Below are 71566 nucleotides of genomic sequence, written 5' to 3'. Positions count from 1 at the left end.
TCCATCCTCAACCCTTCTTTCTCTCCACTCTCCACCACCCCAAGAGAGAGAAAATTAGAATAGGAGAGAGAAAGTTAAATAGAAAAAAAATGGAGAGAAAATAGAACAAACTAAATTCACAAAAAAAAAAAAAAAAAAAAAAAAAATCAAAAACACCATGCAAAAAATATGAAACTATACAAGCAAATAACCCCAATTTTCCTCCGTTTCTTTACCTTTTCTCTCTTCCTTTCCCTCCCTCTTCTCCTCCTATTCTCTCTCAAAACCACCAACACCGCAACAATTACAACTACAGCAAATCCAGGTATTCGCATCCGACCCGGATACACCACCTACGACACTTACATCAAAAAACAACTCAACAAAACCCTCAACCCGAAACTCCGCCATCTTTGGACCACCCGTGATTGGGACCGTAAGATCCAAGTTTTCTCGAGTTTCTTCTCTCATTTAAAGGACTCGTCACTACTTTCAAACTCATCCAAGGCGCTTTGTATTGGCGCGCGAGTCGGGCAAGAAGTCGAGGCGTTACGACGTGTTGGAGTGTCGGACTCGATTGGTATTGACCTTGTGCCGTGTCCGCCTTTGGTTATTCACGGAGATTTCCATAAGCAGCCATTTGAGGATGAAAATTTTGATTTTGAGTTTTCGAATGTGTTTGATCACGCGCTTTACCCGGAGAAATTTGTCCGGGAGATTGAACGGACGTTGAAGCCCGGCGGGGTTTGTGTTTTGCACGTCGCAATTACGACGCGTTCCGATAAGTATTCGGCTAATGACTTGCTTGGGGTGGATGCTTTGGTGAAGTTGTTTAAAACGTCGGATTTGGTTCGGGTCAAAAAGGTTGATGGGTTCGGGTTGGATACCGAGGTTATTTTTCGAAAAAAAAAAATTGATTGATTTGAGATTACGCCAAGTTTTTAACCGAGACCGTTTGGTTAGTTAGTTATTGGAGAGAATTCTGATACATGTCGTTACTTGTTTAGTTATTTTTTGGCATGAAGAGATGCCCATGACAAGGTAAAAGTCATTATTTAGTACAAATACATCAGATGTGAGATTAAATTTCATCTACATTATTTATTTCCTTTTATGCCATTTGATTTGGTGTGTTTGTTTCTTGTTTGTGGCTAAGCTAAACCTAGGGTAAAGAGAGTAATCCAATTCTAAAAGTAGAATTTTTTGGTGCATTATTAAAATATTAATTTTTATATTCTTTTCCAATATACTTATATTTGTTTGTTTTTTACGCTAGCTAAAAGCTTTGGCACATTCATAATATAATTAAAAATGAGCAAAGGTAATGATAACCATTAAATCATAATGTTCGTTGCTTTTTTATTACTCTAATCACCTAACTATATTTTAATCATACTTTTATTCCTTCATTAATAAGTGTGAAGCTTTGACATATAGATAAAAAAAAAAATAGAAGAGAATTAGAAATGATAATTGATTATGGTAGGGTTTTATTCAATTAGTGTTAATTGCATGCCGTTATACACTTTTGCACGACAATTGGTCAATTTACATACTTAGGGAGTACATATTTTTGTCGAGTGTTTTCTCTAAAAATGTGCACTTGTACTGTGTACTCCATACAATATTACTAATCCGTAGAAACTAGAAAGCAACAATTTGCAATTTCAAGGGCCAATCGTTGTTATTTTTGGTTAAAGGATTCTGAATCTAGCTCCTCCATTGGACTATACTTTCACCGCATGTTTTGTTCAATATGGCCCTCACAGGATGGACAATCATACATTACACCTTAATTCTACCTCTGTTTTTTTAGTTGATACTTTTTGATTTTATATACTATTTACCTAATCTATTTTAACTTTATTTTGTGATTTAGTGTTAGATAAATACATAGTCATGTGAAATCTTGTTAGATTCATATCAATGTCTATTTTCCAAATATCAAAATTTCATAATTCTTGCTAATACGTAACTAAAGATATTACTTTCGTTAAATATTAGTTATAACTTTGAAATTTGTTTATGCCTTAAAGATAATAGTAAAAAACATTTGCCTAAAAAGGTAGGGAAATAAAGGTGCAAGCATTTTATGTTTTAAAACTATCACTTGGAAACGGTTATCTATCTACTTGCATTTAATATACTTCCTTTGTTATTTTAATCTGAGTATTTGAAATTTTTCTATAAAGAAAAATAGTAGAAGGATAAAAATTACTCCGTATAAAATAACTGAGAGAGTAGTAGTATTATATCCACTAAATATAATCAGCAAACAGCCATATACTTCCTCCGTTTTTATTTAGTTGCAACACACCCCTTTGGCACGCATGTTAAGGAAGATATTAAACTAGGTAAATGGATAAATTAATTTACAAAATTTTAACACCTATAAGAAGAAAGGGATAAATTACTACGGTTTAAATTTCATAGCTTAATTTATTTGTTTACCTAGTTTAATCACCTTATCAATAAGCGTGATAAAAGGTATGTTATAAGTATAAAAAAACAGAGGAAGTATATACTACTCTGCATTTATTTATAATATATTTGTGTAACATGGCCCATAAATGCTTTCCTGTTGCAAATTGTTGGAAAGTGATCCGTTAATTTCGCAATTAAAAACATCTGACTAACGTTGTTTATTACTAAGTTCAAGAACTGTTTGCTATAATTGTGGGCATGATACCTCTCTGATCTTTAACTTTTTCAAGCTATCGACAATTTAGGAGATGAACATTTTTTTTCCCACGACATTTTAGTGGTACAAGTACAACTTTCGAACATAATGTGGCATATTGGAACTACCAAGGCTAGGCATCAAGAAATGACCAAAAGGTCGAGTTTTTCTTTATTATACACCTATGTGTACGGTGTACCTAAAAACAGAGATTTAAGTCATATTTTTTAGTTTATTTTGAAGAATTATAAATGTGCAAAATAACGCAATTCAAATTATGGATAGGTAAGTGAGAAGATTGAAATAAAAACTCTTTTTTAATTGGAACTTCAAGGTCTCCAATAATATATATATACTTTCTCTATTTTCTTTTAAATGCAACACACCTTTTCGGCACGTATTTTGAGGAAGAGATTTAGTAATGTAAACGGACAAATTAATCAAAAAAATTTACGCAAATAGTTACTAACCCTTTTAAAATCTTGGTATTGAAATTATTTTGATAAAGTAGCTCGTTTATCTCGTCTAATCATCTTCTAAAAAAGAGTGACAAAAATGTGTGTTGCATTTAAAAGAAAGCAGGGGAAGTATATATGATAGGTAGGGGTGAAAGTAATTCGGATTAAAATCGAACCGAATTGAAAACCAAACTGAATTACTAATTCAGTTTGGATTTTTTTTGAATTTAGATTGGATCGGTTTGGAAAACTTAAAAAATATGTATACTGATTGGATTCGGTTTGGGGTTTAAAAAAACCGAAAATCGAATTACAAACCGAATTTTGACCGATTACTTTAAGCCTAATTTTCTTTTTTAAAGTATCCAACCACTTTCCCCTTATATAAACTAAAAAAAATCCCTAATTCTCAATTCTCCTTTCTCAATATCTTACTATCTCACAAATAATGTAGTTAAGAAAAGGTTAGAATGATTGTAGGAATTTTTTGGGTGAAGTTCGGGTTACGGGTTTGAATGTTGCAAAAGAAGGGAACAAATTTCGGTTTGGATTAGATTCTAATTTGAAAAACCGAATTGATTTACTTTGGTTTGGATCGAATCGAATCTTAATTCGGTTTGGATTCGGATTGAGATTTTCGAAACCGAATTAATTTGGATTGGATTGGATTCGGTTATGGCTATAATCCAAACCGCAAACCGAACTTTCACCCCTAATATTGATAGGTTTGGTGGCAATATGGTAGGTTTGGGAGTTATATGTAGAGCTGGCAAAAAGTTGTGTCGACTTCGTGTTTTTTCTCAGTAACTTCGTGTTCGTGTCGTGCCGGTTTTAATCGTGTTGCCATGTCGTGTTAGAGATTGCGAGCTCTAGTTATATATTTGGAGTACATTCGAAAATTGTGATCATCGAAGCTAAAGGCATTCTCTTCAAATAGCACGCATCATTTACAACAATTACAAGAACCTTGGCAAAGAAGGTCGTCTTTTCCGTTGTCTTAAAGCTGATTGTTGTAGATTGGTTACGCTCTTGTCATAACAGAACGACATTGTTCACGAGAATTACTATGTATCGTTTATTCGGTATAATGTGCGAGTGTTTGGCAACTAGTATGATCATGATAATTCATTTATCTCCCTATTTTGTTCTTCAAGTTATGTTGTTCATGTATAACTGGGTTGAATGACTTGTCCCTGTCTCCATTATTTGGAGTGAGCCAACGTAATTGTTTGTATGGCTGTCCAAAATTAAATACAAACCCCACGATGTTTTTTTTCTATTTGTGGGAGCGAAATGCATATCGTACATTAGAGCAAAACCCAACACAAGAGTACAGGTAATTTGTGACAAAATTGGAAGAGGAACAAAGCGCTGCCCTTCAGATATGGTCAAAAAAATCCGGGACCAAAACAGCTCACTAGGCCAAAAAAAAAGAACAAGCCATTGGCAAGACTTACACTTCTGCTGCAAGACTATCTTGTATCTGCTTGAGCTTCGTAGGATGGATTCTAGCTTTGAGCCGGATGAGCTTCACAAACAGAGAAAAATCAGATACTCTTGAAATCATCTTGAGGTTCCATGATATGAACTCTAATTGCTGGCTAATTCATTTAATAGCTTGTCATTTTTTCTCAAGTTCTAACAATTTTAGCTACTTATTGATCCAATGGTTAAGTTAGTTTTTTTTTTTTTTTTTTTTTTTGAAAACCCGTTAGGGTGTCATTATATTGATAATTTGTCCATCAATAAATATGGGGAAACCTCATAAGGGCTATGATTTTCCCAGATTTGTTCACTACCAAAAGGAATTAAACAGGCTAAATTATGGGCAGCAACATTACCGTCCCGTTTAACATGACACCAACTAACGAAATTAAAAGAACGACAAGAAGATAAAATATCATTTAGCACATTATCAAGGTCAGTGAAGAACATTGAGGCCTTGGATAGTCGATTGATGAGCACTTGATTGTCGCCTTCGATGATGATACCAGACAAGCCATGACTGTTAGCAGCTTTGCCTTCTGCAATTAAAGGGGGGCAGTGAGCTCTAATCCTGCGAGTAGCTGCAAAAAGGACCTCCCCTCTCCAATCCCTGGCTATTACTCCGAGTCCCACCCATCCTTTAACACTAAGAGAGGCATCACAATTTAGCTTAATCATGCCTTGGGGGGAGCTTTCCAGCGTTTCGGGCTGCAACCGACATGCTTCTTGACCCCCCCATAAATCTTCTTTGCATATGAATTACAATCTACAGCTAGACGTTCAACACGTTCGACAATGACGGGGTGAAAAGTTTCCTTGCCATTGAAGACCATGTCATTTCTTCGATTCCACAAGTTCCACATCAGAATAGCTCCCTTGCAAACTTTTTTTACATCAAGTTTGCTCCAAGATTCAATTAAATCAAGGAAAGACGTACTGCTCGGCCAGAGGGACATCTCTGTACATTTGCACTCCACCCAAAGTTCTCTGGTTGTAGGAAAATCAAAGAGGGCATGCTACACAGTTTCGGGGGTACCAATACACCAAGGGCAATCCGATTGCTCAGTCATGTGTCTATATTTAAGGTACGCCCTTACCGGGAGAGTGCCCGTACACACACGTCACAAGAAATGGCGCACCTTCGGGGTTATGTCCAAGCTCCAAATATCCAACCAAGACTTATGAAACAAATCAAGATTGCAGGACTTACCTAGCATATAAGCTGTTTTGACGAGTAGCAGCCATCAAAAGATGTGCAATAATAGTGGAGCTAATAGCTTAAGATTTTTTTATATTTACAAGCTAGAAGATGAATTAGTGATTGCTATAACAATCATAAATGACGAGCCTTTCAAAATTTAAATTGGTAGTTCAAGGTTACTACTCGTTTAAATAGTAAACTCTAAAGACTTGCGTAAGTATAAACCTCAAAACTTCTCGAAAATGGCCACATGTTTTTCCAGTGTCTTCCAAAACCAGTAAAGTCGCTGGCGATAGGGTAGATTGGGTTTCTATATACAGCAACTTGCCAGAAATGACGAGGGTGCTGCAGGCGGCTTTCAAGCAGTTCAGATTCAGAACATAATGGAGCACTGTGATCATCAAACATAAAGATATCTTCTTCGTCTTGCATCAATTTGCAAGTACCTTGGGCAACATCTTTCCTGTCATCTTAATGCTGATTGTTGTGGATTGGCTACGTTCGAATCAAGAGTAATTTGGTATTATACGGGTCTTGAGGCAATTATTTTGATTTCCATTTCCCATTTTCTCCCCTATATTGTCCTTGAAGGTTGCTCATGTTGTATAATTTGGTTGAACAACTTGTCCCTGTCCATTTACTTGTGAAAATGTCTCCATTAGTTTGTGTGAGCCAACATAATTGGTTATGTGGCTGTCCAAAAATACATTAAAAATTAAAAACCAACGATGTTTTTTTTTTCCTTTTCTTGGAGCGATATCGTACATTTGAGCAAAAGCTAACACAAGAGTACATATAATTTGTGACAAAATTGGAAGAGGAACATAACAATTCCCTTCATATACGATTTATAAAAAAAAACCCGGACTAAAACAACTCACCAGGCCAAAAATAATGCAAGACTTACATGTCTGCAAGACTATCTGGAACAAATTCGGGAAGCTCACTGTCGTTTTGTGACTGGGAAGCCACCAACTTGGCCTTCTTGTATCTGCTTGAGCTTCGTAGGATCGATTCCAGCTTCGAGCCAGATGAGCTACACAAGATAAATAACAGAGAACAATTAGATACGCCTGAAGTCCCATAATATGAACTATTACTAGATGATGTGCCTGGACACATCAGCAACATCGTTCTTAATTGTGCAACAGTGATCAGAGTGATGAATGGAAAATATTAACCAAAAAGAATTTTTTTTTTTTTTTTTAACAAAAGAGAGCTGAAATTGTTATACTTACTTTGCTTTGCTTCTTTCATTACCATTGGAAGAATCTGACAAAAGATGCAAACAAAAAAATGTTAGAAAACAAGACGCAAATAGCATCACATAAAAAATTCACAACGAAATCAACTTGAAAAATTGTACAATAAAAATAGTGCTCTAAATTGTAGAGATTGAACAACAACAAAAAATCAACTTGAGACCAAAAGCAGCACACTTGAAATTGTGAACTGCAGCACCCTCACAATATAAGTGCAGACTCAATAGATCAATATGTAAGAGCATTAAGGAGACAACAAGTTAAATCAAGTTCTCCATTGCACTGGCAATCAATGACTGAAAGCTGAATAATGCACAAAAAATTATTGACAGCAAGATTCAACGCATTACCAGGTTGCGATATCACCACTCCTTCGCTTTCCCCTTCCGAATAATCAGATGAAGATAAATTGTCTGGTGGAATTGTGACGCTAGAACTAGTTCTATCTCCATCATCAGAAGATGAACTAGTACCATCATCAAATATTGCTCTTGAAGAAGCTAACCCTTTCTTTGTTTGTTTTGTGCTCAAAAGCGAAGATTTTCTAATGCCAACAGAATTCTCTTCCAGCCTTTCTGATGGCTCCTTAGCCCTTCCTCCCTCACGAATCTTCTTTACTGTATTTCCAAAGCTCATGTTTAATACTTCAGAAGACTTCCTTCCATCATCTACACTTGCACGAGAAACACCTGTATTCCTTGAGATGCTGGGAGGATCAGCAACAGTTGAATTTACTTCTTTCAAAATTTCTGAATTTTTGACATTGAGACCGAATTTGTCATGTTTTTTATCAGTGATGGGCTTCAGAAGCTCAGAAGTGTTTGAACTTCCTTTATTCTTTTTTAAGCCAAGCAAATCACGTCCATTAGATGAAGTATCAATAGAAGATGGTTGATCAAGTTTCTTGACCTTCTGCTTACTAGCCTGTGGCTTTTCAAGCTGCGCTGCATCTGCCAAGACAGTGGAATCTTCTAGGCGAGGAGCTTGACTGAATTCACCATGCTCATCATCTTGTATCACTTCTTTGTGCTCTTGAGCACCATTACTCTCAGCATCTGTAAAAAGATCATCAGCCTGATCAACCTAAACCCCCCTCCCAAACAAAACAAAACAAAAAAAGTCAGCCGTCATAGAATCACTTACAGCTGCTTCACCCAATGAATTAATTTGAAAAATTGCATTTTGGTAACTCGACATGACTTACTCTTCTAGGGGCATCTGTTTCTCTCATTATTATTTTGCCAGAGATTCTGCTTCCATCATCCACACTTGCAAGGGAAACATCACCTTTTTTGTTAGTTTTGATAGGAGCAGCAACTGGAACGTCTGTCTGCGGAGGTATAGGTTTGTCTTGGCCTTGCACAGTGCTTAATTTCTGAATCTCAGAAGTTTTAGCAAGTACTTGATTTTTCTTCGATTCAGCTAAGTTTTGACCATTAAATGAAGTATCTACAGCTGAAGGTTGATCATGTTTTTTTGCCTTCTGTTTTCTTGTCCGCGACTTTTCCAAATGCTTTGATTCTGATAATACAGAGGAAACTGTTAGGGAAGGAACCTCCCTCGAATCATCACGATGCACTTCACCCTGTATCACTTTCTTCCTGATTTTTGCACCATCAGTCTCTTCCACCTGTCAATAAAAAGAAGTTGAAATAATTTAGTCACCATGCAATGGCTTTTAGCTGCTTGACATTATAAATCTATTAAGGGCAGTAACTTCTTTGTAACTCCATTTCACGTACACTTTTTGGTGCATCCATTTCCATCTTTTTTTCAGCTGACTGCTGCTTCCCAGCCAAGCTGGAAAGGTCCTTCCCAGAAACAGATAGCTTTTTCCTATGGCTTCTCGTAAGGGGTTTGTCACTTTCAATCACAGTGTAGGGGACAGCCCTTTCGCTAGTTTCTTCATCTGGTTGCTCTTTCAATAAAGAACCAGGAAGGACCCTGCTAGATATAGCTTCCTCATTCAGAGACCTCTTCTTCAGCGATTTACTCATAGTTTCTATACTCTCTTCGGGTTTGTCAATATCATTCTGCATTTTGCTAGATTCTGTCAACACACTAATTTCTTTCCTTATCAGTTGGGAATCTCTCCTTTCTTTCTTTTTTTTCCTAGAGTGCTTTGACTTTGACGGAGATACAACTTCCTTGACTTCCTTTTCTCTTTCAGCAAAGTTGACTGACTCATTTTGAGAAAAGTCTGGAGCAATATTTAGATGTGACTGTGATACCTTTGCAGCAGTTCTGTGTTCTTGTTCACTTTCATTTGTTTTACTTTTCTTAGCATTGTTGACTGACTTCAACAGATCATCATTGGTAATAGCATTGCATGTTGTCAAGATAGCATCAGCCTGCTTCACATCCAAAAAAAAAAAAGATTCTGTGACTTCTAGCTGCTTGACAATATTAATCTATTTAGAGGAAATAAACTTCTTGGCAACTAGATTTCACTTACTTTTTTTGGTGCCTCCATTTCCATAGTTATTTCATCTAAATGGTGATCCACAGATAAGCTGGAAGGATCCAATGCAGGAGCAGGTTGCTTTTTTTGTCTCTGCTTCTTGGGTTTGTCACTCTGAGTAACAGTCACAGGGGCTTCTAATTTCTGAATTTCCTCTTGAGGGTCCTTTTCTGGAACAGCATCCTCGTTTCGAGACCTCTTCTTGGGAGTTTCACTTATAGTTTCCACACACCTTTCAGGTCTGCTAGTGTCATCTGGTAAACAAGTCCTCATGTCATCTTCTTTTTGATCAGCAATTTGCCTTTTGCTTAACAGTTCCTGATTTTCTGTACCAGAGTTCTTGGATATATTTCTTTTCCTTCTCTTCACAGGATTCTCAGGAACAATATCTTCCTCAATTTCCTTTTCTCTATCAACTAAATTCATTGACTCCTTTTGAGGCAGCAACAGCTCTGGAACATTGTTCAGATGCAATGGTGTTACCTTTTCAGCAGTTCTTTCTTGTCCGCTTCTGTCTCTTTTCCTTTTCTTAGCAGCATTGTCTGACTTCAAAGGAGCAACATCTTCTACAGTTTCCTTTTCTATTTTCAATGGATCATGTTGAAACAACAGCTCTGAAACATTATTCAGCTGTGACGGTGGTACCTCTTCAGCAATTTTAATACCTTCTTTGTAGATGGTATGCTTATTGTCAGAAGGTGCATCACCCTTTTCTAGAATATCAGGCTCTTGATTAGAAGTAGCAGCAGGGCTATTATTGACACCAATGTTACTCTTTGTTTTCTTGGTTTTCTTAAATCGGGGTTTAGGCAATGAGGTGTCAATTCCACTTTCTTTGTTGAGAACTTCAGCTAAACTTGTGCTAGTACCTGCTTAAGAATTTCCTGTAAGGCTCATTTCCATTTGACAGAAAACCTTTTTTCTTTCCAGATTTACTTTACAATAACAAAATCTAAGTAATGACCTCTTTTTGTTCATTTTCCTCTCAATCGGGTAAATATTCTCCTTTCAGGAGTCTGTTCCAACTTAAATCATATGTATCTCCCCCTTCCTTTAAGGAGGACGCAAGAAGTACACAAGCAACCATACAGTATAGAAGTAAAAAAATTCCTGTCTTATATTATATATTTAATATTTTAAGCATCTTACATGGAAGTAGATTTACAGCCAGCTCATATACACTTGGGACTTGCCAAAGAATGGACATGAGCAAGCATTGAGCAACACAATAAATTAGCTGGATCACAGGGTTTTTTTTATAGTGGCAGAAGGTTTCAGAGGGTACAGAATTCACCTTCCAATTGATGCACCATCCCAGCTCCCTTTTGCAAATATTTGACAGTGTTGTCACCACCATCTTTCAAATGCATTACAGATGGGTGTACGACAGAAGTATAGTGAAGACCCTCACTCGGTTCATGTAGCTGGTTAGTGGCACTAACTCTGTCCTGCCAGAACAAAAAATGGAAAGAAAGGGAAAAAAAAATGAGCACAGCATAGATACATGGCATACACCTACATATATTTTGCTAAATGATTTTTACTCACAGCTTTTGGGACATCCAATTGACCTGAGCCTCTGGTTTTTTCTTGCTCTTTCACACCACCATTATTATTCTCCACATTCCCTTCATTATTTCTTTCCTTTCTCTTCTTTTTCTTTTTCTTACTACTACTCATGTCTAGAGTCACATGAGGCTGAGGAGATGATTTCGCAAGTTGTAATTCATTTTGATGCCACGGACGTGCTACTAAGGGCTTGCATTCAATATCCTTCTGGGGTTCTAAACAGCTACTCGGTGTCCAAACGTCAGCAAACACAAACCATGCATCTGCTACCCCATGAAAAGCAGTTTTGAGAAGCATATAGTCTGGAAGATGGTAGTGGCTATCGTTCAATTTCACCTACAACAAGCAATCAAACACCAACCCGTACAGCCAAAATTAATACAATGACTGATAAAATATATATATATATATATATATATATATATATATATATATATATATATATATATATATATATATATATATATACTCGTAAAAGATATGCATATGTAATACTATATATGTAACTACACGCACGCACACAAACTCCATTCCTCCATTCCCTTGATTATAATAGACAGTTTGGATAATTATGGGATAATTTAGGTGTTGAAGCTTCATAACCCACATTCGAGGGTCAGCAACTCAGCATATAACAAGAAAAGACAGGTCTATAAAACAAGAAGAATCATAATCCAAAATCAGCACAAAATAATTCTCTAAAGCACAGGTAAAAAAACAGTGAAAATATACCGAAAGAGCATTGATTTCAATCCTCCCTAACTCCGGAAAGCACTCAAAATGTTCACGACGAAGTTGCCCTGCCAATAAAAAGAAGAATCAATGGGAGTGGTAAGCCAAATTAGCCCACTATTTTGACAAATGCAAATGCAAACTTTGTAGTAGTATGCATTTAATGATATACATACAAGAATTAATAATAGTAACACCAATTGTTCTATACTCCCTCCTCACGTTTTCCAGAAATATGGATTAAAATTCTTCTATTTGTTACTAACACTAGAATAATTTGCATTTGGCATGACTATTACAGTAAACCCGTTGCATCCAAAGTCTAAGGTTTATTGTACACTCGTATGACAATACACCCGTTGTATACTAGACCTATTGTTTGTCGATTCGGCCAACTATTTGATAAACCCAGGTAAAACCCCAAAACGCAGAATTTGCCAAAATAGTAGCATCATACAAATATAATAAAAACCCAGTTCATAAAAAGCGTAAAAATTGCAATATAAGCATCAAAATTGGTGATCAAAGACAATAATAAAAAGCAGAAATTCGAATAATTTTGAAAAAAAAAAAGGTGAGAAGTTTACGTTTGAGAGAGGTGACAGAAGAATGGGAATAAATGGGGACGATGAGATGAGTATTAAGATTGGTATCAACAAAAACAGCCCTTGATTTCTCTGCTGCCATTTGTGAGTCTTCTTCAACCTCTCTTTCCGACATTTAATGACCTTCGAATTTCAGAGAGATAGGCGGCAGTGAAGACTGAAGAAGAAAGGGAAATTAAAATTGAGGGAAGGTTTGTCAACGGAAGGATAAACGTCGTCGTTTTATAGGGTTGTTCAATGTTGGAATTGAACATTTCGCGGCTACCTTGTAATTTTGGAAAAAAAGGGTTTCTTTTAGCCTTTCTTTTTTTTTTTTTTTAAACCATTTTTTAGCCTTTTAGGGAGTACTATATTTCTCGGATGATTTACAAAAATACAGCTTTTTAAAAACTTATTTACGATTTTGCGTTGAAATGAAACTTATCTACGAAAATATAGTCCACGTAGGCTCGAGTATACATTTGGGGTAATTTTTAATTTAGAGACAAATCGCTACTTTAAGTAGAGCGGTTTTAGTCTAAAACCGCTACTTAAGATAGCGATTTATCTTTAATATTACGAGTAAGATATGGAGTAGCAATTTATAAAGGGTAAAACCGCTACGACTTGAGGTAGCGGTTTTAGTCTAAAAAATAAAAAACAACTTATTCGAGCCTACGTGTACACTAATTCCGTAATTAAGTTTCATTCCGACGCAAAAGTATAAATAAGTTTTCAAATAACCATACTTTTGTAAATCATCCATATTTCTCAGAGTCCGATGGGCATATACCCTGATTACTCTCTAATTCTCTAGTTTATAGATTATGGATTATGAGTAATATTAGAAAAAAATAAAGGCATAAAGGGTTATGGATTATGAGTACTATTAGAAAAAATAAAGGCGTAAAGGGTTTCCTTTGACTCTTCATCATGGTGTCAAACCTGCAATTGAACGAGACATCAAAAATCTTTAAGCACGATAAAGATGTAGGGATAGGCAACCAAAGTCCCACTTGGAAAGAATAAGATATGACTTCTTTATAAGTGAGAGTACACTCCAATTAGTATGAAATATTTTGAGAAAGTGCCTAAGAAAAATCCGTGTTGGCTAGGTCCAGAACGGACAATATCTATGCCTTAATGAATTAGGACAATTATCGATTTAGATTTGGATACAAGGGTTGTGTGACCTTGTGTCCACGAGGTCATGTAATTTACAATTAGCAATTATCACTTGTTAACGAAATTACTCCATAAATAATTTAGACTTTCCATTGAAAAGACAACAAATTGGTACAGAAATGCAATATAGCCCCCTAATGATCGAGGAATAAACAAAAGATCAAGCAGAAAAATTCGCATGGGGATAATTTAAGGCACATCCTAAAGAACCTAGACAACCTCTTTTGGTCCGGATAGAGATAACATGTTCCTTTTTTACTCTTTCTTCCTTGAATCCTTGAGTTGGCCTCTCTTGCGGATTCCAAGACAGAACCTTAGACGCCAAGCATCGATGAAGTTCTCGGGCACACAGGATGCTATGCCCCAGAGAAAAGAGTGTGGCCAGTAAGGGGTGCACCGAGGCTCATAGCCTATGTGGCGGATACCAGCCTTTGCATAACCATCTGTTGATGGGACAAAGAAGGAAGATCTCTTGATAGAAGCCATCTTTGTTGCTACATAGAGTGGAACCTGCATCCATGAGCCATTTGCAATATGTTAAGTAAACGAGGAAAAAAAAAACCTTGATAATGCACCCATGAGGCTTGTATCACACACACAATGTAAACATCCAAGAACAGAACAACATAAGCCACTGAGGCAACTTAGTCCAATTGAATCAAAATTTTATCTCCATAACATGTAAACATGAAGCAATTTAGATAGAAGCATCAGCCTCAATGGCCTGCATACTGTACCAATTTCACTGTGATACAAGTCACGGTGAAAATTCACGTTGGTACTCGAAAGTTAAAGCCTATTATATATGACAGATAAGTGTTCTATAAACAAATTTCAAGCCCTCAGCAGAAAATTCCCATGCAGGTTGGTAATTGTGTCAGGAGTTCGTTTCAAAAGCTTAGTGAACATTGGTGATGGACCAATTTCTATAGTACAGGAGAAGATACCTTTTATGAAGCCAAGGTCCACTGAGTGTAAATAAGGTAAATTAGTATGTTACTTTAAGCATTTACAAAATTACAAGTCAATGTGCTTTTAGCAGAAGTATCCAAATTGCATGTCATTTCTGCTAGAATTTATTTGTACCACACCAATTTAAAAGAAAAAACCTATGCTACTCTTTGCTAGCAATGGAAAAACTTTTACTAGAAGTGTAATTTTTTTACATCTTTATAAGGTGTGATCATCATCAAAGATCACAACAACAGAGGAAAGACACCATAGCTTAATCACACCCTCTAACAAGGAGAAACTAAAAACAACAAACACAGAACAAGATGATAAACTTGATATGCTAGGAAATCTAGAAAAATTATAAGGATGAAAACAAAGATGGGTCGTATATTCAAAGATAAAAGACTGAAAAATAAGAACAGCTTATAGAGTGAAGGAAAGATGATGTACTGAAGTTACAGAAGAATTTATTGTTGCTATGCAACACAAGTTTCATCTTGCGGCGGTGTTTATGGGGTAGGTTGAGCATCAAAAAAGGCTTCAAAATAGTGAAATTAAATGGTGTAAGATGTGTGGTGCGGAACTGGAGGACCTGGACCAGGGAGCACTTGAGTTGCAGGAATTACCAGAATTTTTTGATTCAGTTTATTTATTAAGGTACCCCCCCACAGATTTTCAGGAAGTAAGTTCTAGAAGCTACAGTGAGGCACTAACATAAAAAGATGACAGTTTCAAAAGCTTTATTCCAATTTCCAAGACTTGACATTCGACATCCAAAACTCCTGAAAAATAAATAAGTTCTGTATTTTCTAATAGGAAATTACATGTATTACACTTTTTCACATTTTCAACCAAGACAAGGAGTGGGAGAGAGCAAATAAGTGTCTTCCAATATGATCTCTTCTCAATAGAAAGTCCAGGATAAAATAAGAAGTATAAAGGTGAGCCAATTAGCAAAACAAGGGAAAATCTTACAAGAAAAGAAAATTAGGTCAATAATATTCTGAAGGTTGCACTAATCCAGCTAAGGAAAAGGCAACACGTTTTGAAATGTTCTCCATGATATATGGAAGGGCAAAGCAACAATGCAAGTTAATGTCTCACATGTATTACTTGTGCAAACATATCACATTATAATACCAAAATTAGTTCCAGGGTGGTTAGAAATTTGGCTTTACTGTCCATAATCCATTCAACTGACTAAGCATAAGTCACTACCTAACATGTTGTACAATATACACCAAAAAATAACAATCATTGATCCATAGTGATCACAACAACGTGCACACGTTGACGGCATTGGTAAATACTTAACTAAAATCATATGATCAGTAAAATGAAGCACCAATCTCATGTTTCTTATGGACAACAAAAAAACACCAATCTCATGTTTCTAATTTCTGATAAATTGCATAGAATGCAATAGTATATAAATCATAGCTACATTAGACTTTGACTTCAAAAATGATGATTAAGAATGCATAGAATTATCAATAATAACTAGCTTTAAACAACATAAAATTTGATCAAATATGAATGAAACAGTACCTGACACTGCACATCAATCCCCATATTCTTGTACTCAACATACAAGCACCTAGAAAACTGATCAATATACCTGAAAACAAATCACAAAAAAGAACATATACATCAGCATCAAATCGAATCGCAAATTCTTGTATCAGACGATCAAACCGAGTATTATTAGCACCAAACAAGAGCACAACTTACGCTTTAGTGGCAGCATAGACAGAATAAAGAGGATCAGATGGAATAACAATAGCAGCACCAGAACCTATATTAACAATAGCACCTTTCCTCTTCTTAACCATAGTAGGCAACACAGCATGTGTAATCTTACTAGTTCCTTCAACATTAACCTTAATCAAATTATTCAATAATTGTTCATCAACTTCATGAAAATACCTAGCATAAGGGTAAGAAACCCCAACATTATTAATCAAAATCCCAACATCTAAACCCTCAATTGCTTCTTTAACCCTCTTAACACCTTCATCTAAATCCCCAGAAAAATCAACCACCACAGTTTTAATCTGGGTATTTGAACTTTTACTTTTGATTGAATCACTAACATCTTTGAGTTTATCAGGATTTCGACCAACCAAGATGAGATTAACCCCTTTTCGAGCTAATTGGAAGGCGAAACCCTTGCCAATTCCATCAGTGGGTCCAGTAACAACTGCCCAAGAACCATATTTCTTCAAATTTTTTGGGGGTCTAAGAAAATTGATATAAACCCATTTTAGAACTCCTAAAAGGGTTCTTAGAAGAGTGAAGGATCCAATGGCAAAGAGGAAGATGACCCATGAAGGTTGGGATTTGAGTTGGTGTATTAAACAGACCGCCATTGATGGAGCTCTGTTAATAAATTGTGGGATCTGAAATAAGGATCTGAAGAAGAAAGGGGTTGATTGAGAGATTTATATAAGGAGGAGAGAGAAAGTGGGTGGAGTTTGTTAGCTGGTACGAGTAGTAAAATATGGGGGATGAGCAGCAATTAATCAAATTGGTAGAGTAGAGTTGTGCTGTACTTTGTTTCAATGTGGTAGTTGGAAGTTGATGAGCTAAATTAATGAGATATGAATGTTCACAAATGTAAATATGAAGTGATGGGTTGAGGTCCTTGAGGTAGGCATGGCAATTTGCAATGAGCCAATGACACATACTCCGTATTAGATTATCGATTTAAATTATAAGTAGCTCTTTTTAATATTGATTTCAAATCAAATTATCAAAAATACATGACATGATTTCAAAACAACAGTTTATATACACAAGTAAAGAGGTCTCTATTAATCTTGTTCAATCCTTATTCTCTTGCCGACTATGCTGACTAATTCTAATTCGAGCATATTTATTTATTCAAACTCCCTAACCATGATTTGGTTGTATGTATTGTATAACATGATAGGCCAAATCACTATGAATTGAAATTTCAAATTCATAATTCTAAATTAGTTATTGGTTCCTATCTTGGGGTGGTGCGTGGATTGGTTTACCCATACTTGTTTCGTGTTGTAATTGTGTTCGATCTTGCCAACCCGAACAAAAACCACCTTCTAAAAAAAAAAAAACAATATCATTTTTTCAAGCTAACTGATTTATTACAAGTATAGGTAGCAAAATAGATTGTTCAACTTCAATTTGGGTTGAATCACTAGGGGTTCGAATCGATATTGAAATCAATTTGGATTGTATTATTTTTTATTTTTTGAGACTATTGAAAATTAGTTAATTACAAATCACCTACATTCACACGTTGAGTCAGGTCAAGTTTATTTTAGCAGGGGTCTAAGTCTAACCCAACTCCTAAAAATAGAGAACCAACAAGTCTGCAAGTTGGTGTTGAAGTAGCAACTTGGGCTACTTGGCACCCTACAAGGAAATGAACCTATAAAGGCTCAATTGGAAACCTGGTCCAAGTAAAATTATGATGATCTATGAGATACACCATGACTAATAGCCACTCGGCCCACTTATCAAACATTTTTTCTGTTGATGCAACATTATTCATTTATTCTAACATCCAAAATGTTAAATGAGCATAATTACAAAGGTAGAGCACAACATGATTAACTTTTGATGTCAAAAGTGTTACATATGGGGATCATTGTCATCATTCATTTTACATCTGTTCCTTGGACTAGAAATCTAGAATCATGCTATTTTGGAGATGTTCTCAGGAAATAGCTTACAAATACCGATAATCTTATACTAAACGCTTAATAATCTCCATATACAGACTACTCGTAATAAATTATACTCAACAATCAACGGCCCAACATAACACAAACATAATGCACTGCCAAGGATAATCGTGACATTAATGAGCTTTGTACTATCTCAACCTTAATTCCACAGGCAAAGGCTGATTATGGTGCATGGAAACTAGGCTAGCTACCTAGCTTGTTCTCCTTTTGAAGAATTTTCTTACGCAAGTTAAGAAAATATCGAAGAAGCAACCAATTCACCAAGGAGTCAGGCATCGCGTTGAACAAATACCACTGCAAAGCATGAGTCCAGTAAGGAACACAAAGGGAGTCATACCCTATCCATCTTACACTCGCTTTGCTGTACTGCTCCGGTGAAGGGACAAAAAAGGACGACCTCTTTATGGATGCCATCTTTGTTGCTACAAGCAATGGTATCTGAAACCCAAAAAAGCCCTTCAAAAATTGCAATAAAACAGAACTCATCCACATTGTACAACAAATTCAGGTTACGGCGTTACCTGGCACTGAACATCAATTCCTAACTGCTTGTATTCCAAACTCAAGCTTCTTGAGAACATAGCAACATATCTGTGTAATTTAGAGCATTTGATGATGTCAGAATGAATTATCACATTGACAACATGATTTTAACCGATATGTGAAAACTAAATTTAGACGGAAGTATTCCTTATTTTTATGCATAGATCAACAAACAACCATTTTAGAATTTCCCCATTTTTTCAGTAGCACAATATTCCTCCCCAACTTCTGTGCAATTTACAATCACCAAAGGTTGGTGTTTGAAATAACTGAGTTGCAACTAAATTTTTGCTACTTCCATAGTTCGACAAAATAGATAAATTCCGCATAATTAAGGTTCAAATGTACCTAAACAACTACATTTTTTTTTTTTTTTTCCTAGGGTCACAAATTTATTGAACAAAGTTTTTGTTAGGATTTATACACAAATTGAATGCTAATAAAAATTAATTATCCAAGACTTGAACTTTGCCATCCAAAAAGCTTCAATTAATTAAGTAAAAGTGTTAAACTGATCAAGTGTCACAACTTCAAAAACAAATGGAAGTACATACGTCTAAATTCAATTGTCACATTACTAATTCCATATTAACTTATTTCACTACCAACATGCCTATTAAATCTGGCCCAAATCATCAAAATCTATTAATCAAAAAATAAATTTAAACTAAAAAAGAAATATAAGTGCGTAAAACAGAACATTAACTTTTATCTAATCATTTTCAACACCCCCAGAAGAAAGAAAAAAAAAAATTAACCTTATCAGGAAGCAAATACGTAGTGTATTAATCCATAGTCGGGAAAAAAATTAAGCAAATGGAGTAACTAATATAAAACAGAACGAGTAAAACTTACGCTTTTGTAGAAGCATAGATGGAAAAAAGAGGGTAAGAAGGAACAACAAGAGAAGAGCCACTTCCAATATTAACAATAGCACCTTTTCTTCTTTGTAGCATACCAGGAAGAACAGCACTAGTAACCCAATTTACACTCCCAATATTCACATTTACCAAACTACCCATTCCTTCCAAACCAATCTCATGATAAAATCTTGCACCATTAGTAGATGATCCAACATTATTAACCAAAATCCCAACTTCTAATCCTTCAATTTCTTCCTTAATCTTCTTCTTAATCTCCTCCCCACTAATCTTCTCAAAGTCAATGACTATAATCTTAATCTTGGTTTTAAACTTTGCCCAAATCTCATTAGATGTAGTTTGGAGTTTTTGAAGGTTTCTACCAATTAAGATCAAGTCAAGATCTTTAGAAGCTAGGTCAAAGGAGAGAGATTTACCAATACCATCAGTTGAGCCAGTGATTAAAGCCCATGAACCATAGTTGGTTAATTTTTTGGGGGGTCTAAAGAACATGGACCAAACCCATTTGAAGAATTTGAAGATTTGGGTGAAGAAAACTAGGAATCCTATTAAGAATGAGACAAATACAAGTTTATCTTCGTAATCTGTGGTTAATTCAGATGCTGCCATTTTATTCAAAAGAAAGATACAATAATGTTTGTGGATACTCGTAATACACAAGACTAAAAGTACGATAAATATTTATACTACTCGCTATCGCAATATAAATTGCAAGTACCTTACCCCTGGTCCCTTATCCCTTTATGTTATTTTATTTTTCATATTAATGCAATACTTTGACTTGTCAAGAAAATTAGGTGGTTGAGTTGAATATGTTACCCTCTCCATATTTTAATAAGTGTTACCCACGTGACTTTGACGCTGTGTGTTAATAAATGTTAGACTTATATTTTAATATAATATTTTTCTCCGGTCCAACTCAAACCTACTATTATTTATTTTTGTTATTTCTTTTTTTTTTTCACATTTATTATTTTTCAATAAACTATTAACCCCACTATTTTTCTTTTACTGCCTCTGTTTCACATTTTTTTGCAACTTTAAAGGACGCGCAGACTTTTAGGCAAAATTTGTTTGTAAGAAAAAAATAGGAATGCATGTGACGAAAAAAGAGATAAAGAGAATTGACAAGCTAAAAAGAAAGAAAACATTAGTTGCAAATAATTTGTAGTATCCATTTTTGGCAAAAGTTGCAAAAAATATGAGGCGGGTGAAGTACAATTTTTTAATACTCCAACTACCCCATTTACCTATTATTTTATTTAAGTCAATAAAATTGCCTAAAACTATGTGCCGGTCACAGTGTCCCACTATTTAAAATACGGAGGGAGTAATAAAAATTAGTAGATTGATGGTTAACTTAAAAGTAAGAGATTTAATTAAATAACAAGGGTTAAAATCGGTTTTTGTTCTTCATTTTCTACCTTTTTATTATGCGATTATGAGTATTGATTTATGCATCTGGGTGCACAGTGCTCATTGTGCACCTAATGAACATAAAGAATAATTTCAAAGAACATTAGGCCTAAAACAAATGAGCACTAACCCTAGCTACTTAATGAGCATATGGATTAAAATAAAAAAAAATGAACCTACAAAAAAGACAAAGAACTTATTTTAAATCAAAGAACATGTCTAATCTCCATGCCTAAACCCAAAAATGAAGTAGTTCAATTTAAATGTGTGTTAAATAATTATTCACAAATTAACAGAATATGGGGCTTATTAAAAACAATACATTATAAATTATATAGTTTTAAACTATAATATACACCCAGTTTGTTATTTTTGATTGATATTATTTGCAATTTTGCATAGTTCTAAGATTTCTAACTAGGTTTTTATCAACTATGGTTAGTTTAATTTCCGTGGACAGGTCTTTCGATCTATTGTAAATTATAAATAGAACAAAATTTGACGAATTAATTACAGATGTAGAGTTGCCTATATCATGATACATAATAATAAAAAATATATATATATATACTTCGTAGCTGTATATAACTTTAAATTTTTACAGGAGGAAACCTTAAAAAATATACTCTATAACCCATATTGGGTGCCCTCCAATTGAAAAAAAAAAATGGAGGTTCATTATGAAAATAAAAATGTCAAACTTGTAAAAAAGAAAGAAAGAAATTAGTAGAGTTGGTGGTAGTCGGGAGTTGAAAAAGTTATCAATTTTATTAAGAAAGGTGGTTAATGGTAGTTGTAAGCAAAAAGGTCTATACAGAGGCATGCTGATTACTGAGTATGAAAATGATATTGCCCAATTCTTATTAGATGCGATTTGGACGGTTGTTGTTAGCTGGTCTCGAGACCAGCCAAAGTTAGTTGATGATCCCTCGTTCAGAAATTAACATTTATCATATCAAAAATAAATATTTTCTAACTGGTCATATTTTATAATAATTTTGTATTTCTCAATAATTAAATGTTCATTTTCATGTATTATGATGTTCATTTTTATAAAATAAATGTTCATTTTCATGTCGTATGTTGTTCATTCTTATAAAATAAATGTTTATTTTTTTTTAATTAATACAAATTTTTGTGTTTGTTCAGTTGTATAAATTGTTCTTTTGTATAGTATAGGATGTTCAATTAACATTACCATTATTAATGTTAGACATTAGTTTTGTTCATTATTAAAAAAACATATGGTTGATTTATTTGATTGATATTAAATCATATAGTTCAGCAAATTGTAAGATATTCATTTAAGAGAATTGAACAAATCAAGGTATTTCACTTGACTCTTAACAATATGTTGATGAATAAGCAACAAAATAATATGTTCATTTTTATTTACAATTGAAATGTTCAGTTATATATATAACATTAGATGTAATTTTTTTTTTATTTTTTAAGTTTCATAATCTCTTTATTATATTTGATCTTATATTAAAAATGTTTCATTTTTATATATTACAATGTTGAAATACTAAATGTTCATTTTTTTTTAATAAATATTCATTTTATTTCTAGTAAATGTTCATTTTATAGCACGGGACTAGCTAAAAATTTGCGGCGGTTTGGACCTGTTGGAGATTTCTACCAAAAAGATCAATCTGTGTGGTTATGGTTACGTATAGATGCTACCATTTCTCAAAGGAAAGGTCAAAGTCTAACAATGTTTAGTGGATAGGCGCAGGAAATAATTATATAAATAGTCAAGTACGATTGTATGATTAGATCTCGGATTAAGTATTGGATCTTTTTTCCAGTAAAAAGTCTGGTATAAGGTGGATTTTCATTTATTTGTTTGAAAAATGGTCAATCTGAAGGTAATCTTGACAAATTTTAAAGGTAATTTTTATTCATTATTGTTGAAAAAAAACCTTTCTAATTTTATGGTTTACAAAGATAAATTTATTTAAATACTGTTATTAATTAGGGTAACTTTAATAGTCTTACAATACGTTAATAAAGGTTCGTCTTATTCAATAATATGTACTCTGTCCTAATATGTACGAGTATTTATAAATAAGTATAAGTACTCAAGTACGCTATACATGGTACCCCCTCATAAGATTTGAGGCCTAGTAAGCAAATTCAAGCCAAGTTAACTAATGAGAGGTTCCGATTCAACAAGATCTTTTACTTATCTAACAAAAAAAAAATAAAAAAAAATTTAAAAATTAAAAAAAAAATTAAAAAAAGTTAAGCACAATCACAAACTATTTCCACTCTTCTATATATATATATATATATATATATATATATACTAAAATAACAACCGTTGATGTCATCATTACTTACGTGTCACTTTTTTATTTAATTTTTTCCCTCCAAAATGCAAGGATGATGTCATAATTTTTTTTTTTCCTTTTTAAGCTACCCTATTTAACATAGCTTTGAGCTATTCAAAAAAAAAAAAAATTAACATAGCTTTGAAAATATATTCCATTTGAATTTTTAATTTTTAAATTTTAAAGTTTGGGTTTTCTACCCATATTATGCTATTTATTTTTTTACGAGTTGTTAACAATAGTTAATAATATAATTTAATTAAAACTTCTTAAATAAATATGAAAATTATGCACTTTTGGGAATTGTATATTCATATTTAATTAGAAATTAGTTAGGAAAAATGAGAAAGTTATTTTCTTTCAGTACGTGTTAAAAGTCTATGATTCAATTCTTATTGTAAAACCGTGTATCACACGGGGTTAATCTAGTTGTATACTATTTAGAGGCCGGATTAGTTTTCCTCAAAAAAAAAAAGGATTAATCATTTGAAATACAGCACAATATTACAAGTAATATTTATTATACTTTTTTATAAGTTCATCTTGTTTAGATAATGATATCCTCAAAAAAACAATAAAAAAGTAAAAACCTTTAACAATTTACAACTCTAATTTGTTTAATAGGTAGCAATAATGCAATAATAAAGTTACTGAATTTGCAAATTTTGTGGGGGAAAATAACACGTTAATAATGTTCATGATAATACAGTTCCAAATCTAATGAAACATAATTATTTAGACATACACAATTTCACGTAGTAATATACTATTATACACTAATCAGCTAAAAGAGATGATCAAATTTCCTCAAAAAAAAAAAAAAAAAAAAAAAAAAGAGAGAGAGAGAGAGAGAGATGATTCAAAATCATTTGCACTAATTAAAAAGACGGAGTACTAATAAATATCAATAAACCGGATCTGTCAATTTAGAATGATCAGCACGATTTTAAATTCTTGATATATTATACAGAGTACTAACTTGTGACGACTTGTATATTGAATTGACTTTCGAAGATAAGGCAGAAATATTGAGATCATTCACATGCTTGCTACGTAGTCCTACCATCAAGAATCGATCAATGACCAGCTAAATGAGGTGAACTATTCGTCTATTCAAGATCAACTAGTCTTGTTTAGACTTTGCAAAGGTGTAACGATATAACACAATTCATTTTCTTTAACTTTGACTAGCCTTACAGAATTTAAAAATTATTCCATCCTCTCTTTGTTGTAAATGATCAATATCACAAAATTTTATATATGACTGGCTACACCGTATAATCGGGGTTACTTGGTCAGGGGTTACTTAGTTGGTCAAGGTTTACACGATCAATGTTTTGGTTTATGTCAGTCGGCCACACTGAAAACACATTGATCAATATAATATAATTATAACAAATTAACAAAAAAAAAAAATAGAAAACTTCCTAATATCTAATGATCATAAAATTTAATAAATCAAGTGTAGCAATAGTCAAACTTTAATCAACCTTAAAAGCCCCAAAAAAAAAAATATTAGCTAATTTAAGGTTTTCATCTTCAACAAAAAAAATCTAAGAAAAATATGATGATGAAAACAAGTAACTCATCGTCATATTTTTCAAAGCTTATATTATCATGTAACATATTAGCCTTAATCTTTCTTATGGTTATATGCATGGATAACAATGCCATAATGGCTCAACAAGGGAATAACAACCAGACAACAAACAGCACTAGGTTAAGGATCGCGGTGCCGGTTAAGGATGGCTTCACTGAGTTAGCAGATGTCAAGCGTGATCCAACCACCGGAGAGTACATCTTTAAAGGTTATACAATCGACATTTTCAAGACTGTCATAAATTCCGCCATGCCTTACAACGTTTCGTTCGATTTCATCCCGTTTGCTATGCCTAGTGGTTCCGTGAAAGGCACCTATGATGATATGCTCCGAGCTATTTCTTCAGGGTTAAGTCTTCTCCCCCACCTTTATCATTGACCTTATTGTCTTACTTAAAAAGTCAAAGTTTGCAACACAAATGTAACAATAATTAAAATATATATTGTATATGGTAATATTTATAAATATGATTGACATTTAACATCTTTACTTGTGTAATTGTTATATTTTATTACTAACTTTTACTTGTTTAAAATATATACATATATTGAGATTAATCCAATAATTAGATCCAACATAATTATGTATTTCATCATAGCAAATAAATCTGGTGATCATGGATTTGAGTCAGTGTAGATTGATAATGAATTAATGAGTCAAGTCAAAAGAGGGTCACATTTTATTAGGTTAAAAGTGGATTGGGCCAATGTAGGTCTCAAGACCATAACAGATCGAAGATGGATGACCAACAAACGATAAAGGAAAATAAGAGAGGAAAAAGCCAATACTAAATTATCTTAATACAAAAATATCCATGTAGTTTTTTTTAGAGTTGTACAAAAACTGGCCCCAATCGAATAAATGGACATGACAAGACCAGACCACATTAATCGACTCGATCTCTGAAAATTAATTTAATTAATTTTGGTCCAACCTTTTTTTTTTTTTTTTTTTGTTAACTTTATCTGTCAAATTGGCAAAAATTCAGAATATATTGACCATACTTAATAGGGGTCCCACCTAGTTTAGTCCTTTAACCTTGACTCAAACCCTATAGTCGTTGCCGATAACCAAGTCTATAGCAAATTAAATGATGATGGTCAAAATGGAGTGAAAAGATATAGTGTCAAATTAAAAGCCAAAAAATAAGAAATACATACATTAAATCACTAATAAACTATACATCCTCCATTTTTTAAAATTACACCATTAAATGACTAAGATCATTGTACATATACTTGGAAAAAAAAAAAACCTTTGTACAGCTTATATATTATCGAAGTTTGAGACCCTTTGATAGAGTATAAAAACATATTCTCAGACCTCAATTATCAGCTTAAGATTTTGGTTGAGTTGGTCCAATAATACCCTTTTACTTAGGAGGACTTGTATGTGCAATAATCAACCACTTTACACATGCTCAAAGACACTAATTACAATTATTGGAGTTGCTCTAAATTACCCATAGTTAAATAACAATCTCTCCTTGAGTGATGAAATTCCAATTGCTAATGATATTGGTTTAATTTATACAATTCGGAAAGCAGGAGTATGATGCAGCGGTAGGTGACATTTCTATAAAGTATTACAGGACTGAATGGGTTGATTTTAGCATGTCATTCTCAGAAACCGGAGTGTCGATGCTAATACCCTTACTTCTCGTGGCAGGAAATAGAAAGCCCTCATTTCTTACGCGTCTTCCTTCTGGTATAGCAGCGGCAACTGTGGCTGTTTGCGGCTTTTCTGCGTCTATCTTAACGTTCTGGTTTTATGCGCGTTGTCAAGGCACGGATTCTGGTAATGAATATAAACTCATGACTCTAGTTTTAGAGAGGACTCCGATCCGTCCTTTTTTATGCTTTCAACTACTGGAAATATACTACATTTTGTTATGACAGTAGCGTAACCAACAAAAAGGAACGAATAATATATCATTATATGTTCCATGGCTACTAATCACACATGCCATATAAGCTATATGAAGTATATTATTAAAAAGAAAAAAAAAATGTGACTACGTATGTAGAAGTTTATTAGACTTAAGATTACGACCAAGTTCTAGGTGGTAAATAGAAAAAATAAATAATGTATCACGTAAAAATTAAGAGGTGAAATTCAAAACTTGGGAGGCCGAAATCAATCAATATATGTCCACACTAACTGTTTTATAAAGAACGTTCGATCAATTTTATAGGCTTGTGTTATGTGCTATTGTTCGATCGATGACCTATACAAAAATCAATTTTGCACTCACGTTCATGATCCTTAAATAATAACATACCTAATCTTTTTGTGTAGGGGAAACAACTTCAAGACGTACGAGGCTAGTGATTGTGCTATGCTTCCTCATGTTGGTAATCATAACAACTTGTTTTGGTGCAATCATTGTCTATTTGCAAGTCGCACCAAGGCAAGTTCCCCTAGTGAACCGCAACATGAATGATTTTCATAAGAAATGGAAGAAATGTTGGATATCAAAAGGGATATTTCGTTCGTAATATACTCACTCAAAGAGGCTTTTCGGAATCACAGTTGAAGTCCTACTCCAATGAAAAAGAACTTGTAAATCTGCTTTCCAAAGGAAGTAAAGGAGGAGGTGTTGATGCAGCAGTTGATGAAACACCGTATCTTAAGCTTTTCGTTGCCGAACGTTGCAATGCTTACACCCTTGTGCCTTCAGCCACTTTGCATGCCGATGGTTTTGGCTTCGTAAGTCTATTAGCTAATCTCTATCATTAGTTATTCGAGTGGTAAAGTTATTTCAAGTCAAATCATCATTTCGAGTCAAAATTTGGCTATGTGATCTATTTACGGAATAGTACGTGTTTATTTGGCTCATTTTCATAAGATATTTTCACTCAAACTTAAACAATGTTCACCTTAGCTTATTTTGACTTATGTGATCTAATCTGAAAGTAATAGTATTTCCCTGATTTGAAATAAGTAATACTCTTGCACTTTGTACTCCCTTCGTTTTTAAATACTTGTTCTACTTTTCTTTCTGACTGTTTTTAAATACTTGTTCCATTTCCTTATTTGACAACCTTTTACTATATTTAATTAATTTCTCTCAAGTGGACCTAACAATATTAATTCTATATTTTCTCTCCTTCAATTCTCTCCACTACTTTTGGATTTTTACAATTTTTTATTATTCCACCAACCCCACTACCTCCATATTTTATTACTTTCTTCGATTTCTCCAATTTCTCTTAAAACTCCGCGTATGGAGAAATGGAGCAAGTATTTAAAAATGGAGGGAGTAATATACTTGAGTAAGGTGAATTTAAACGTGACTATTTCTTCTAACTCTTGAGTTATTCATGTGAATGATGGATTTTATACTTGTTCATGCAATTTGGTGCAGGCTTTTCGAAAAGAGTCTCGCGCTGATCTAGTGCGTGATATCTCTATAGCAACATTAAAAGTGACAAACAACGATGAACAACTACGTAATATCAAAGACAGGACAATTGGTGATCTGGAATCATGTCGAGAAAATCGAACAGATGCAACTGAACTTATAAATTGGAAACCTAGCATGTGGATTTTGATAATAGGAATCGCTGGGGTTTTGGCTCTTATGCTCGTCTGTTGTCCTGTGTATTTTGAATGCTATAAGTCGAACACGAGTTACTAGCTAGATCCTCAGTAATCAGCCCCTAAATCTATTTGTGATAACTTGTATTGTCATGTATGATATGATACGTACGTACAAGTACCATATTGTAAAAAGTGACTTTATTATCAATTGTGTACAAAAACACTAATACGGGGATACAAATCAACATTATGTTCGTTAACAATTTATTTATTTATATTTAAAATTTATCTTTTTATTTGATGATTTTACAGAATTTGATTACGAGAATTGTTATAGAATTAGGCTGATCTCCTCCGAATGCCTATAGAGAGGCGCCATGCATCAAGCCAACTATTGGGAAGGTAACTAGCCAAGTACCATTGAAGTGAATGTGCCCAAAATGGTGTACACCTTGCTTCATACCCAATACGCCGGACTGCAGCCGCGGCATAATCCTTAGCCGTGGGGATGAACAAGGTTGGTCTCTCGACGGATGCCACATTAAAGGTCAATTTGGTTGCAACATACAATGGTACCTTTGAACACAAATTAGTTAATACTCGTACTACGGAGTAATTAATTAAGGTAATACTTCTATTTTTTTATGCAAATTAAGGTAATAATTCTATAAATGTACTACATTTGTACAATTGTACTTCAAAGTTTACAATAAGAGGCTTTGTTTATGTACCTGGCATTGCACATCGACCCCTTGACTCTTGTACTCCACATGAAGACTTCTAGAGAGTTGATCAATATAACTACACACGTATAATTTGGTCCCACGTCACCCCATAAATAATAATCTATATGAAAAAATCCTTTTTTTTTTTTCAAACCTTTTAATAAAATTTATACAGAGTATTCCGATAGCAATGTGACCTTGTCAATTTCAATTTAAATTTCAGCTAACTTGTCAATGTCAACCCCTTTAGAGGTTAAACAAATGATAATTCTAATCATAATTATTAACAACAATTATTTTTATGTGGATAGACTACCTAGTTGGATCAGTTCTAATATCGTGGGTATAAATTAACGATCTTGCTGACGAACACCCCTGAGATGAGGCGTTAGATAACTAATACTACGTAAATATATTGCCTAAAATAATGCTCCGTATAAATGAAATGCATGTCATAATTACGTGTCAATGTCAATGTCAATGTCAATGTCAATTAGTATAGTTAATAATACGTATTTATTTTACTTTAAAATTTCCAATTTTATTGTTCTAACCCTAACGCTTGGGAAGGTGCTCCTCAACTTTAATTTTCCCCACCCAATACGAGCAGTCGCCACCCCCGCCCCCAACGGCGCACTCCTTTTCCAGCTCCGACCACCGGACGACCGAACGCATCCTTTCTGTCGGCGTTGATAAACCACTTGTTGGTGGATTCCCCACCCAAAATGGCTCCCCTGTCCCAAAAACGGCGACGAAATCAGCCACTAATGGCCGAAATCGGTCAGTTGAGGGTCAAAATCGACCACTCAGCCCCTAAATCGATTAATAGCGATCCTTAGTGGCTATGTTTGTGGTCGTTTTTGGAAAATGGCAGTTGTTTTCGTTGGTGAAATACATTGTGAACCGGTTTACGGTTGCGGAAAAGGAGGAGGGGTGAGTTCTGGTGGTCGCGGGCTAGGAAAAGCGTGCGCCGGTGGTAGAGTAGTGGTTGTGGCTGCGCGGGTAGGGTGGGGAAAGGTGCCGGTGGTCGTGAAGGGGTGGCTTGGGTTAATTTTTGGGATTTTAATTATTTTTTTTTACTTTTTTGTTTTTTAACCAATAGCATGACGACACGTGGCACTTTGACCCTACCTAACAGATTCATCCATGAATCAGTTAAGTGATAATAAAAACAAATTTTGTAAACTTTTTCTGGTGTTAAAATAAAAGTTTTTTTTTTGTAGTTTTAAAAGTCAAATTTTGGTTTTTCGGTGGTGTTAAATTTAAAATTTCCTAAAATATAACTTGTATTTTTTATTTATAGATAATTAAATTTATTAATGGTTAAAATTCTGCATTAACAAACATGATAAATAAATTAGGCCAAATAAAAAAATAGAGGAAGTATATACTTGTACGAAACAGAGTAAAACGTAAAAGTAAAGCAATTACATAAAATTTAATAATTGTACTTACCCTTTAGTAGCAGCGTAAATGGCATAAAGAGGATGAGAAGGCACAACAATAGAAGCACCGGAACCAATATTTATAATTGCACCTTTCCTTTTTTGTAACATATTAGGCAAAATTGCTTTAGTAACTCCATTTATAGATCCAACATTTACTCGCAAGATCTTCATCCATGTATCTTCATCTATTTCATGAAAATACATAGCTTTTGGATATGTTATTCCCACATTATTAACCAAAACTCCAACATCTGACCCTTTAACAACACTCTTAATCTCTTTAATAACATATGATATGTCCCTTGAAAAATCTATTGCCACCACTTTGATGTTTATGTTAGGGAACTTATGTTTGATATCACAAGCGACATGTTCAAGTTTGGTTGCACTACGACTAACAAGGATGAGGTGAGGCCATGAGCCGCGAGCACAAAGGCAAAGGCTCTTCCAATGCCATCGGAAGAGCCGGTGATTAGTGCCCATGAACCATAGGTTTTTTTAAGGTCTTTTGGGGGTCTAAGGAAGGAGATGTATGTCCATTTTAGGAGACATAATGTGTGTTTGAAGATGGAGAGGATGCCCAAGAATGAAAGAAGGGAAATACATAGAGGTTGGGTTAGAAGGAAGTCATTGCAAGCTTGAAGCATGGTTTATTGTTGGTTAAAGAGAACAAATTCTTTAAAAAAATTCATGGGGGTTATCTACTTATATTAAAGTAGCAATGGGTACCTATACAATACATTTAATTATGTCCCCTTCAATAAGTAAACATCCTCTTATTAATTGCTCCATATAATTATGAGTAGACTTGATCATGTATGATGATACTCTTCCATTCTCATGTACTCCTTCCATTAACTATGATGATTTTCTTTGGGTAGTCGTAACAGACATGGTGTTACTTACAACTATTTCCTCCGATTTTTATTAGATGCTCATTTTCGAAATTGCAAACTCCTAGGCAATGTTTGGAGTAGAGAGAAATAGAGCGAATTTATTGATTAAAAGAAAAAGTGATGCATTTATATTGAAACTTCCATATATAGAAAGTGATGCATCTAATAAAAAAACGGAAGAACTATAAAAAAACAGAGAATACTCATTAGGTTGTCTCAAATTGGTGCACTAAAGACCTATTCAGTTCCTAATTTTCTTCTCTCATAAACAATTCAGTTCAATAAATCAGAATAGGTCCTAAATTGAAGACAAAGAAACTTAATCTCCTGAATCATAAATGGTCCTTGTACATATTCACACACCCTTTATTTGTGAATATAATACTCCTCCACTTACCTTTTTATTACTCCCTCCGTTTCATAATGTTAGTCTCATATACTATTTTGGGCGTTTCAAAAAGATATACCCATATTGAATATATTTCATTAATAACTTGATTTTTTTTGAAATTAATAAGTTGTGGATTGATGACATTACTCTAAGTAAGGAAATCTTTACCTTAAATTATGCAATTATAACTTGTGCTTTCCTAATAAAAAATTTAAAAAGTTAAATAAGGTAAACTAATTATGAATTATGTTGTACTTTAATGTTAAATTCCAAATATATTTCTTTTCTTATTTTATGTGATTGATTCCATATGAGACTAACATTATGAAACGGAGGGAGTAGCATTTTTAATTTAACTATTCACCCACTCGCATGATATTAATAATCAAATAAATTAAGTATTGAACTATGCAAAATGAAATGATGTACTTAAATGGTTTGCAAAAGGAGTAAAACTTTGCTTATAGATCGAGTACAATACCAATATGATAAAAGGGAGAGATAAATGTAAGAGGGAATACTAAACTTTATAAATTTGGAATTGTATAGCAATAACATCAATCAAGCAATTCTATAAACAAAATGTTGCATGCCTGCAATACAGAACACAAATATACAATGAGAAAAATTGACAAAATTAACTTACATTCGAGAGAATTATGTACGTTAATTAGAAAGTTAACCTCATGGTCTTGCATAAGAAAAATGCAGAAACTCCTTTCCAATAACTCAGGGGAGTTTTATAGCACATCATTTACTTTTAAAATACCCGCGATTACAGCAAGCCTGCTTTATCCAGCATCCATATATACTCCCAACCATTCTTCTAGTTTTCGATTTTCCGGATCATCATGTTGGTGGAGATGTGGCAATATCATTGTGATTTGTGAGGCTCAAGATATGGAAAGTATCCAACCTTGATCACAATCGTTGTGATGGCATAAGATTGTCTTGGTGAAATGGATCATCAGCAGCATGAACATAGCTGAGTCTTGGAGGGACATTCCAGCTCATAGCCAACTCCAAATCATGTCCATTTGCTTTTGCTCCAGCTTCTTGAAGTTTCATGTAATACACGGATGACCAGTATTCCCTTGCCAAGTTCTTTCGAAAAGGAAATCAAAAGGTGGTTAGTCACTTAGTCCCTCATGTTCAGAACGAAGAGGTATTTCCATATCAGTGGGATTTTAATGCTGGTAAACTAAGCAAGAAATATCTTACCGTTTTTATCAATTGCAATAGCTCATTGAGTGCAGTATTGAATAAATCGGGGTGAGCAAGATCAGCAGAATTCAAAATTTGTTGTCGAGTCCGGTGGGATATGTTCACCTCCATAGGAGACCCTGGCATTGAATAGTTACCCATATTATGAAGTTTCCAGGAGCAAGCAAGAATTGATAAATAGGTATCAAGTCCATATTTATCTAATTTTAACTCAAGTGCAGGGTCAAATAAAATTTCCTCATCTACCAGCTTACGGCTGTCAACCAAACATAAACAGGAGATGATTCAAAGCTTGTGCAAACAATGAAGCTTACTGCAGCACAAGTCCTATTGAAAAAATGTACATCAATGGGTCTAGGCCTTGTTTTCTTCACTTGAAAACTCTTCGATATCTAAATTATAGAGCTTATCCCTGAACTAAACTCATCTAAATTACATTTCATTTCATAGCCCTGTATTCAATAGGATTTATTTGAATTTCATAGCCCTGTGTGCGTATTTTCAACATAATATATAATCCTGAACTGAAGCCTTATACTGAATTTACTATTTCTAAACGGTTTTGAACTTTATAGGCCTTGTATTTAATTGATCTGAAATTATGTGAGCTTAACTCATTTTCAGGAAAAAAATAAAAATAAATAAAAATAAAAACAGGACCTAGCATATTCACTACAAGCAGTATTAATTAAAAAAATTGAGATAGCAAATTTCTTAATTAGCCTAGACACTAATATTTGCATTCGTATGAAGTGTACAAGAATAGCTTGAGAAAGATAAGCAACAGTTTTGGCTACTAACTAGATTAACAAAACGAAGGTTGTTATCAATTTAACTGAATTCTTTACTAGCAGATCAAAAGATGAAGTCTGAATAATCTTCTTGAGTCTTGACTCACCTGCAACAATGTATTTCTGAATAATGTGCCTTGCCATATAGATTCTTCTTACGGAGTCATCTGCAGGTAATTCTCCAAGCTCCAGCACTTCCTCATAAAAGTGGACACTCTCCCCAGCCAAACAACTGCAGCTCAAAAATATTAACACTCATTGTCCTCTAAACAGGCATTCAAGATGGTAAAATGACATTGTTTATTGATCGATAATTCATCTTGAAACTGTATAACTTTATTTGGATAGCCAATGTGTATAGCACTCCAATATTTACTAGGTAATCTATTCATGTCGACATTTGAAAATTTATGGAGAATTTAGAGAAAAGAGATCTTAAATCAAAGCTTCAGAAAAGAACCTGTCAGCAAAAGCCATAAAGGATTGTCGGAATCTTTTATCCAAAAGAAGCTTATCAAGAGGCTCATTGCAGTCAATGGCCATTGATTGTCTCTGTAGCTGAATTTCACAGCCAGGGATGCCTAAAGCCTGACCCATGCTTTCGTATCTGGGGCCCTCCCTTTTCCTCAAGCTGATTTGTGAGAGAAGTGGTTGTGAGCTTGAATAAGAGAAGAATGCCAGTATGAATATACTTGTCTGTGGACCACAAGATTTGCCTGAAAACATTAGTCGACTAAACTATAAGATGAGCTTCAGTTAAAGTGAGATGCAGACTTATATGGTCACAGCCACAGCCCAGCAAGGGGGAATAAGTTGCATACCATTAATGCAAGCAGAAACCTAGAGCCAACTCGAAGCCATTCAACATCTTCATGAATTTCATTCAGAATATACGCGACAACCCAGAAAACTGAAATTCAACCAACATAATAAGACAATAAAGAAATCAATTGTGTGATTACAAGCATGAATATACAGTTGGCCATATCATCCATTTAACTGTACTCACTGCACATGTATCATCTAGTTAACTATATCACTCACTGCACATCGTAAGCCAATGAAAAAGCTAGATAAGAAGAGGCAAGCATACCAAGAGAAAAGGTAGAAACAACTACACCTCGCCAAAGGTCTTTGAGTTCATCAAATCTGAAATTCACATGCTGAATGGACCTTGTCAACCCAACAAATATAACAACATATATAGAGTGTAGGACCATCGATGGAGTGACCCACCGAGCAGACATTTGACACCTGTAGTTCAATGGTTGCTTCAGTTGTATAACTGCACCAGAATATACGTAGTGTTGAAAAAAATCAATTATAAATGGCAGAATATCATGTAAATCCAATATGCAAAGAAAAACTAAAGTAAGAAACAATTAAGCAGAATAGTGACATAAAATTCAGTTTCAGATTAAATGACTTTGACACAATCAGCATCTTACTGAAGGATGCAACAACCTTAAAAACCCTTTAAACATTAAGGAAGAGGTACTACAAGCCTACAGCCAACAGCACACACTAAAGCTAAACCATACTCCATGTATCGTATGTTCATTTGTCTTCCTCTTGAGATTGTTAGAATTTTGAGATACATTTTACCGCACAAAAGTCCTTGATATGCAAATAAAATCTTCCTTTTTTGTGCAATTACCCATATGACATATTGTCATCCCTAGAATATACGTAGTACGAAGAAGGAATTGATACTTGACACTGACCACAGTGGCAGATGTTTGATCTATTAAAACAGAGAAATAAAAGCAATAAACTTGGTCAATCAGATCAGTTCACTTACTAGCAGCTCCAGCAATCCAAGGGAGAAGAACCAATGGGAGAATAATATGTGACCTTATAGGTGGTAACCGCTTCCTGAGACATGAGAATTCTGAAAGTTAAGCTATATCCCAAGATTGGCTAGAAAAGACACCCAAAATAAGCTTCCATCAGAACCTATCTTATTACTTCATCACTACAAGAGTACAAAGTAAACAGGAGGATTTACATGGCTATCTCATACTCCTACGATTTTATCATTGTAACTTAATATTTCATGTTTTTAAGTTTGACTTACTTGACAAAAATGAAATAGAGATGGTAGACTTGTACAATGCGACAGCTAAGCAATAAACCAAATCCGAATGGTCCTTCAAGCCAAACTGTAGGCAAGTAGCTCAAAGAAAGTTAGAATTGCACGAAGCTGAGAAAACAAAAATATTTCAACATAATGATAGTAGATACTACCTGCCCATATATAGCAAGACTGCCACCATTGCCTTCTTTCAATGCTGATCAAATTGACTGACATCTATGATGAATCGTGCAAAACAACTTGCAAGTTAGAATAAACGTAGCGAATCAAACATCTAGCAAAATTCACCACAATGTACATGCATCCTCACCACAACCGATGCCAAAAGGTCCAAGCTAGCAAGAATCTGTATGACCGGGACCCAAAATGCACTGCCTTTCGGAATTGACAGCTTGTGATACAGGAACGGGAATGCCGAACGGGCAAGAAGCCTGTACAGGGAAGCCAAATATTTACAGCATAAGCAAGCATACTACCAAGCCATCAAGACATAATAGCAAGCCTAACTTCAAAGCATTGGCAACTTATTAAAGTCTTGGGGGATGGTTCAGTACCCAAGACCTCAGATCGAATCCTATCTACATTACTGTCACTACATAGCAAAGACAACAAATACACCCAGCAACAGTAGATTGAACAAAAATTTCAGATAAATCAAAAAAATTTATTAACTGAATGAAAATTTTGGATTTTCTATAGTGACATTACCCTAGAGACTAGAAATTAACCAGGAATAACCAAACCAATTCATAAGTAATCCATCAACTTTTAAGATAAAATTAACAAAAAAAAAAAAATACTCAGAAAAAAAACCAAAAACAGTTTAATGAAACACATTTTACAGCCAGGTTCATAACAGACATAATTAAGTTAAATTAACACAAACAAGCAAGAATAATTGAAACAAAAGTTGACCCATTGAAGAAAAAATTATGCTATTAAAAGGGTTAATATTAATATTGATGAATTAATTACAACTAATACAAAAAAGAAGAAATTGATAAAAAGGGAAAAGTTAGAACATACAGAAAAAGAGAAAGGGCAGATACAGAAACTGCAACATAGTCACTTGGGCAACCTCCAGATTCTGCACATCCTTTCATTTTCATGAGTCTTAATATTAACAATAGAAATTAATCATATCTCTAATGTTGCTGCTGTAAATCAGATGATTCAGCTTCCAATTTTCTCTCTCCTTTTTTTTTTTTGTTTTTCTGCTGAGTGTTTTGAGTGAACACAGTCGATGGTCATAGACGTCAATTTCAACGTTTGTTAAATGTTATTTTATGTTTATTCCATTGAAAAATCTGATAATCTGGTATAACGTGATTGGCACATGCTCTTCTAGAACGAAAGGAGGTGGTGGTGGCCGGTGGATCGGTTTGGTAAGGGAGAAGCTTTTGGGTAGGAATGGCAACGGATCGGATTCGGATCGGATGGAGCTTCACCACCATCCACCATCCGCTCCACCCGATCCACCCGTCACCCGCAAAACCCGTCACCCGCATCCGATCCATCCGTCATCCGCGGGTGAAACGGGTGGATCGGATGATAAACGGATGATAATTATAATTTCTAATATATAAATTCATGAATTTTGTTATTGCATATTATTGATGTTAATACATCGAATTATCGATATTATGTATTACCCTTGTAAAAAAAACATCAAGTGTCGCCTTTTTTGTCCCAAGTAAAATAAGAACAAAGTTTCCCGGATTGTCACAAGTTAAATAAAACAAAGTTTCCGACAACTAATCAATACAAACTTGCAAATATGCATACAACATTGCAAATAGTTTCAAATTACACAACATTATAAAAAACATGAAGTTCATTTGTTATGTTCTTCCTTTAAAAGTCCATGAAATCTTCATCATCCTACATATAATAAAAAAAAAAAGTTAAGATTTTATGCGTAAAATTTACTAATTTAAATAAAATTAATCCAAATATTTGTTATTACCGAATCTAAGTCAACAACTTCACTACTATTGCCACTTGCACTTCCAACATTTGATTCTTCATCATCTTCAAAGATAGTGGCACAAGCTAGAGCATTCTCCATAGAAAGAGCTTCATAGAATTTTAAAAAAAAAATTATGTAAGGAAAATTACAATGAGTAGTATTAAAAATTTAATGAAATGCCACAAAAAATAATTAAATTTACCCGAATAGTCTCCTTGAATCCAATTTTGCAAGCACATTAGAGCTTCTACGGTGTTAGCATGAAGCCTTGAGCGATGGGGACTAACTACTCGGCCACCCATGCTAAATGCACTTTCCGATGCAACGGTAGAGGCGGGAATAGCTAGAATATCCTTTGCTATCTTTTGCAATGTCGGGTACTTGAGTTCAATATGCCAAAATTTCAAAATATCAAACCCCTCACTCTCCGGATAGGCATCCTCCTCCAAGTAATGGTCCAACTCCGACCTCACATTCACCTTTCTTGTTTTTGTTTTCTTAGCCTTACTCCACTTATCTCCCACATCATCATCATTAGAATTACTAGAAGACATAGATCGTTTTCCATTCACATTGCATTGCATTGAAGGTGTTGAGCTATGAATATCATTCTCTTGATACTCATACAAGAGGTCATACAACAAGGTTTTTACCCTTTCAATTTCATTAAAAGCATTATCATCATATATGTCATTGAAGTAAAACTCCACACATTCTAATTTGTTCCTAGGATCTAAAATTGCAGCAATTGCTAATATTCCATTTATGTTAGACCAATATTTGTCAAATTTCTCAATCATTTTTTTGGACATATCTCGAATGATTTGCCTATCACTTGACAACCAAGATCTCAAAGCAATCTTAATCTCACAAACTAGACGAAAGAATAAATTAGAAGTGGGGTACTTTCTACCGGAAAAAATTTCAGTCATTTTATGAAAAAATTTCAGCTTTTCACAAATTATTTCTGAAAATTCCCAATCTGTTTCAGTTGGAAGAACAAATTTCAAACGAGGGTTTTGACGTTTAATACTTGTAAACACATCTTTATAAGGAAAAGCACTAGTAAGCATTAAATACGTTGAGTTCCACCTAGTTTTACAATCCAAAACTAATTTCCTAGCCTCCTCACCTTTCACCGATTTCACCTTGTCCTCAAACATCTCAACCCTTTTTTGAGTTGCTGCCCAAAATGCCACACAATCACGAATTTTCTCAATCCCACTACCAATAACATCCAAACCATCTTGCACAATCAAATTTAAAATATGTGCACTACACCTCATATGCAAAAACTTACCCCTTAATATAAGAGATTGATCATTAAATCTTGGGATTAAAATATCAATCATGGCATCATTTGTTGAACAATTATCAACCACCACAGAAGAGATCTTTTCAGCAATGTTATACATGTTCAAAGTGTCCAACAAACTTGAGCAAGTGTATCTTTTGTATGTGGACAAGGCACATAAGCAAACCTATGGACTGTATAAAAAACAGCCCACATAATACACCGAAATCAGTAAAAAAAAATCTGCACGGCAGCAGCCCACAAAACCTCAAAAATCAGCATAAAACATACTAAAAACAGCCCACATAAACACCCAAATCAGTAAAAAAAAATCAGCAATGCAGCAACCCACAATACCTCCAAAATCAGCATAAAACACACTAAAAACAGCCCACATAAACACCCAAATCAGTAAAAAAAAATCAGCAATGCAGCAACCCACAATACCTCCAAAATCATCATAAAACACACTAAAAACAGCCCACATAAACACCCAAATCAGTAAAAAAATATCAGCAATGCAACAACCCACAATACCTCAAAAATCAGCCATCAAAACACACTAAAAACAACCATAATTACAATAGTAGAAGTATATTGGTTACCTCAAAGTTTTATTGCGAAGTACCCAAAACTCATCGATGTAATGAGATGTTACCGCCATGTAACCTTTCCTTTGATTTGAAGCTGTCCACATGTCGGTAGTGATGGCAATTCTTACCCATTACCCTCTAATATTTTCTTTAAACTTAATTTTTCACTTGTAAACATCTTCATAATGTCAGCCCGCAAGGTATTACGTGATATTATCTTGAATCGGCTATTCAAACTACTCACAAACCTCCTAAAGCCTAGGTGATCAACTATGGATAATGGATATTCATGCATTATAACCATGTTTGCCAACTCCCTCCTTGACACTTCTTGGCTAAAGTTATCATTTTCAACCCTTACCGATCCGTCGGGTTTGCGATTAACACTCAATAACTTTTGTCGGATATCAACTCTTTGGTTCTTTCTAGAGCACCTTAGATTAATATGGTCCCTTAGGTGTGAGGTCCCATTTTTGGTAATAGCGGACATAAGTTGATCACAATGACGACATTTTGCTTTCGGTTCACCATTAACCGTCAACTTCTCAAAGTGATCCCACACCGTTGAAGTTGTTTTTCTTCCTCTTCGTGTTGATGCCTCACTTCCTTCTTCTAAAGTATTGTTGGGTGGACGAGGAGGAAGAGGAGGTGGTTGCATTGTAGTTTGTGGACAAGGGGAAGTAGTATGCTGAGTGGAATGAGTTGAATCATCATAATTGGATCCAACATCATCCACATCAATCGTCATTTATATCTGTATGTATACAAAATATAAGTGGACTTATTCAGATTTACTCAAAATTCAGATTTACATACAAAATACAAAGCAGAACATATTTCAATCAATAAATATATATACTCAAAATTCAGATTTACATATAAAACACAAATCAGAAATAATGCATAAACAGCAAATAAAACACAGCATTACATCAATATAAATACACTTTCCATTAAATTAAAACCCATTACAAACCACAACATAATACATATGAATATTAGTAGGTCATTCCACCAGATTACTTGATTTATTTCCTAAGTCCAATTGAATGAATGTAATGAATTTTAAAATTTATAGCAAGACAGCAATATAATTTAGCACTAGTGTTATGAAGCATAAAGTAATTTTTTCTATAATATATTCACAAGAAAGCAGAACATATTTCAATCAATAAATATATATACTCAAAATTCAGATTTACATATAAAACACAAATCAGAAATTTCAACAAATCAGATGGGTTCACATCGTCACAACAATTCACAAATTCAGATCTACAAATCAAGTCAATTACTTCAACAACTAGAAATTATTAGATGATTACTTGATTAGGCTTTACACTAGTAGAATAATTTAGAACAAACTAAAAAGAAAAATACCTTGAAGGGCTTGAACGAGAATAAAATAGAGGGAGGTGCGTGAGGATGGTCGGCTGTCGCCGGTGAGAGAACCCGCCGGATTGTCGTGAGTGTCTGAGTGAGAAAGAATCAGTGCGAAATTGATTGTCTGAGTGAGAGAGAGGGAGGTGCGTGAGGATGGTCGGGCTGTCGCCGGTGAGAGAACTCGCCGGATTGTCGCAGAGCGGTGGTGAGGGACTGAGTGTGGCGAAAACCGCGAAACTGAGACTGAGTGAGAAAGAATCAGTGCGAGTGAGAGAGAGGGAGGTGCGTGAGGATGGTCGGGCTGTCGCCGAATCGCCGGTGAGAGAACCCGCCGGATTGTCGCAGAGCGGTGGGCCGGTGGTGAGGGACTGAGTGTGTCTGAGTGAGAAAGAATCAGTGTGAGAGTCTGAGAGAGAATGAGGGTGGCTGGGTGAGTGGGTGCCTGCCTGGCTGGGTGGTGACAGGCTAAAGTCGTATCACCTAATCAAAAGTAATTCCTAAAACCACTAACTAAATATAGATAGGGAAGTAGGGTCGAATCCACAGGGAAACAAGTCTTTCTATTCCTAATTAATTATTATAATCTAAATTATTAAGTAACCAAAATATTATTGTAAAAGTGATAATTATACTACGAAGGGTAAAAGTAGGGAAAAGTAAAGGATAGAGAAAACTCAATGAATTAAAGACCTAGGGCATAGGTTCACCAATAAATAAGACTCCAGGGTAAAACATAATAATCAATCATCAATACATCAATTAACCAGATTATAAAGGGCTTTCGCTACGTATTACAATCACAGAATTAATCTACCGGTATTAAATCTCATCTCTCGAATCTCAACTTAACCATTTATAGATTAACTTGCCTATTGAAACTAGACCTAAACATCAATTCTCATCTCTCGAATCTCGAATCAATATTGTCAAACTCATGCATAAAAGATCAGGCCTAATCTAGTCACAGAGCATTAAATCAATCAATAGGAAACTAATCTAGAATTGATAATTAACAACAATAAATTACCCTTTCATATTATTTATGGATCCCCATAAACCCTAGAAAGGAAACTACTCAGACATAATTAAAGACTAAACTAAACAAAGCAATTAAACAAGGCATAAGGAAATAAAGAGATTAAAGGAAGAGAGAGAAATAGTTACCAAAGTAAAGGAGAAAAGAGATAATCAAAGACAATTGTGTCACTCAATTAATCCAAGATCAAGAAAAGTAGAGAGAGAAAAGTTAGAGAGAGAGTAAGGAGAAAAGAAGTGGATCAAGGACAATTGTCTCACACAATGATCTAAGACTCTCAAAACTAACATAACAAAAGAGTATTTATGCTAATCTACGAATCCTAAATTAAAACAAAATAAAAAACGACGTATAAATTTCCTCCAGAAACACGCGCCCGGTCGGGCGAAGTGCCGCCCGGTCGGGCGCGCCTTTTTTCACCAAAACATCGCCAAAGCTTCTCTTCTCGCGCCCGGTCGGGCGGTGTTACTCTTCTGCGCCGCCCGGTCGGGCGCGCCTTCGGGCGAAGCCACTATGCACCGGGCAAAGCCACTTGGGCAGACCTTGGACTTCAATTAGGCCCCGATTCTTCGGGCCAATCTGGATTTCCTCTTCGGGTCTTGAATACTTGGTCCAAATGCCCCAGTATCACATAAACCGAGCCCTTAATCACCGGTTCGACGACTCTAACCGGCCTTGGGCTACAAAGAATGGTCGAGCTCCTCCAATGCTCGCAGTTGCTCCATAAAATCCCGGGAAAATGCTCCAAATGCACAATTCCCTACAAAACTCAACCAAAACTACGAAAACACTAGAAAACACCAATTAGTAATAAAAGTGGCTCGTAGGAGCCAAAAACACTACTAATTACGACCAAAGGACGGGGGTAAATATATATATAAAATGAACACATCAAACTCCCCCAAGCCAAACCTTTGCTTGTCCCTAAGCAAAGAGCTCCTCAATGAACAATAAAACATGCCTCACCCCAATATAAAAATCAAGCACAAACGATTCATGGCAAATCAAGTGAACGTGCTTCAAAATCAACCAATCCTATCCATCTAATCACCCTTCCTCCCCAAAAATTGTCAAGTAGAGCAAACCACAAGAGCATATAAAATTCAAGACTAGTGCTCACACACTCAACTCTCATTTATGTGGCGAGTAAAAGATGTACTCGATCGCTCTCCATCCCAACCCCTTTAATGTGAACAATGCCCTCCCAAACTCACACACTCGTGTGTTTAAAAAAAAAACATACACTCAACCTAATAGTCGACTCGGAATATGTCAAGTCATAACTTGCATTGATAAACAACACTTTCACATTTACACAACTCTATGCACAAGGTCAAGGTCAAGTAGGGATGTCAGTGGGGCGGGTCAAGTAGGAGACCCGCCCCATCCCCGCCCCAGTGGGGCGGGGATGGGTCTTGGTTTGGTGGGTGGTGGGGCGGGGATGGGGATGAAAACGATACCCGCCATGGGTGATGGGGCGGGGGTGGATTTTAAGTTGTACCCGCCCCACCCGCCCCACTTCGTACCCGCCCCATCCCCACCTCATACCCACATATACTTTTATATTATTTTATAAAAATAATTACGTGAAATAAATATTAATTATAATATTTTGTACTACACTTATGTTATAAACAAAAATGTGTGTAATATTAAGAATATTTTTTTTAATATTATAATCCGTATTAATTATGTAGGATTGTGTATTTGAGACACGGAAATTTGGTGGGTCTTGGGTGGGGATTAGGCGGGTATTTGGTGGGGATTAGGCGGGGATGGATATCCAAGTGGGGGGTGGGGCGGGGATGGTTTTGGAGTTGTACCCGCCGGGGCGGGGATGGGGATGAATATTAGACCCGCCGCGGGGATGGGGATGGGGATGGGGATGAAAATGATAGGTGGGGATGGGGATGGGAAGGCCAACATCCGCCCCGCCCCGCCCCATTGACATCCCTAAGGTCAAGGTCAGGTGGTGTTCAAAATTAGGGATTAGGGTTTCTGAATTTAGGGGGGGTTTATATATTTATTTATTAAATTTTTATTTATATATATATATATATATAATTCGTACAGTTTTTCAAAAAAAAAAAAAATTATAATTTCGTACAGAATTATTTTTTTAAAATTTATATATATATATATATATATATATATATATATATATATATATATATATATATATATATATATATATATATATATATATATATATAATTTCGGGTGGATGACGGATCGGGTAATAAACGGATGACGGATCGGGTGATGGATGATGCGGAGCCCCACCCGAATCCGACCCGATCCGTCACCCGCTTCATCCGTCATCCGCCCTTCATCCATTTAATGCGGATTTTCGTCCATTAAATTAAATCGGGTGGATCGGGTTGGCGGATATCCGTTTACGATTGCCATCCCTACTTTTGGGAGTATGTTTGGTCGAGAGAGGTTTAACTTATTCAACTCTTTAAAGGTTTTAAGTTGGGAGTGACGGATCCAGAAATTTATTAATGGATTCAAAAATAAGCTTCCAACTTTAGCATACCAACATACTACCTTCATTTCAAATTACATGACATGTTTGTTTTACTACGTTTGCCAATGCAAAAGTTCTTTTTTTTTTTAAAACAAATCAATTTATTAATAAAAAGCCATCTGGCATTTACAAATGAAATCTAAATTAACAAATACATAAAATTGAATCAAATTAAGATTTCCTTCATCAAAGCTACGATCGGTGAAAAAATCTTGCATTGTGGTACATCTCTCGCACACATCGCTGGAATATACAACCTTTTCGGAAAGACAATCTAATGATTTGTTGTAGCCGTAAGGATGATTCTCATCTGATTCGCCTGAACGCATTTGAAAACTTGACAACCGTTGCGATCCCGAACAAATCTTTACCAAAGAACTGACAATAGGGCAAAAGATATTACCTTTTTGATAAACCCTAATACACAAACAAACCTTAAACGAACATAAACAAACAACTAAACTAACAAAAACTAACGACTCCACATGAGACGCACGAATATCTACACTACTTGTGTAGATTTATTGAAACCTAAATAGCAAAACTAAATAAAAATAAGGGAAAAGGGTCAGAAATAGTCTAGTTTCCAAAGAAATTAGACTATTCCTGGCCTTAACGACCAAGGTTTAGGAGAAACCCTAGAAGAGAGGAGGAAAGAAGAGGAGAGGAGAGGCGAGAGATTTTTTTTGCGGGCTCATATAACATGCAAAAGTTCAGTTTAACATATCTTTAATGGACAAATTCATATATTTTCTGAAATCTCATATCTCTAACATTAATTATATTATTATAAAAAAAATACTAAAAATTGACTACTCGTATTAAATAAGTACACAATAAATGAATCTAACAAGATCTCATATAACTATGTTTTTTTATACCTATAAATCACAAATATTAGTCAAAACAAAGTTAATAATGAATAGTTTCAAAAGTTAAAACGTATCATCTTATTTATAATGGAGGAAGTACAAAGCAATAAAATGTCCAAAGTACATAAAAAAAAAACAACCTTTACCGGCGGCAAGGAGGCATCGGAGGGTGGTGGCAAGGTTCGTAAAACTGAATCCCAATTGGCAAGGTACGTTTTTTTGCTTCAATGGTATCCTTGAGTTGGAGATAGAGAATTAAAAAAGGGCTTTTAGGCGAGTGCGTGGTTCCTGCAGGCGGATGCACGATCCGCATGATGCATCCCTTAAAAAATAAAAAAAATAAAAAAATAAAATAAAAAAGCGGAAAGAACATTGTATAGAAATGTAAAAAACATTTAGTTAAAGTGAAAAGAACATGTTATAGAATCGTAAAGAACATTATATAGAAATGTAAAGAACATTCAGTTAAATTGAAAAGAACATGTTATACAATGTTAAACAATATTCTTTATCTTCATGTTCTTTGATTGTAAGTATAACGTACTTTTATTTGTGACATAATGTTAATTGTTAATTCGGGGTCGGGCCGACCCTTAACCTAATATCTCGTGCCCAAACCCGAAAAATATAGCGGGCTTTTTGGGCTTTTTTCGGGTTGGGTTTGGATTTTTAACTAAAAATGCATTTTTAGGGTTGCCCAAACCCACCTTATTTTCGGGCCGGGCTGAAATTGACCACCTCTAATTATCATGTTCTTTATTAATATTACAGATGTTCTTTAGACATATATAAAGAACATAAAGTTTAATATTTTTTTTTACAAAATAGCTATATGTTCTTTACAAAACAACTATATATTCATTACAATACAACTATATGTGATGTTCTTTATAAATAGTTAGATGTTCTTTATAAAATAACTGTATGTTCTTTATTGAACAACTAAATGTTCGTTCCGCCTTTTTAAAAAGAAAACGGATGCACGGAGCATTGTGCATCTGCCTCCATGGAAAAAATTTCACTTTTAGGCTTTATGGAGTATAAAAATGAACGATGCTTCTTGTGTGTGGCCACTTGTTAAATAACAAAGTAACCGCTATAACACTGACCCGGTAACCCCTTGTAATTATGACCAAATAACCCCTATACCAGCGACGAGTTAACCCTGTTAAATTGAACGAGTAATCCCTATAAACTGATTAGAGCTGAACTGAACTGAAATTAAATTAAGCTGAAGTGAATAGGGTCTGTTCACTTCAGCTTAATTTAGTTCAGTTCAACTCAGTTCAGCTCAGTAAATCAGAACAGACCCTTATTAGGCGACTTATTAAGTTGGGATTAAAATCAACAAAGTATCTAACGAGTCGCCTAATATACATGAGGTGACTTAATAAGTTTACAAGTCACATCATATGTATGTGACTCTACAACCCAACTTATTTGGTGGCTTAAATTATATATATATATATATATTTATATATATATATATATATGTATATATATATATATATGTATATATATATATATATGTATATATATATAGATATATATATATATATATATATATATATATATATATATATATATATATATATATATATATATATATATATATATATATATATATATATATATACACTACTCATTAACCTATCGATCGAGTCGCTTTATATATTATAGCCGACTCATTAGGTGAAAGTCACATTTAACAAAACTCTAATGAGTCGCATATTATGCATAAGGCGACTCAACAAGTTTTCAAGTTGCATTTTATATACAGGTGACTTTGAAAATCTAATTTAAACCAGCAAATTAGTCGGGTTATAAAGTCGCATGTATATATGGTGCGACTTGTAAACCTATCAAGGCGCCTCATGTATATTAGGCGACTCGTCAAGTGCTTTTATGGTTTTAACCTCAACTTTAACAAGTCGCTTAATAAGTATAAGGTGACTCAATAGGTTTATAAGTCACACCTTATACACAGGTGACTCTAAAAGTCCGACTTATTAGGGTTTTTTTGTAGTGCGTTTGACTCTTGAAATTACCCTTATTATCTCTCCTTTTCTACTTTAAGAAATACCCCTAAAAATATTACTACATGCAATTGATACAACGAGAAAGCCCCAATTTATCACCCTGATAAACAAAATTCGTTTATCAAGAGGCGAAATCGTAAATAAATCTACAAAAATGTCTAGCCAGCATAGTATTTTCGTAATAATATCAACAATTGTAGGTCTCATATTCACTAAAATATTGTTGATTTATTTACGATTTTATCATTTGATAAAAATAAAATATGTTTAAGCGATCGGAGGAAAAGTTTTATTGTAATCAATCCCCTCTTGTTGATGATTACTGAACACAACCTAACGTGATTTGTGACGTTCAACATCCCATTGATCAATTTTTAGTTTTGAGAAAGAAGGTGAAAGTATGACTCCACCTGGTTTGAGGTTTTATTTGTTGAACGATCTGATTTTATGTGGCTCAATTGCGTATGATTCACTTTTCAAGTATGATATACTCAATGACAAATTTGAAGTTTTACCATTTTTACTTCAAAAGGTTGACTAACGTAAGGCCAAATCTTGTATATTATGTGTTTTACAAGTATGACATCTATTAGCTAATCTTGACTCTTTAATTTAATTATTATATATGATGTCAGCGTTAATTATTGTAATTGATAATCTTCTTTATTGTAATTGGTACTGAAAAACATACAAGTAATAAAATAAATTATTTTCAGCATTTTTTTATTTTTTGAATCTCATCGTCATACTGTAATACATTTACATGGTGAAAAATCTTGTTCTTTTTCAAGATATATAAAACGCTAATAACTCCAATCTCAGTTTAAGGGAAAAATCATCAACCTCTTATTTCTTAATGCATGATCTGTGCACCAGGGTGCACCTGGTTAAATTAAAAAAAAAAAAGGGCAGAAAGAACATTAAGGTGTTTGAAAAAGAATATGTTTATATTTGACAAAGAACATGCATTACTAAAGAACATGAAGACATTACAAAAAGAACGTGATAGAAACTTTATTTAAATTTCATGAAAAATTACACATAATTGGAAAAATCTTTACAAAGATAATATTTCTCCAAAAATAGTTTTCTCTCTCTCCAAAAATTCAACTTTCCATAATAATTTTAGTTTTCTATCTCTAAAATTATTTTCAACCAAAAATAATTCAAAATTTCATTTTCAAATTAAATTTCAAAATTCAAAATAATGTATGTTAAAAGAACATACGTTATAATGTAAAGAACATATAATTCATACTCAAAGGATACATTGATCAAACTCAAAAAACATATGATAATAAAAAAAAATAATAATAATAAATAAATATGATATATGATGAAAAAAAATATGTCATGTGCGTCACTCATTATCTCAAAGAACATACGAGCCAAATTCAAAAAACATACTTTGTATCATTAAAATCCAAAAAACATGTTTACTCAATATTGTTAAAGAACATAAGAGTAAAAGAATATATTATCAAACATATATGTATAGGTATATTCTTTGTCAAACATAAGTATGCTTTTTGTCAAATAACAGTATGTTCTTTCTGCTTTTGGGTGCACCATGCGCATGGTGCAAGCTGGTGTACTATCCTATTTTAACTTATTTCCTTAATTTCTAATCTTAAAAAAATGTGCTAATATGAATCAATAAGTTAACCTATTTGTCCAGTTATAACTCGCTAATTAAGCCAAAAACTGTATCTTAAACTTGAACAAGTTGTTGGATATTCATAGGAAGGCAAACATCAAAGCCACTGATACATTGAGTTGCAATAAAGAATATGTTGCTTGAGTTAGATGATAGCCATCCCAAAAGTAGTGTTCGTCGGGGGCTAAGCATGGTGATTCCACCGGTATGCACGAGAATGTACCATTTCCCCATGTATTGCAACACGGATTACTACTATCTCTTAACCCTGCAACATTACATGTACCTGAGTCAATTCGAGGTTCATTCATTTTAAAATAGTTATCGTCAATAATACTTGGCCTATAGGGCACATTAAAACTATATTGCATATGAAATATTTAAAAAGGTTTAAAAAATGTTGACATACCATATTTTGTAGGATTGATGACAGCATCGTATCCTAGTCCATGTGCTTTTCCGAAAATAAAATGTGAGTCTTGGAGAGAAGTAGTTAAATTTTTGAGCAATAATCCAAGTTGAGTGTTGAACATATTAACGATTTCATTTTTATTTTCATCGCTTTTTCCATTTAGCTTTGAACTCTTTACAATTGATGGAATGCAACCAATTGGACCTAGCTCGAACACCAGAATCTTCCTTGCTCCAAAATTATAGAGATTCTGCAATTTTAAAAACATAAATTTATGTATCAAATATTACTTCCTCCGTTTCTTTTTAGTTGACATGTTTCTTTAGTCACGGTTGCCAATGCACTTATTCAATCATTAATACTTCCTCTGCTTTTTTTTTATTATTGCACCATAGGGGTTGGGTACAAATATTTTGGTAGTGGAAAAAAGTAAGAGAGAGAAAGGTAAAAATACAAAATTGCCCATGTGACATATTGATAAACTAAAAGTAAGGGTATGTTAGGTATTTATAGTGTGAACACAAATAATTTTTTTACTAAAGAGGAAATGGTGCAATATTTATGATAAAAAATCTTAAATAAACCTGGTCCACAATAAGTTTATTGTGGACCAATTGATCGCACGTGCGAAGAGACTAGGTTACTCCGTATTTGTTTACGTTATTTTACTTTCTTTTCACTCTCTCTCTCTCAACCAATTTCTCTCTCCTCAATGCTCTGCAAAAACTTCTGAGAACTTCGCCCTTCGAATGCAAATCGTGAGGTTGAAGACAATAATCGTGGTAATTCTGGTAAATTTCTGGTTTTTGATTTTGTTTTTGAACTTATTAAGTTGATTAAATTGTTTCGTTGCTTTGGTTTTTGAATTACAAATCTGTTCGCATTTGTTTACACTTATTTTGGATTTCTATTGCTTGAATTTTGTCCCGTATCAACAAATTAGGGTTCTAATTTGTTCAATCTATGTTTAATTACAATTAAAACAAAATTTCGTTGATTTATTTTGTAAATTAGCTATTTGATTTAGGTTATTAGGTTTTGACCTCGTTTATCAGTAGGTGTTGTGGTGGCGGCTGAGTTGGGCGAGTGAGGCGAGATTGTGGTGGTTTATGAGCCTGGTTGGTGCGGCGATGTTGGTGGAGTGGGACGAGTGGGCTGCTGCTAGAAGCCATGTGGAGTGTGTGCTATTGAGCGGGTATTTGTAGTTGTTGCTGGTGAAATTGTTGGTGGTACCAGTTGGGGACTTGCGAGAAGGAGGTTAAAGATTTTGTTGATGCTATTGTGTGGTGGATTGGTTGAATGGAGGCAGGTGAGGGTGGTGTTATTTAATTAAGGGGGTGGTGGTTTATGATGAGATTAGGTAAGCTTGCTTGTTTGTTGCTGCTGCTCATCTGCTGTGTTGCTTAAAATCAAGGAAGTGCAAAGGAACCCAAACTCACTCTTTTTCTCTCATGTAGTAAAAAAAGATCACCATATGTTATTATGTTCCTAATTTTGTGAAATGTTGCGATTCTTTTTTATTAAAGTGATTCTTTACTCTATAAGTATAATAGAGCAACTATGATTCCAAAAAGAGTTACTATGCATATGAATAAGGTTTAATATTTTTGGCATTACTTATTATATGTGTATGTCTAATACTAATGGCTGCCACAAAAGACATTGTAATTCATCTTAACCATGGAGAGATATTTGAGTGGATAAAGCTACGATATCGGGCCTCGTGAGGTTCAAAATGCCGTGAAGGGCATTCTAAAGGGCATGATGTATTGAATAAATCAACACAACCGATGACATTACTCTTACATGCATGATTAGGAAGTCTATTGTCTTCTGAATGTAGGATTGAGTTACTCCCATACTGCTGAGCGCTTGAGCAGCATGAGCCATGATGAGTTGATGACTGATCTTGTGAGGAGATGGATATAAACTCCATTGCTTTGGTATGTAGTCAAGTTGTAATAATGTGATCTATCACCCTAGACAATGTGGCATTAATTAATGTTGTCTATGACTAATTTACTTTGTTTGTTTTAAGGGGATCACTGACTATGGTCATATTCTTCTTATTTATGTTTTTGTCAACAAGATGCTCTTTTATTTCAATATTTGGTTTAAGCAAACCAAGGGACAAATAAAAGGATTGTCCATATATATATATATATATATATATATATATATATATATATATATATATATATATATATATATATATATATAGGCTATTAGCTCAAAGGGTAGAGCAATGTACAATAATGTACATGGTGTGGGTTCAAGTCCCACATGGCCTACAATAATGCTTGCGTGTTGCTATGATTATTGATGAGTTGTGTTTTGGTCATTGTAATTTGTAAATATGGTAAATAAAAAGTAGCTTTATTTAAATAGGGGTCACTATATGTTTGATATGGGTGATTATATTTAAGTAGGAGTCACTATGTGTAATTATACGATAATTACAAAACAAGATGCCTATATCTAAAAATGGGTCACTATATGTAAATAAAGGTAATTATAAGTGTACAGGGGTCACAAAATGTGACGTGTAAACAAAAGATGACTATAGATACATAAATAGGGGTCACTATTGTGTAAAAATGGGTGATTATAGTAGTCACTATATGTTATACGGTAATTCCAAAAAATATAACTATACCTAAAAAGGGGTCACTATATGTAAGAAAAAGGTAACTATATGTTTATAGGGCTTGCAATATGTAGGGAAAAAATAACTATGAAAAAGGTAACTATTTGCTAAAAAGGGTCACTATATGTTTATATGTCAGCCTATGTAGGATTCGAACCAACATCTTCTGTGCGAAAAAAGACACAGTGCTCGGCCATTTGAGCTAATAGGCTTGGACAGGTTTAAATAGTTTTCAATTATATAATTCTCCAATCCTACATGACTTTGAAAAAACAATGCATGATGTTCCCTGCTTGTCATCAAACATACATAAAAGCATAGATATCTTACCATTTTCTATTCGAGAACATGTAATATGTCACCTTTTATTTTTTACATGGTTACACTTGAACCAGATATTATAGAGTGAATATGCTAATCATCATCAGAGCATAATAATCAGATTCATCACTCTAACTTTAATGTCTACAATTATTTTAGTATTCAAGCAAGGTCTATCCCCATCCCTATAATAGGCTAGAATAGATGTTCCTTGCTTGTCACCAAACATCAAAACATGGAGTACATAAAAGTATAAATATTTGACCATTTTCGAGCACATGTAATATGTAACCTTTTCATTTTCACATGGTTACTCCATGAACTAGATATTATTGAGTCAATGTGATAAACTGATAATCATCGGATCAAATCTTCACTATACAGTAGCTTTAGTGTCTACTTTTGTTTTAATATTCAAGCAAGGCCTATTCCCATGCCTAGGCATATGATATGGAGTAATGCATCCCTTAAACCCTCTTCCTGCAAATGACAGTTTTATCTTAGTTTTCCAAAAGGAAAGCAGGGAAGGAACCACAGCTGCCTCTAACGACTCCAATAAAATCAACCACACCTAAGTCATGAAATACTTAACAACGCCATAAATTAAGCATAATTCTACACAATAACACCAACAAATTTGCAGTGTTAATATCAAAACCAAACTAATCTATTCCCAAATCTGCAAATTAAACTCATAGTATAGTGAATTAGTGACCTTATTCGGCCACTAACTTTAAATTAGCAATTAGCAAATAATTTCACATCACTTCATGGAATCATATTGTATCCCACTAATTCAAATATTAGATGAATTCAAATAAAATTATATCACCAAATTACAAAAATCATACCTATATTTATCGCATAAATTCATCTATCAACAAGCAATTAGTAGATACGTGATATAATTCTACCTCTAGAAATTGATTCTAGATTATCTTCCTCCTCCTATTTGATGTCTTTAATTGCATGTTCTCGGAAAATAATTTAGATTTTGCTTTCTTTTAGAAGAAATTAAATCTAACTGATATTTTAGGGTTTTGATTTGTATTACCTTCAGTAATATCGTCTTGCTTAATTTGAAATAACAATTGCTCTATTGAGATCAATTTGTCGATGTTTGATCGACCATCTTCTTCGGATTTTCTTCGATCTGGGCTGGAGATTGAAGGTAGAGAGAGAAAGGGACAAAAATTTTCCAGGCTAGGACATAGAAATTAGGGGCTGGGGTGGGGGTTGCCAGTTTTGGCACGTGTGGGCTTGTGGTTCACATTAATAATTAATGTGGACTAGGTCCACACAAGAATTTTTGTATTTATGAAACTTCTTAAAAGGACAAATCGTGCAATAATAAAAGAACGGAGGAAGTATCTTTAATTATCGATAAGCAAAAATTATAAAAGTTGATATTTTGAAAGTATATAACGTGACGAATCTAATAAGATCCCACATGACTATATTTTTCATTACGTATAAAGCACAAAACACGGTATAAAGGAGGTGTATGAATAGTGCTAAAGTCAAAACGTGTCAACTAAAAAAACAGAGATAGTATTAGGGCCTGTTCATATTTACTGAATTGAGTTGAACTGAACTGAACTGAACTGATTGGAACTGAACTGAACTGAACTGATTGGAACTGAACTGAACTGAACTGAACTGAATTGAGCTGAAATGAATATTTTATGTGAGAGAAAAATTAAGAGCTGAACTGAACTGAACTGATTGGAACTGAACTGAACTGATTGGAGCTGAACTGAACTGAACTGAACTGAAATTAAGTAAATGTGAACAGGCCCTTAGTGAGAAGCTAACTTTTAAAATGATGCAATAAATTAATAATTTAAAACTAATGATAAGTAAATGTAAATTTTAGACTTTGGTACGTACACAATGTATTTCTCGGCTATAATCTCATTACTAAACAATTTAAAATAAATAATCAATGTAAAAATTGATAAAAAATACCTGTAATTTTAGTGATAATGTATCAACGAGGAGTTGAGAAAATTGTTGAGGATTATATTGTTTCCTTGTCTGAAAAGGACCAAAATACGTGTTGATGTAATCATTATTTCCCACTGAGAAAATGAAAATAGATTTGGCCATATGTTGGGAAAGCTCGGCTGAGCTTTTGTATTTTGAGGACAACTCTATTTCAACTGTCTCTTTGAACATTTTTATTTGTTCATCCAAATTCAAGCATTCACCCTGTAAAATAAAAGACCGTGTGTTTAAATATAAATTATCTTTAATTACGACTTTGTCTGTATATTAATAAAAATTAATACTCAATATTATAATTTAATACAAATTTGACAAAATTTCATGTGATAGGTTTAAAATAATTAAATCATGTGATAACTTTTGTTTTGTTGAGTATTAATAGCCAAAAAAAAAAAAAAAAGGTACAAATGATATATCCTATGGATTCAAAAATTTTTTTTAGATTTTTTAAAAGTTGAATTTACAATTTATACGATAATCATGAGAGATTGTTATATACACCCGATTATATCGTACACCCATGAGTATTTTGCTTCTATTTTGAAGATTGTTTTTCATTATTTTATCAACCTATACTAAAAGTAAATCTTTCCATGGCACTTGTCATTCTTTTCCTGCCTTTTTCGCTTTTTTTTTCGCAAAATCAATAAATAAACTATTTATACCTTATGATATTTTCTTTCAATTTGACAATCATACTTCATATACAGTATATACCCAAATGCTATATTTCTGAATATCTTTTATATACTTTTTTTTTTTGAATGGAATATCTTTTATATACTTTATATTTTGTAATTTAAAAATATTTAACAATCGTTCATTACACGGAATTTTAACTTAGTTATCAATGAAAAGTAAAACTAACATAACTTTAGTGGAGTGTACGGTGCATCCGAGTGTATATTATAAATTTCGATGTGTAGATGTGCCATAGACATTAGAGTCGCTGCACATAAATCATCTGAACTTTCTTTATTACACATGTTTTTTGTTTACTTTGGAAAATGTGTGGGCCTTACTTTCTTGTAGCCCATATGAACACTCTTTGGGTCAAGTTTGACTTAAGTAGTTCACTTTACTATAGCACTTCCCAAATTCCAACCCAAATCCAATTGGAGTTATTGGACTACTGGTCTTGCAACAAACACGCATATTTCCCCAAATAGTCACATATTTGACTTGAGTAAATAAAATCAACTAGCCAAGGATCAAGGAGTAGAGGGATGGTTAGTCACTCTATCTCCCTTCGATGTGACCAGGGTTCAATCTTCACCCCCATCCTTTCTGTGATAGGAGGGACACCCCATATCTTACCATTAATAAAAAAAATAAATAAATTGAAAAAAAAAAACCAACTAGCCTCGAAACTCCACAAAAATCAAGATACTTACATTCATCTAGCCATCCAGGTATATCTAAAGTTCTAAACGAAACATAAAAAAATTCTCAACTGCTATTTGTCGCTCCCATTTTATCAGGTAACGCTCCCTTTTTGACTTGAATGGACCACTATGCCCTTTATGCAATTTGGGTTATAAAAAGGACCTTGTTCCCCATTTGGACACAATACATGAAACGGTCCCCTTACTTCACGACATTGTTGTCCCGAGCTTCCCAAAATCGGTCCCCACGACCTTGCAACCAAATCGGTCCCCACGACCACCTAAATTTTCTATTTTCAAAAATCGTTAAATTTGCCGACGGGTTTTGGGTCATGGACGGCGAGTGGAACATACGTACGCCGGAGAATGCGTCGGATCATTCTGTAAGTTTTTTTTTTTTTTTTTTTATTTTCGGTAATAGGACATCCGCCTAAAATTTCCGGATGTCCTAGGTACATCCGCCTAAAATTTCCGGATGTACCAAGGAACATCCGGAAATTTCAAGCGGATGTACCTAGGGACATCCGGAAATTTTAGGCGGATGTCCCTATAATTTTTTTTTTTTTTTTTTTTTTTTTTTTTTTTTTTTTAAAGTACGTTTATTAAGTTTTTTTTTTATGTATTTTTTTTTTCGTGGTCTTGTGATTATTGTTGTGATTTAGTATTTGATAATTAATGTAATTTTGTTGTATTAATATGATTATTAGTAATATGTTTATTTTTTGTTTCATTATTATTATTATTATTATTATTATTATTATTATTATTATTATTAGTAATATGTTGATATTATTGTTGTTGTTGTAGTTGATATTATTATTGTTGTTGTTGCTGTTATTTTTATTGTTGTTGTTGTTGTTGTTGATATTGTTATTATTAATTAGTAGAAATATAATTTTAATATTAATATTAATATTATTAATATTGTTATTATTAATTAGTAGAAATATAATATTAATATTAATATTAATATTATTAATATTATTATTATTATTATTGTTATTGTTATTATTATTATTATTATTATTTATTTATTAATTAACGTTATGGTCTTATAAATTGTTTTGTAGTTGTTGTTATAATTTTTTATTATCATTAATATTGTTATTGTTTTGTATTTGTTGTTATTATTATTAGTATTGTTATTAGTATTGTTGTTATTATTATTATTATTATTATTATTAGTATTGTTTTTATTATTTTTATTATTTTAATTATAATTATTATTATTATTATTATTATTATTATTATTATTGTTTTTATTATTATTATTTTGACATAAAGCATGTTTTGTTTAATTTGTATAGGATATGGAATCTGAGGAAGGCGGTGACGGTGTGAATTATAGTGGGAATTTTGTCACCGATACATTTTTTCCTACATTTGACGATGTTGTTACATGGGCTGATGGTGTTTCCATAAAATTGGGATTTATATTGGTGAAATCGTCTTATAACAAAACCAGATATGGTCGGCTGTATCGGTATTTGCGATGTGATCGGTCACGAAGGAGCAAGCCGAGAGATTTGGAGAACGCGATACGGAAGGACACCAAAACCAAAGCTAATGGTTGTCCATTCTACATCAAGATATATTATGATGTCAGCACCGAAAGTCGGAAGATCATTGCGAAAAATGATCACACCGGGACACATAACCACCCAATGATTGTGTACCCAGAGGGTCACCGTAAAGTGAGCGGATTGAGTCCGGGTGCAAAACAGGTTGTGCGGGACATGACAAAGTCCAAGGTTGCTCCCCGTAACATCATGTCCACTATTGCCGAGCAATTTCCTGATGATCATCCAAACATCCGACACATTTACAATTGCCGAAATGACTTCAGGATGGAGATGTCCGAAGGAAGAGGAGTTGTTCAGCAATTTCTTCATCTGGCGAGAGAGAGTAAATACATTTACTGGTTCCCGAATGATGATCACAACGTTTTGCAACATGCATTTATGGTGCACCCGATCATGGTCAACATACTCCGCACATACCCACATGTCATAGGTATGGATTCTACTTACAAGACCAATCGATATAACATGCCTTTCTTTGAGATAGTAGGCGTGACACCGACAAACCAGAATTTTCTAGTTGGATATGTTTTCATGCGCGACGAGTGCACGGCTAGCTATCGGTGGGTGTTGCAGAGATTAAGGGAGTTGATTGGGTTTGATAAAGAGCCATCTGTATTTATTTCAGACCGTGATCTTGGGCTATGTGCGGCTTTGAGAGAAGTCTTTCCAGGGACGAGACGAAAAGGATGCGGGATTTGAGTTACCAGGTCCATGAACGGTGTGGATATGCTATGCGTCTGACCCATGGTCTTCCATGTGCTTGCCAGATACATGAATCGTTAGTTGCACAGACGGGATTGTATAGCAGCCAAATTCATTCTTTCTGTAAGACACTGGTTATTGGTTGTGATGGTGTTAACATTCCTGAAGTGGTAAATGATTTGACCGAGGAGGCTGCACATTTTCGGTCCCTGATCGACGAAGTCATGGAAAGTGACCCGGCCGTACGTCGAAATGTAACGCGAATCATTGAGGAGGAGCTACATCCAGATCATTCACACCTTGAAGAACCACATATCAACCTTAACACTCGTGGTCGACCGAAAAGAAATAACACCAGGCGTGATCGTAGCTATTTCGAGCATGTGAACCGTCAACACAGTCAACGTGGTGGTGACCAAGAACCAGGTAATACTAAAATTCTATATTTAACATAAAAATATGTAAACTTAATACTTGTAGCTTTACTAATAATTTATCTTTTAATTTTGTGTTGTAGATCCAAGTGACATTAGTCAATGCAGGTATTTGAACTTGCTTCCAGCCCCAATGTTGCCGTACATTTCGTCTTGGAAGGATGTCATTGGTGATGGGAACTGTGGCTTTCGTTGTGTCGCCGACTTCTTCTTTGGCGATTAAAATAAGTGGTATGACGCTCGGGAAACAATAGCGAACGAGGTCGCTGGTCATCCTGATTTGTACGAACGGATTTACGGGCTTGGGCGACTTTGGATGAACGTGGAGCGTATTCGATGGGATGGTGGGGCTGTCGGGGAGCGGCATTGGATGGTTACAATTCAAGATTTATTTCCTATTGCTACGTGGTTCAACGCAAGGGTGATTTGTCTCGGAGTAGGCCTAGTACCAACTTGCTACTACCCATGCATCACAGTCTTACCACTTAGGGCACGCAACGGGGTTCGGTCACCGACTCGAGAGTTTGTGATTGCTACAGTTGGTGGATCACATTTTATCCGTCTTGACCTTGTACCTGATTCACCACTCCCGCCGATCGCCGGTTGGTGGACGGAACACCACGAGGATAGTGTCAATGGATGGGATCAAGCATATCAATTGAGAAGGGACATGTGGGATGCATTAGTTAGGTAGTTTGTAATGTACATTCACTAACTTTGAACATTTGTAAGAAAATTAGATTTATGAAATTAATTTTATATGTATTTGCTTTTAATCTAACATGATATGCAACAAAACATCAAATATAAAATAAAATAAGTGTCCAGTTTATACATTACATTTTTAAAAATAAAATACAAATAAGTTCATAACATAATTAAAACCATCACTAACAGAACATCTAATCAAAATAATCTAAAGTCCCATTTTTGACTTCCAATCAAATACAAGTTGCTCAGTCATTGTTCGAGTCTCACTCGACATTTCAGGATACTCAGCTAGTGCTCTTTGGTGAATCTCCATGGACCGACCCATCCACTGCAAATAAAACAATAACATATTATAACACAAAAATTAATAGAAGTCATTGTTAATATAATATTAAGCATTAATACTTACGTAATCAGTGTTAGTCCGCTCAGGCAGGTTGCTTGTAACTCCTGGACCTGGAGATACCCGCGGGTGAGAAAACCTGTACAGCCACTGCATGTAACCGGGCGCAACCGAAGGAGCTGCAGCACTAAGCCTGGGTAGGGCACCTAAAACAACACTTTGAGATACCCCAGGGACAAACCTGTTCCACATCACAGCTGTCATAGTAATAATAACAATAATAATAATAATAATAATAATATCAACAATAATAATAACAACAATAATAATAATACTAACCATAACACTTCAAAATAACAACAAAAATAACAAAATCCAAAAAAAAAAAAAACAAATTAACAACAACAACAATAACCTTAACATTAATAATAAAAACCTAATATCAACAAAATAATAAAAATTATCATATTTTTTAAAATATAATAAGCACAATAATAACAACAACAATAATAATAATATCAACAATAATCACCATAACACTTCAAAATAACAAAAAAAAAACCAAAATCCGAAAAAAAAATAACAATTTTATTAACGGGCCAAAAAAAAAAAAATAAAAAAAATTGGAATTTCTGCCCAAAATATCCGGAAGTTCCATGGAGGATCCGCCTGAATTTCCGGATCCTCCATAGAACATCCGGAAATTCTGGGCGGATGTCACACTTCCGCCCAGAATTTCCGGATGTTCCATGGAGGATCCGGAAATTCCAGGCGGATCCTCCATGGAACTTCCGGATATTTTGGGCGGAAGTTCCTGGATCCGAAAATAAAAAAAAAACAAATACCTCGTCTCCACCATCGCCGCCGCCGCCTACGCCCCTGCCACCAGCGCCGCCGAAGGTCCTCCCTCCGAATCTCAGCCTAATCCGCCTCGAATCACCCATTTTCTTTTGTGTTTATGATGATTGTTGTTTTTTTAAAAAATGAAGAACAATTTTGGAATTTTTTTTTTTTAAAAAAAATTGTTTTAGAGAGTTAGAGAGTAAGAGAGTTTGAGAGTAAGAGAGTTAGAGAGAGAAGTAAAGAAGTGAGAAATGTTGGTCGGGAAGGAAAAACCGTATTTATATATTAGGGGTAAAATTGGAATTTCAAGAAAAAAGGGGAGCATTACCCGGTAAAATGGGAGCGACAAATAACAACCCCCTTTTGGCTAGGACTTATGAGTCTACCTACCACATGCTTTAGTAGCTTAGCTAATTGGGACAGAAGAAGTAACTAAATCAATTATATACATATAATTCCATCATATGTTAATGAAACAAACAATCACTACATAATTTCCCCTTATCTACTGTTAATTTTATGACACTCTATCAAACTAGGCCTGTGAACCAGGAGTTAAAGCAACTTAACAGATTGGGATAGGAGTAGCTAAATCGATTAATTATATACTATATAGAATTCCTTTATATATCAGTGAACAAACATATAATTTGACTTTGAAAACATGGTAATAATAAACTCTACATGGTATGTATGCGCAAAACAGCTAATTGAATGATAATTGTCCTCTAGTAGTATGGATTGTACCTTCCAACCTTCAGGTTTGGGGTTTATTTATCCTTTTCCCCTCACTCTCAAAGTATTTGACCCATAAATACCAGACCAAACAAACGGTGTGGGTTGAGGTATGGTCAGGATTCTTCTCCTAACCTTAAAAAAAAGGCATTAATCGAGTAGGATAAGAGGTAGTAGTATTGTACACGTATGCATCATTATTATTGCACTAACAAATATAATTTTTTTTAGAGAGCCACAAGGGCATATAAAAGAATCAAACTCAGGATCTCTTGGGATCGGGGCAAATATAATGTACTACATTTAATTTTTTTGTTCTAAGTTGGGCCTAAAATGGCAAAAATATATATACATCAATACATACCAATATGCGTGCCAAAGTTCCATATCAGTATATCACATTGAAATGAGCAAAATAATTGCGAGACACAATCAGGGTACCATTAATTCATCCTACACACCTTTTTTTTTTTCTTTACTCATTTGCTCATTAGCAAAAGCGATAAACGAGTAAAAGTGAGTATAATTGTCATTTGGTAGGGTTTAGGGTAACTAATTGGTGTATACTACCGAGTACTCCGTAGTGTACTGTGTACTACGGAGTACGTGATACATCCAATACATCTTTTATATAGTCTGTGTATAAGTTTATAAAGTGTTAACATACACATGCTATACCACACCCAATATTAAATTACATCATATCACTATTAAGACCCTTTTTTATGATCAATTAAATTTAGAGACTAATTTAGATTATTATGAGAAAAGAGTTAACGTTGCTTACAATAAATTTTCCGGTTTCAGGAAGAATACCGCAAGACCCAGAGGCATAGTTATAGCCCAAATACGACGTTGGCTGGAATACGCTAACTCGCGGTGGAGGATACGGCACTCCTAGGTAGTCAGCTACATATATAGCATACGTACTCAAACCAATCAATTTAAGCTCAATAACAAGAATTTTGAATATGTTTCATTTTACATTCATATATTTGTTATTAATACCATAATTGTTAAAAATTTCACTATAATTCACGAGTATACTACGTTAAAACTAAATAAACCGCAAACAAAAGAGTAATTGTGTTATATTATACGTACCTATAAAATCGGCAACTGTTTTTCCATTAGTGAATCTTCCCGTAGGTAAACTTCCAGGAAAATCGAGACCATACGGGGAATAATTAGCCTTAGCCAACGTAGGCAATAAATTATTATTTCCACTATCGAATGATGAATCACCAAATACATAAAGCGCAGGAACCAGAGGCTGTGATGAACTACATTTTGTGGACAGCAAAATTGAGAAAAATAAGAATAATATGTACAAAAATATTTTTCTTGAAACCATTATTTGATTTTTGTAAAAATATGAAAGGGTTTATTTTTTATTTTTTTATCTTGTTATATGGAAAAATATGAGGGTTTCGTAAAGCCTGAAAAGATAGAACGGGCTATCAAATACAAAACAGTCGAACATGAAAGCCACAATTATTTATTGAATAGAAAATGAATGAGTATTTTTATTTTATATGCTTTATATAGTACGAAGAATATGAAAAGGGGTTCAAGATTAATGATGCAATCCAGCGTCAATCGTCACTTTGCTTTCTTGCTAATATGGGAAATAATCATTTTTATTCAGTGCTTTTTTTGTGGGGGTTGGTCTGGGTTTTCGGGGTTACTTGTTTAGGGATTACTTAATTGTTCAAGGGTTATTTATTTTGGAGTTACTCAGTCTTTTAACGTGTTTTTTTTTGGGTTATTTATTAAGGGGTTACTCAGTCGGTGAAAGGTTATTTATTCTGGGGTTATTCAGTTGGTTAGTACGTTTTTAATGCCCGAGTAGTCCCTAACCAACTAAGTAACCCTTGAATAAGTAACCCCAAAATATGTAACATCGGCCATACGATGTGAACAACTACATATAAAAATTTGTGGGCAACTTTTGTGTGTGGCCAACTAACACATGAGTAACCCTTGACCAGGTATCACCTGACCGACCAAGTAAAACTCCTGACCAACCAAGTAACCCTTAACCGATCGAGTAACTCATGTCCCCTGACCAAATAGCCCCTGGCGAACCAAGTAACCCCTGACTGACTAAGTAACCCTTGAGCGAATGAGTAACCCTTTAGTGACCGAGTAACCCCTGACCAAATAAGTCCGACCTTTTTTTCAAAAAAAAAAAAAAATAGCTGGTCATATGGTGTGACCAGCAACATATGAAAATTTGTGTATTTCTAATAGATTAAGAGTATATTATAATCAAAGATTTTAAGTTTGCAAAAAATTAGAGATAGATGAAGAAGTAATTCGTATGAGGTTTTTTTTTTTTGGGAATAATTCGTATGAGTTAGTTTAATAAGTGCACGTCCATTCATTTATTCATTAGAAAACCGAATAATGATTAAAATAATCATTACTCATCCAAAAAGTTTCTCAATGATCAATATTTATTACGGAGCAGCAAGATATGCCGCATTATGTTCCATTAATTTGCAGGTTGCATTGGTATTCATAATGTACAATGTGAAATTTGCCACATATACCAACACTCAACACAAGGACAAATAATACATACTCGTATTATAGAGTACATACCCAACAATTTTCTGTATTTTACGGAAAAATTGATTGAGATAATGATGGATATTTTGTATTTTTCATCATCAAGACAAATTTAAGTGGAGACATATTGTACCTTGAATAATATCTTACCCATCATATAATAAGTAATATATAAAGCTAAATTTTTAGCCAGGTCACGAGACAACGACACTTGGTATTTTAATTTTTTGCCAAGTGTCGCGTCATGTTGGATAGATTTAGATAGTCTTCTTAGGATAAAAAAATTAATTTTAAATTCTATTTTCAATCAAATTTGGATAGAATGTTAGGATAAAATTGTTAGTTTAGAGATTAATTTTCAATAAAATAACAATATTTCATATGTACAAATCATATAACTAATATATAAAGCTAAACTTTTAGCCAGGTCACGAGACAGCGACACTCGGTATTCTAACTTTTCGCCAAGTGTTGAGCCACGTTGGATAGATTTAAATAGACTTCATAAGATAAAAAAGTTAGTTTGGAATTATATTTTCATAGAATTTTAGGATAAAATTGTTAGTTTAGAGTTTTATTTTCGATAAAATACCAATATTTCAGATGTACAAATTGAATTATAATTTATTCAAAAAAATTATTAGATTTTAATTCTCAAAAATTATCATATAAATTTATTTTTTATATCATAATGTTTTTTTTGGAGCGAAATAAGTAGTTTAAAGCGTAAAACATCCATTATTAATATATACTAATTTGTTAAAATAATATACTTCACAATCTAATAGAACTTTATTACGATGTAGACATGTCAATTAGGGTCAGGTGATGAGTCATCTCGAATTGGGTCAATTCAGGTTACGAGTTAAGAAATGTTCAACCATTGCCCAAAGTTTTGAATTTGGGTCAACACAATGGGCTTTGAACATTTATTTTATTTAATTTATTTTTTGCTAATCTTTTTTATTTTTTTAATTTATTAAATCGAACATTTTCACCAACATTATTATTAGTCATTACATACCTACTAGATAGAAAATCGTCACAAAAGTAAATCAATTCCTAACTAATTTTGTATTAATGATATATTTTAAAATTTGATATATAGATTAAAAATTTATCTTAAAATTCAATAAACAACCCGAGCATTGCACGGGGCTCAAAACTAGTTGAATTATAATTTTATTCAAAAAAATATTAGATTATATTTCTCAATAATTATAGTAGTTCAAAACGTAAAACATCCATTTATAACATATTCTTATCGATTAAAATAATATACTTAATAATCTAAAATAATTTTATTACTATGTAGACCTGTCAATCAGGGTTGGGTCATGAGTCATTTCGAATCAAGTCACTTCAGGTTACGGGTCAAAAAATGTGTAGACCTGTCAATCAGGGTTGGGTCATAATTTTATTACTATGTCCAACTCATGCAGCAAAGTTCAAAGAACTCAATACAAGAAAGCAAGTTCCAACGAAGTTCCAGAGCTGAGATAATATTTGTTCCGACCAGCAATATCTCAACAAACTATGGAACTAAAGTGTCTTTCATGCATATGTAACCAAAGGGAAAACCTCAACAACCAAGGATCAGATAAGAGCTCGAGATATCAACTGAAAAAGATGGACTTCATAACTCATAGTTGTATAAAAGATAAGTTTGTTTTTAAGGTTGATGTAAACATATAATTGGTTGTTATCAGGTTAGATGTGCAGCAGGAACTTAATAAGCTTAAAAGGAAGAGGATGCATGTCACATCCTGAACCTATTCTAGAACACCTAAAAAGGGTCGGAGATTAAAAAGGGTGTTTTGGAAAATGCTTATTGAGTAAGGCACGTGGATGGAACAAGGCCAGGTTGGTTCTTAAAAGAAACAACCAATACAAAGGTATGTATTGTCTTTAAGGAACTTGTTGCGTGTGTAGCTAGACTTGAAGCAAATTGAATAATATTTGTTCTTGCTGTTTATATGGGATTAGAGTTGTACCACATGGATGTCCTGTATGTCTTGATATGAATTTTTGTAGACGTCTATGTGGAACATACTCTAGGATAGAATGCTATCCAAGTTCCTTCTTGAAAATTGAGTTTTAAAAAGTATCAATTTTTGTTTTCAAGATGAACTGAGTTATTAGTAGTACTTGTTTACATTGATATATCTCTGGTACTACTAACGAGCCATTGTGCATTGGTTTTTGCTAATTTATGATAAGAAAATATATTTGTAAGCATTAACCACTGAAAATGGAACTTGAGTTAGAAGTGGAAGTTCATATTAGATTCGAGATCATCAAGGAACATAACAGCCACTTCAAGAACTCCAAGGTAAGCCATCATATTCAACCAATGCTTTAAAGTTATATTTTTACTGGTAAGAGACTACATAAGATACAAGTTCCTTTTCACATGTCGGCATTAGATGAATTGAATTGATATATTTGTGGTATGAATGCAATATGTGAATTTGTGAATTGATTCTCTTATGGTTTTGTCTTGACTTGTCATATTCTTGTTTATTGCTTAATAGAACAAGACTTGATGAAACATAACATGAGTATAAAGTATTTTTCCCATAAGTTATGTCAAGCTGGGGTTCCTATGCATGTAATACTTAAAGTAAAGAATATGTGCTTAATGTTTATGTGTCACACTTAATTCTTGTGTTGTAAAAGACATACTTACTTGCCTAAGAGTATTAGAGGTCTCATAATAGAACTATGGGTGCTGTCAAACACGAAGTTCCTAAGTTGCCAAAGGAACAATGAAAGAAACTTTGATGGAACAAGACAGGTAAGTTCCCAGACCGTTTGTAACTCACTTGTTTAAATTTCAGAGGGAACTAACCTATCTTTTAGCCAACTTTCAAGCATCCACGCCATATATCTTCGATCGCAACATTATTCTACAACTCTAAGTTGTGTGTCCGTGTTGCATATACTTCAATTGTCCCATATTCAGAAAATCGAAGATTCTTATTCACCCAATTCAATTTCCTCTTTCCGTTCACACACTTTTACTTCTTATTCTTGATTCCCATGTGCTCTAAGTTTGTTGATCATCTTTTTATGATTCGATGAAACATGAAAAATGGTGATTATATGTTGAGGGGGAAGTTGAAGAAAAACAAAGAAGTAAGTACTTGAAAAGGAAGAAGAATGGTGAGGGACTTAGGGGGAATAAGGTAGGAACCAAGAAATCAAAATGGTTCATGTCTGGTTGTGGAAATCAAGTGTATGATTACGTAATATCTTCATTGATTTAACATGTGTTGTTCCAGGAAAGCATGCAAAATTTGTATAATGACACCCTTTGAAAAAAAAAAAAAAGGAAAAAAAAGAAAAAGAAAAGGGTGATCAAATATTTAATTTCCTGGATATCTAAAGATGAAGAATATTGACTATAACGATGTAGTGTACTCGTATACTTGGTAAGCTAGTGAAGGAACAATAAAAAAAAAAAACGATGAAGGAACTTGACTATGATGAAACTGAAATCTATTTAAGTTCCAGTGTGTAGAATGTTCCTCAAAGTAGTTGGTGGCTGAAGTAAGGAAACTTGGTTATTAATTAGCAAGATGAATATGTGTTGTGTTTAGCAGGAGGTTCAAGAGTATGAAATGAATAACAAATGTGATGAACCTCGTCATTTCAAAAGGTCTAAACGAAGAGCACAAATTCCACTTCATGTTCCCTCTACTTATTTTGTTCCATATGCTTCTTTATTTATCCTTTGAGCTTGCGCTTTCATTTGTTTATTCATGCAATCCACTTCTAACTTTTTAGCTCTGATCTTTCCTTGATTCTTAACTTCTTATTTGTCAAGTTCAATTAAGGGTTTTGAAGTTGGGCCTTTGGATTGTGAGTTGGAAATTAGTGTGAAAATGGTATTCGTGTTTGAAAAGTGAGTACCTTGAGGCTTTTAGGAACAACAAGTGTTTAACCATTATATATTTACTTATTATACGGTGGTAGGTGTGACATATGACTTTAAGTGTGTATAATTTACGAAAAACAAACATGTGGAACAATACCCTTTTTATAATGACAAAAGGGGGAAGAATATGTATGATGCTTATGGTATGCAGTAATTAAGTCTAAAGTTCATACATCATGATCGTTGAAAGTATATATATATATTGATAATGATGTGTATTGCTAAGTTCCTAACTATGTTAAGTTCTTGTGTATGTTCTTAATGTTCTTAACTTGTTCATATGGTATTTCCTTGAAAAACTAAGGGGGAATAAATGTACAATGATTATCCTTTAATATGTGATAAGCATCATTAGTTTGTCATCATCAAAAAGGGGGAAATTGTTGAGCAATTAGGTTTTGATGATTATAAACTAATGATGATTATCTATCTAACGTGTATGTTAAGTTGTGCATAGAAAGAGCAAGTTATGTTTGGAACAGGATACAAGGAACCTGAGCAATGACAAGTATATATACAAGGAACTTGAGCAATATAGGATAAGCAATAGAGGAACAAGAACAATGATAAGTGTTACGGTTGATAAGCATGATGATGGCTAAGGAACCATGAAGGTAACTATGTAAATAGGTGTTTACATATGTTAGCTTCACGAGGTAAGTATCCTATACATATATATGTCATGTATGTGTAGAAGTCTTTTAATTTAGTTTAGTTTTCTTTACTGTTTTTATAAATGAAAAAACTAACCTTCTGAGTTGCTTTGTTATCCTCAGAAGTTTGCTCAGTTTGTCATCATTAAAAAGGGGCAACTTGTTGACCCTTATGAGGTTTTGATGATGATGTTAAGAATTGAGCAAACTTCCATTTAATAAGGATTTTCTAGTGTTGTGATGTTTGCAGGTTCAGTAAGCGTTGATGGCTGAAGTAGGAACTGAAACAGAGGAACTTTAGAAGATCCATGAGGATACAAGTAAAGTTAGAAGAAGAGTTCCAGAAATGGAACTTCCCGAAGTTTCTCAACAGGAACTTCAAACGGGTGTAACGACCTGGTTCTGGTGTAATGCTGGGGCAAACCCTAAGATCCAGAATATATCAAGACTACAGGATTCCAGAACAAGAGTTTCAGAGAAGCAACATGAAGACAGAGAAATAGAAGTATATTGCTCTAGGATTCATGTAAGTATGTTGGACATAAAAGTCGGTCTGGAACAAGTCTATATGGAACCAAGGTGAACTCCAAACAGTTAATGAAATTAGAGTGACTGACTTGTCAGGAACTCAGAGACTGTCAGAGTTCAGGAACCTAATAGGAACTTAAGTATGCACGTCGTTAAAAGTCGGTTTTAATGATATATATATATTTACTTAATACGTGCATATCTTTTAGGGATTTGGTTTTACTGAATAAAGATATTTATCTTTTAATAAATCCCTTTTGGAAAAAGATAAATTTTGTTTAAAAAGCATTTTTAAACTAAAAGATAAGATTGGAATAAAAGCTGATTTTATGCTAAGTTATCTTATTATTATTGACAGATTTTATTCTGAACAAAAAGATATATTTTCGGAAAACTTGTTTTTAGAAAATATCTTTTAAACTTATCTTTTCAGAAAATCTATCTTTTTCAAGATGAAATGAATAATTCGAGTGTACTATAAATATGCTCATATGTATTCATTCAAAGTTGAGGCTGACGAAGTGTAGTGGTCGTGCTTAATGGTTTTAGCCTTCACCACGAAGCTAAGGGAGTTCTCCTGGTCAAAGTTCCTATCAGGTTTTGGTTACAGTATGTCCAGTGAGTTCCAGACAGGTCTCGAGTGTTCAACATATTAGTTTTATCTCTTTATTCATAGATATGTATTTAGGGGTATTCAATGAGATCTTGTAATGGGAAAAAGGGTTTTTGAGTGTTTTGTATTTTGGGGTGAGATTGTGAATTCTCTTAAATTCACACAAGTGATGAGTTTGAAATCTCGTAAAATTCGAGTGGTAGTTAGTCACCCCGAGTGTGTCTTGGGTTGCAAGTGGGAAAAAGGAACCTGAGTGTGTCTTAGGTCGAGAAAGGAACCTGAGTGTGTCTTGGGTCGAAAAAGGTGCCTGAGTTTGTCTTAGGTCTGATAGGATAGGTTCTTATCAATTAGCAAGTGTCTTAAGAGGAACTTGCGAAGCAAAGGTCTGTGTAATAGGTTGTACTAGGAGAGTTGCCTATTATAGTGGAATTTGTTTATAAGTCCCAATGGGCCGAGGTTTTACTTCCAGTTAGGCACTGGATGGTTTCCTCGTAAAACTTGCTGTGTGCTTTAAGTTCCTTTACGCATTAATTGTTTATTTCCGCTTAAGTTCCGCGATTGGAACCTACTACCATTCACCCCCCCTCTTGTAGTAGTTCATCTAAACTAACAATTGGTATCAGAGCAGGTGCTCTTGATAAACCGGGCAACCCCGAGGAGCAAGTTCCAGGCTAGGATGGATATCTACAAGGAATGCAGCGAATGGAACTCAACCCTAGAACGTTCCCAATACCACGTAGAGACCAAAGTCTGCTTGTGAAGCAGAAGTGATTCAAAGGTGAACATCTTTGAGGTAAGTGTCTCGTCTTTGAAGTCTTGATTATATGCATGATATTATGTGTAAAAGTTTCTTGCAGTATTTCTAGTTAAATTTTGGATTTTGTTTTGGAAGTTTGTAAATCAATTTTGTGTAACCTCAAATCTGATTTATAGTGTGAAAAGTATTTGTCAGATTTACAAATTGATTTATTTTTAAAGAATCGGTTTACTAGAAATAGTTCAAGGAACGTATTGTGTATACTTATGCATATTTGGTCTCTTGGAACCTGGATTACTCCTGTATGGAAACTTAATTCTTTGGGCAAGGTAATGAACGTATATTTTGAATAATTGCCAAAGAATGACCTTATCATGTGTATGTGTTATTCTGAATATTTATTATGTAGACTCATGATGTTTATTGTTAGTAAAGATAGTTGGTTTAACCGTAGTTATTTTAATTATGGATTATTGACGTCTATTACTAACATGAAGGCACCCAATATATATTGGGTAACCAAAGCCAAAAGATGACTGATTTTGCAGGCTATGTGAGTGGAGACAACTTATTAATAACGATGATCTTTGGTTGCTTGTATATAAGGAATTATGTGCAAGTTACTCTCACTAGAAAGCCTTTATAAGAGGGTTATAGTAGGTGAAGCGACAATATGGATAAGTGTGTAAGTCACCTATACATCTCTCTGTAAATATTGGTCATGTGCTTTTGGTATGTATTAATCCTTCACAAATTCCTATTGAAATTCAATTCCCTATTCTTATGAAAGTTATTTGTGAATGGATAAAAAGAGAAGTTGTTTATAATGTATATC

The 71566-nt window shown here is 34.0% G+C and overlaps 7 protein-coding genes and 2 pseudogenes across 9 annotated transcripts; 2 read left to right on the top strand and 7 right to left on the bottom strand.

The window, feature by feature from the left end:
* The first annotated feature begins 90 nt into the window (after positions 1 to 90).
* LOC145581676 (uncharacterized) lies at positions 91 to 1205 on the top strand. The gene has a single exon (XM_081638699.1). It carries the CDS (start codon positions 169 to 171, stop codon positions 898 to 900), a length of 732 nt encoding a protein of 243 aa, XP_081494825.1. The 5' UTR covers positions 91 to 168; the 3' UTR covers positions 901 to 1205.
* Positions 1206 to 4570: 3365 nt separating this feature from the next.
* On the bottom strand, positions 4571 to 5280 carry LOC145580648 (uncharacterized). The gene is made up of 2 exons (XM_081637778.1): positions 4879 to 5280; positions 4571 to 4645 (listed from the first exon to the last, which is right to left on the bottom strand). The coding sequence occupies exons 1-2, from the start codon at positions 5278 to 5280 to the stop codon at positions 4571 to 4573; spliced, it is 477 nt and encodes a 158-aa protein (XP_081493904.1).
* On the bottom strand, positions 4609 to 12631 carry LOC145582758 (uncharacterized). Its single transcript, XM_081639771.1, has 10 exons — positions 12415 to 12631; positions 11828 to 11895; positions 11075 to 11431; positions 10821 to 10974; positions 9521 to 10395; positions 8808 to 9416; positions 8270 to 8695; positions 7416 to 8148; positions 7042 to 7075; positions 4609 to 6839 (listed from the first exon to the last, which is right to left on the bottom strand). Exons 1-10 carry the CDS (start codon positions 12545 to 12547, stop codon positions 6707 to 6709), a joined length of 3522 nt encoding a protein of 1173 aa, XP_081495897.1. The 5' UTR covers positions 12548 to 12631; the 3' UTR covers positions 4609 to 6706.
* A 1029-nt stretch (positions 12632 to 13660) lies between these two features.
* Positions 13661 to 17124, bottom strand: LOC145582757 (very-long-chain 3-oxoacyl-CoA reductase 1-like). Its single transcript, XM_081639770.1, has 3 exons — positions 16282 to 17124; positions 16099 to 16168; positions 13661 to 14106 (listed from the first exon to the last, which is right to left on the bottom strand). The coding sequence occupies exons 1-3, from the start codon at positions 16917 to 16919 to the stop codon at positions 13852 to 13854; spliced, it is 963 nt and encodes a 320-aa protein (XP_081495896.1). The 5' UTR covers positions 16920 to 17124; the 3' UTR covers positions 13661 to 13851.
* A 1002-nt stretch (positions 17125 to 18126) lies between these two features.
* Positions 18127 to 20362, bottom strand: LOC145581674 (very-long-chain 3-oxoacyl-CoA reductase 1-like). The gene is made up of 3 exons (XM_081638698.1): positions 19680 to 20362; positions 18803 to 18872; positions 18127 to 18719 (listed from the first exon to the last, which is right to left on the bottom strand). Exons 1-3 carry the CDS (start codon positions 20312 to 20314, stop codon positions 18465 to 18467), a joined length of 960 nt encoding a protein of 319 aa, XP_081494824.1. The 5' UTR covers positions 20315 to 20362; the 3' UTR covers positions 18127 to 18464.
* A 4752-nt stretch (positions 20363 to 25114) lies between these two features.
* LOC145580647 (glutamate receptor 2.2-like) lies at positions 25115 to 27796 on the top strand. Its single transcript, XM_081637776.1, has 4 exons — positions 25115 to 25360; positions 26605 to 26822; positions 27356 to 27467; positions 27590 to 27796. The coding sequence occupies exons 1-4, from the start codon at positions 25115 to 25117 to the stop codon at positions 27794 to 27796; spliced, it is 783 nt and encodes a 260-aa protein (XP_081493902.1).
* A 1040-nt stretch (positions 27797 to 28836) lies between these two features.
* Positions 28837 to 31420, bottom strand: LOC145582755 (very-long-chain 3-oxoacyl-CoA reductase-like protein At1g24470; annotated as a pseudogene). Its single transcript, XR_014099931.1, has 3 exons — positions 30781 to 31420; positions 29332 to 29401; positions 28837 to 29176 (listed from the first exon to the last, which is right to left on the bottom strand). The product of XR_014099931.1 is annotated as a very-long-chain 3-oxoacyl-CoA reductase-like protein At1g24470 (transcript).
* A 1159-nt stretch (positions 31421 to 32579) lies between these two features.
* On the bottom strand, positions 32580 to 37488 carry LOC145581673 (regulator of G-protein signaling 1-like). 2 transcript variants are annotated; one of them, XM_081638696.1, is made up of 11 exons: positions 37197 to 37488; positions 36481 to 36601; positions 36323 to 36386; positions 36153 to 36237; positions 35877 to 35950; positions 35169 to 35360; positions 34897 to 34985; positions 34536 to 34771; positions 34183 to 34307; positions 33282 to 33403; positions 32580 to 33164 (listed from the first exon to the last, which is right to left on the bottom strand). In XM_081638696.1, exons 1-11 carry the CDS (start codon positions 37277 to 37279, stop codon positions 32982 to 32984), a joined length of 1374 nt encoding a protein of 457 aa, XP_081494822.1. In that variant the 5' UTR covers positions 37280 to 37488; the 3' UTR covers positions 32580 to 32981. The 2 variants fall into 2 exon arrangements, with proteins under 2 accessions (XP_081494822.1, XP_081494823.1); XM_081638697.1 differs by having other exon boundaries at positions 35196 to 35360.
* Positions 37489 to 49597: 12109 nt separating this feature from the next.
* LOC145581672 (GDSL esterase/lipase 7-like) lies at positions 49598 to 63141 on the bottom strand (annotated as a pseudogene).
* Between the last annotated feature and the right edge of the window lie 8425 nt (positions 63142 to 71566).

The sequence above is a fragment of the Chenopodium album genome, chromosome 15, assembly GCF_948465745.1.
Source record: "Chenopodium album chromosome 15, dcCheAlbu1.1, whole genome shotgun sequence".
Taxonomy (NCBI): domain Eukaryota; kingdom Viridiplantae; phylum Streptophyta; class Magnoliopsida; order Caryophyllales; family Amaranthaceae; genus Chenopodium; species Chenopodium album.
The sequence above is the reverse complement of the archived record's forward strand: the minus strand, read 5'-3'. Positions and strand labels throughout refer to the sequence as shown.

What these genes read in the sequence shown, in the direction of transcription:
- LOC145582758 (XM_081639771.1), bottom strand. Translation starts at nt 12,547, where the DNA reads ATGTCGGAAAGAGAGGTTGAAGAAGACTCACAAATGGCAGCAGAGAAA. An exon ending in TTGAAATCAATGCTCTTTCG is followed by an intron (nt 11,432 to 11,827) that starts GTATATTTTCAC and finishes TGCTTGTTGTAG; the next exon opens with GTGAAATTGAACGATAGCCA. An exon ending in AATTGGATGTCCCAAAAGCT is followed by an intron (nt 10,975 to 11,074) that starts GTGAGTAAAAAT and finishes TTGTTCTGGCAG; the next exon opens with GACAGAGTTAGTGCCACTAA.
- LOC145581676 (XM_081638699.1), top strand. Translation starts at nt 169, where the DNA reads ATGAAACTATACAAGCAAATAACCCCAATTTTCCTCCGTTTCTTTACC.
- LOC145580648 (XM_081637778.1), bottom strand. Translation starts at nt 5,280, where the DNA reads ATGATTAAGCTAAATTGTGATGCCTCTCTTAGTGTTAAAGGATGGGTG. An exon ending in AAAATCATAGCCCTTATGAG is followed by an intron (nt 4,646 to 4,878) that starts GTTTCCCCATAT and finishes CTGTTTGTGAAG; the next exon opens with CTCATCCGGCTCAAAGCTAG.
- LOC145582757 (XM_081639770.1), bottom strand. Translation starts at nt 16,919, where the DNA reads ATGGCGGTCTGTTTAATACACCAACTCAAATCCCAACCTTCATGGGTC. An exon ending in GTCTATGCTGCCACTAAAGC is followed by an intron (nt 16,169 to 16,281) that starts GTAAGTTGTGCT and finishes ATTTGTTTTCAG; the next exon opens with GTATATTGATCAGTTTTCTA. An exon ending in GGATTGATGTGCAGTGTCAG is followed by an intron (nt 14,107 to 16,098) that starts GTACTGTTTCAT and finishes TCATGGATGCAG; the next exon opens with GTTCCACTCTATGTAGCAAC.
- LOC145580647 (XM_081637776.1), top strand. Translation starts at nt 25,115, where the DNA reads ATGGATAACAATGCCATAATGGCTCAACAAGGGAATAACAACCAGACA. An exon ending in GCGTCTATCTTAACGTTCTG is followed by an intron (nt 26,823 to 27,355) that starts GTTTTATGCGCG and finishes CTTTTTGTGTAG; the next exon opens with GGGAAACAACTTCAAGACGT. An exon ending in TATTTGCAAGTCGCACCAAG is followed by an intron (nt 27,468 to 27,589) that starts GCAAGTTCCCCT and finishes TCGGAATCACAG; the next exon opens with TTGAAGTCCTACTCCAATGA.
- LOC145581673 (XM_081638696.1), bottom strand. Translation starts at nt 37,279, where the DNA reads ATGAAAATGAAAGGATGTGCAGAATCTGGAGGTTGCCCAAGTGACTAT. An exon ending in TCTGCCCTTTCTCTTTTTCT is followed by an intron (nt 36,602 to 37,196) that starts GTATGTTCTAAC and finishes TTCCCTGTACAG; the next exon opens with GCTTCTTGCCCGTTCGGCAT. An exon ending in TATTGCAATTGATAAAAACG is followed by an intron (nt 33,165 to 33,281) that starts GTAAGATATTTC and finishes CCTTTTCGAAAG; the next exon opens with AACTTGGCAAGGGAATACTG.
- LOC145581674 (XM_081638698.1), bottom strand. Translation starts at nt 20,314, where the DNA reads ATGGCAGCATCTGAATTAACCACAGATTACGAAGATAAACTTGTATTT. An exon ending in ATCTATGCTTCTACAAAAGC is followed by an intron (nt 18,873 to 19,679) that starts GTAAGTTTTACT and finishes TAAATTACACAG; the next exon opens with ATATGTTGCTATGTTCTCAA. An exon ending in GAATTGATGTTCAGTGCCAG is followed by an intron (nt 18,720 to 18,802) that starts GTAACGCCGTAA and finishes TTTGGGTTTCAG; the next exon opens with ATACCATTGCTTGTAGCAAC.